The sequence below is a fragment of the Rhinopithecus roxellana genome, chromosome 17 (genome assembly GCF_007565055.1).
Source record: "Rhinopithecus roxellana isolate Shanxi Qingling chromosome 17, ASM756505v1, whole genome shotgun sequence".
Taxonomy (NCBI): Eukaryota; Metazoa; Chordata; class Mammalia; order Primates; family Cercopithecidae; genus Rhinopithecus; species Rhinopithecus roxellana.
The window spans coordinates 17,311,070-17,383,158 of NC_044565.1; positions in this window are offsets into that span (position 1 = coordinate 17,311,070).

Sequence of the window (72,089 nt, forward strand, 5' to 3'; positions counted from 1 at the left end):
TTCACTTATTCAATTAGAAAATGTACAGGAAAACCTCGGCATCTAGGCTCAGCCCTGGACTGCCCTCCTCTTTAATTTGTTTTCCTCTAGCAGCAGTCATCCCCATCTGGTTGCGTAGTACTGAAGTTCAGTGTTAGGAAGTCCATTGATCTCTTACCTAAACCTGCACTCTCTAACATCTGTTTAATCCATGTGAAAGTTGATATTTTCACCTTTATATTATTTCCTAAATTCTTCAGAACTTAGGCAAGAAGTGTGCTCTTTAGCAGCTCCATTGGAGACCTCAAAAAAGCTAGTGAGGTGCAGTGAGAGAGATGAGGCACTGGGGCACAGAGGGACTGGTGAGTGAAGCTTATGATGGAGCCCAAGAAATGACGCCAAAGAACAAAAGAGAAGCAAATCTGATGGAATTATAATGTACAGTTGGAACCTAGTCAAAAGAAACTTAGGACACTTATCACTGCATCACGAAATTAGTGTATTAAGTTGGAGTGGGTCATCAAAAAGATTAACAACACAATGAGCAAAATGGCCATTTTAATGATAACCATCAACACACCCACTAACACTAGCACTTATTGAGCAATTAGTGTGTGTGGAGCACTAGGTTAAGAGATTTAATGCATTAATACATTTAATCCTTAAGCCATCCTGATAGTTATGTACTTAGCTCTTAGCCATTACTGATCAAGGATTTATTAAATTAGCCCCAGGTCAGAGCAGAGCTAGCTGAGAATCTAGAAAAATGTTAAACATACAGGTAGGAGGTAAGTGGCCATAATTTTAAAGGTTACAGGCGTGACTCATTATAGTTAATAGTTCTTTGTGGACTACAAAGGTAGAAGCCCCGTGTGAATTATAGAACCACACATCCTAAATTGTGAAGAGACCTCGTGTGACCTTCTGACTTACTCTTTGATCTTTAGACATTATCTCCACTTTGCAGAGGAAAAAATCTGAGGCACAGAGAGGTTAAGTGACTTGTTGAAGATCATACAGTAACACTGGTGAAAACTATAAAATCATACCTTATTAAGTCTTGGAAACCTATTGATAACCTTTTGAGTAACAACTGTTTGAAGAGCCAAATTAATCTTTTCTAGAATGTGCACTATTCATGGGTTTTTCCTTCCCCCCACTAGAGTTCAGACACTTGGAGCTTGCTGCTTAAAATAACTACCTCCCACACCCACCCTGTTTCAGCATGATGACTGCTGGATCCATTTACAGTCCGTATTTCCCGAGGAGGTGCAAACTCCTGCAGCTTTCCTCTCTGTGAACTGAAGTCTCCATCTATACAATTTCACTGCTCATAAAGACGAGCAAAAAGGAGAACACAAACGAATCCAATTTATCCATTTTTTGGTATCTAGAGTACATGTGGAGTCAAAATTGGTGGTTTGCCTCAGCTCTACCTGCTAGGATAATTTGGGGTGATACTGCAACTAAACATTATGTTTAAACCATGCCAGTCGCACTGTGCATTTTAAAGACCACATTACAAATCGTATTACCTTTCTAAGATACCTGAGAGTATAAGTAAATTTCAAAGAAAAATGGCTTCCATGAATATAAACTTATGTCACCCTTAATTACACATTGTTATTCAAGGTACAGAGAAGCCCCGTTTGTTTCACCTTGCTTCTACTTTGAGATAATTTTCATCGAGGATGAAGTTTTTCAAATGCATTTGTTTCAAAAGTTGTTTGTCTTGCTCTTTGTGCTTATGTATAAACATACTAACATACTTTTCCAATCCCTCAAATGTATACTGTTGATCTGTGTTTCTAATTTTCTCTTCTTTAAAATTAAATATATTATCAAGTCTTGGACATCTTTAGTCACAAACTAATATACTTTTCTCGTGTGTGTGTGTGTGTGTGTGTGTGGTTTTAAAAAATTTTCTCAGCAATATTATTTGCCTCAATGTGGATGGCTGCTGACTGATCAGGGAGGTGGTTGTTGAAGGTTGGGGTGTCTGTGACAATTTCTGAAAATAGGACAACAATGAAGTTTGCCCTATCGACTGACTCTCCCTTTCATTACAGATTTCACTATAGCATGCAATGCTCTTTGATAGCATTTTACCCACAGGAAAACTTCTTTTAAAATTGGAGTCCATTTTCTGAATCCGTGCTGGTATTTTATCAACTAAGTTTAAATAATATTTTAAATTATTTGTTGTCGGCCGGGCACGGTGGCTCAAGCCTGTAATCCCAGCACTTTGGGAGGCCGAGGCGGGCGGATCACGAGGTCAGGAGATCGAGACCATCCTGGCTAACACGGTGAAACCCCGTCTCTACTAAAAAATACAAAAAACTAGCCGGGCCAGGTGGCGGGCGCCTGTAGTCCCAGCTACTCGGGAGGCTGAGGCAGGAGAATGGCGCAAACCCGGGAGGCGGAGCTTGCAGTGAGCTGAGATCCGGCCACTGCACTCCAGCCTCGGCGACAGAGCGAGACTCCGTCTCAAAAAAAAAAAAAAAAAAAAAAAAATTATTTGTTGTCCTTTCAACAATTTTCACAGACTCTTCACTAAGAACATATTTTGTCTCAAGAAACCACTTTCATTGTTCAGCCATAAGAAGCAACTACTCATCTGTTCAAGTTTTATCATGAGATTGCAACAATTCAGTCACATCTTCAGCCTTCACTTCTAATTATAATTCTCTTGCTGTTTTCACCACATCTGCAGTTACTTCCTCTATTGAGGTTTTGAACCCCTCAAAGTCATGCAAGAGGGTTGCAATCAACTTCTTCCAAACTCCTGGTAATGTTGCTATTTTGACCTCCTTGCATGAATCATGAATGCTCTTAATGACATCTAGAATGGTGGATTTGGTGGATTCTTTCCAGAAAGATTTTAAGTGACTTTACTTAGATCCACTAGAGAAATCACTATCTCTGGCAGCTATAGCCTTACAAAATATCTTTCTTAAATAATAAGACTTGAAAGTCAAAATTACTCCTTTATCCATGGGCTAAAGAATGGATATAGTGTTAGCAGGCTTGGAATAACATTTAATTTGTACATCTCCATCAGAGCTCTGGGGTTACCAGGTGCAATTTCAATATGCAGTAATATTTTGAAAGGAAACTCTTTTGCTGAGCAGTAGATCTCGAGTGGATTAAAATTTTTCACTAAACCATAATATAAACATATATGCTGTCAACCAGACTTCATTGTTCTGTTTATAGAGTGCAGAAAGAGTGGATGTAGCATAATTATTATGGACCTTAAGATTTTTGGATTAGTAAATGCAAATGGGTTTATTTAAAATCACTTAAATAACTCAATAAATTTAACATCACCAGCTATATTAGCCCCTAACTAAGGGAGGAGACCACCCCTCATATTGTCTTAAGCCCAATTTCTGCCTCCAAAGAAAGAAGAAGTAAAAACTAAAAGGCAGAAATGAAATCCACAGGCAGACAGCCTGGCACAGGGGTTAAAGATCGACCCCTGATCTAATCAGTTATGTTATCTATAGATTACAGACATTGTATAGAAATGCACTGTGAAAATCGTCATCTTGTTTTGTTCCAATCTAATTACTGGTGCATGCAGCCCCCACTCACATACCCCCTGCTTGCTCAATCGATCACGACCCTCTCACATGCACACCTTAGAGTTGTGAGCCGTTAAAAGGGACAGGAATTGCCCACTCAGGGAGCTCAGCTCTTGAGACAGGAGTCTTGCCGATGCCCCTGGCCGAGTAAACCCTTCCTTCTTGAACTTGGTGTCTGAAGAGTTTTGTCTGCCGCCCATCCTGCTGCATAACCAGTGAGTCAGCTTGTTCTTTGAAGCTTTGAAACCATGCACCTCTTGTCTCCAGCTGTGAATTCTGGGTGGCATCTTCTTTCCATACAGAGCTGTTTCATCTACACTGAAAATTTGTTTAATGTAGCCTTCTTCATCAATGATCTTAGTTGATCTTCTGGATAACTTTCTTTGACTTCTACAGGAGCACTTGCTGCTTCACTTTGCACTTTTATATTATGAAAACAGTTTCTTAATCCAGTCTGTCACTGATGGACATTTGGGTTGATTCCAAGTATTTGCTATTGTGAATGGTGCTGCAATAAACATATGTGTTCATGTGTCTTTATAGCAGCATGATTTATAATCCTTTGAGTACATACTCAGTAATGGGATGGCTGGGTCATATGGTATTTCTAGTTCTAGATCCTTGAGGAATCGCCATACTGTTTTCCACAATGGTTGAACTAGTTTACAATCCCACCAACAGTGTAAAAGTGTCCCTATTTCTCCACATCCTCTCCAGCACCTGTTGTTTCCTGACTTTTTAATCATCGCCATTCTAACTAGTGTGAGATGGTATCTCATTGTGGTTTTGATTTTCATTTCTCTGATGGCCAGTGGTGATGAGCATTTTTTCATGTATCTGTTGGCTGTATGCATGTCTTCTTTTGAGAAGTGTCTGTTCATATCCTTTGCCCACTTTTTGATGGGGTTTTTTGTTTTTTTTCTTGTAAATTTGTTTGAGTTCTTTGTAGGTTCTGGATATTAGCCCTTTGTCAGATGAGCAGATTGCAAAAATGTTCTCCCATTCTGTAGGTTGCCTGTTCACTCTGATGGTAGTTTCTTTTGCTGTGCAGAAGCTCTTTAGTTTCATTAGATCCCATTTGTCAATGTTGGCTTTTGTTGCCATTGCTTTTGGTGTTTTAGACATGAAGTCCTTGTCCATGCCTATGGCCTGAATGGTATTACCTAGGTTTTCTTCTAGCGTTTTTATGGTTTTAAAACGTTTTCTTTCCTTAAACTTCATGAACAAACCTATGTTAGATTCAAACTTTTCTTCTGCAGTTTCCTCACCACTCTCAGCCTTTATATAATTGAAGTGTTAGGATCTTGGTCTGGATTGTCCTTTGGCTTAGGGGAATGTTGTGGCTGGCTAGATCTTCTATCCAGATCACTAAAACTTGCTACATGTCAGCAATAAAGCTGTTTCGTTTTCTTATCATTCACGTGTTCACTGGAGTAACACTTTTAATTTCCTTCAAGAACTTTGTCTTTGCATTCATAACATGGTTAACTGTTCAGTATAGGAGACCTAGCTTTGGGCCTGTCTGGGCTTTCAAGACGCCTTTCTCACTAAGCTCAATCACTTGTAGCTTTTGATTTAAAGTGGGATGTATGCAACTCTTCCTTTTACTTGAAAACTTGGAGGCCATTGTAGAGTTAACTAACCTAATTTCAATATTGTTGTATCTCAGGAAATAGGAAAACCCAAGGAGAGGGAAGGAGGTGGGGAAATGGCTGGTCAGAGCAGTAGTGACAACACATATCATGTTTATCAATTAAGCGTACTGTCCAATATAGGTACAGTTTGTGGCACCCCAAAGCAATTACAGTAGTACTATCAAAATCTCTGGTCACAAATAACCAGAAAAGATGTAATAATAATGAAAAGTAATGAAATATTGCAAGCATTACTCAAATGTGACACAGAAACATGAAGTTAGCACATGGTGTTGGAAACATTTGCTGATAGATATGCTTGATGCAGGGTTGCTACAAACCTTTAATTTGTAAAAAAAAAAACCCACCATATCTGAAAAGCACAGTAAAGCAAAATGCAATAAAACAGTTGTGTGTACATAGTTAGCATTTGTCAATATTTTTTATTTGACTTTTTTAAAGAATTTGTTCTCTGTTATTTATGGTGCCACATACAAATCTATTAACCTACTAATTAACAATGGAGGCTTCTCAGAATATCGTAGTCCATGTGGTCTTTCTTAACTAAATGCCAGAGGATTTTTATGTTTTGTTTTGTTTTCTCTGCTCCTAAAAAATACTATCTCTTGGCTGTTTGTTGTGCCTTATCTCTCCTAATATAGAAATAGTGCATTTGCAACAAATACACATGGGGAAGATGACATAAGCGAGGAATAAATCTTAGATATATTGAAATGCTAATATTTGATCTTTATTTTTTATTGTAGCATATTTATCATTTTCTGAATTATACACATACCTCCCAGTCACTGAAAATGTTTCACAAAATTCAAAACCATGAAGTGTTTCCTTATTACCATACTAGCCCCTTCTTTTTCCTGCCAGTACATTATATCTTGTTCTTCAGAATTTTGCATCATTCATTTACCCAGTTAAACTGCCACTGAAACTTTATTGTATGCATACTCAACCTGGTATTATGTTATTTACCACCAAAGTCATATTAACATAAAATATTTTATTGATATTTAAACTATGATTTTGGCTGTGGGAAATAATTTACTGAAATCCAAATAAATTGAAGAATTTACATTTTTTCTCTAAATTTGTACCTATATTTACTTATTTTACATTACTTTTCAGAGCTCTCTTGGATCATATTTGCATTCTGCTTCATTTCTCTGATCCTTTCTAGTTCCAGGAAGACCAATAATAAACAGGAAGTTTAATGTTTTTTCTTTCCAAATACTGGATGCATGTAGACTCCACAAATTTTTATAGGAAATAAAATGTATTTTAAACTACCCAAAAGTTTTTATTATATAGCTTTGTAAAAATCCAAATCTTGAAGGTCTGTTGTGCTTTAATAATAGTTTAATAACAAGTCAATACAATGGAAGTGACAAATAATGAAAAATTATCGATTGTTTTCCAAATTGACCCATGTTGCCATTATGCTAATCTCTGGACTAAAAGAATATTACTATGAAAGGTGAGAAATGTTTGGCTAAATCTAAAAACTCTTCTGTAAATAATACATATTTTTAAGATTCTTAATATCAATAGAAATGAGAATACTACTGAATAAATGTTTTAAAATTATGCCTATTCCTGAGTTTTGTCCTATTACAATACATTTTCATGATGGAAGATGTAAAGCTAGGATATTTAATCCCAAAAGATTTCATGGAAAACTTAGAAAGTTGAATGACTTTCTAAATATAAATAGATTTCTAAATATGTTGTAAATAATAGTATAATATACCTGTACAGAAAATAAAATATTACTAGAATACATTCAACTCAATACTTTTGGTAAATATTATTTATTGCTAATAAAAAGGTTAGATATAAGACACACTTAGTGTGCTTCAGTCTCGATTCAATCTATTGATGAGCTTCTACAATAACACATTTTTTTATTGTGTCCACTGTATTTTATATAGAATGTGTCATTCTGCCTATGATAACAAACTACATTCGTAGGTATAAAGATAAATGATTTGATATTAAGACAGAGGCTATGCAAAAAAATATTAAAAAGCTAACTTAAAAAAATATTTTCTGACAAGTTAAATGTAAATTTTTTACTTAATTGGTGCTTTGAATAAAGAGCTAGTTTGTGGTGACACGAGCACTGTGAAACTGTCAGCATTTTTCTTATTAACCCTATTTTTAAAATGACATTATATTTTTACTTCAAAAATAATATTTAAATTGCTTTGGATAAATTTGAGCTGACTTAAAAACATCCTTGGTTATTTCATTTTACCAAAGAAGGCAGAAAAACAATATTCTTTCTCAGAAAGAAAAAATGTGAAAGATAACTTTCAATAACTCAAGTATGAGAGTATCACCTAATTGTGTCAATAACAGTAATATAAATATACACAATCCAGGAAGGCATACAAACAAGCACAGCCCACTACACCAACTAAAGCTACAGACACATAAGCCTGTACGGTACAGTGAAGGTCACATAAAGGACACAGGGAAGCTAAGGGAAGCCTTCTAGATTCAGAAGGTTAGGACTCTAGTACTGCCAATCAGAATCTTAAGGTCAGTTGTAACGAACTTCTTAAACCTCCCTCTAAGTCAAGATTTATTAAACTGCAAAATAACGGTTTAAACTGGAAGACTTTATCGGTTCCTTTTAAACCAGGAATTCTCTGGTGCCCTATAATATCTTCATTTTTATCTGCTTCTTTTTTTCTAGATACCTCTTATAAAAAGCAAAATAGCATATATCAATAATCCAGCTCTTTCAAGTGATGATTATCTACCACTTAAAATAGAATGGAGTACTTTGTGATATACGACTGCTTTTGTCAAGAAAAAAGTAGATTAAGTAAAAAATGATAATTAAAACAGAGAAAGAAAACCCTGTTTAATGAAATCAGAGCATTTTTGAAGCAAAAAGCCTTTGATAGATGAAGATTATGGAGTGAGGGAACAAGAGAGTGGTGAATTTACAATCTGAAGACAAAGTTTATCCTATAAATATTCTATGAGTCTCTGGACTTTTCCTGTGCAGAAGGCCTCGCTGAGTGATACAGAAACTAGCAGAACTTTTGGTAGTCCTACATAATAGAGCAGGAAATGGTGTATTTACAAAAACAAAAAAAGACCTTAAAAGAAGTCCCTTACCTCTGTTAAGGGACGCAGGTACACATTTTCAGCTTTGCAGCTATATAGTCTCTGTGTCAACTACTCAATTCTACCATTGTAGTGAAATTTGTCCAGATAGTATGTAAGCGAATGAGTGCGTTTATGTTCCAACAAAAGTAGTGAAATTTAAGTGTCATAAAATTTCACATTTTATGAAATATTCTATCCCTGAACTATTTAAAATGTAAAAATAATTCTTAGTTCATATGCTGTCAAAAAGGTCAGTAGGACAAAGAAACAGACACCTGTACAAAAGAGACAACTTTGGAGATTTGTATGATTTCAGTCAATTTTTCTTTTAAGACATTAGCCAAATTCTGAAGCTGTATGAGTTGGGAGTAAAAAGTTTAGCTGAACATTCTGAAAAGCAGAAAAGTGTTTTCCAGAGTACCCTGGTGGTGGTGGTAAGACAGGGGAGCAGTCCTGGTGAATTCACTGAATTCTAAATTTAAAATTTTAAAATCTATGTGTAAGGATTAGAATAAGAAGTAGACTAAATCTTCATAAAACTGCAACACTGCCTCCACTAAACTCCATCCAATAATGGAATTAGTTGATTTTTTTGCCAGTCTATCCATGTGGAAAAGGAAAAGGTAAACTTCCCCTGGTTGAAAAACACCATCTGCTGGAGCCTCTACATTTTGTATACAACATGGCTAGAAAAAAAAAAATGTAGGCATGTTAAGAGTAGTGAGATCAAGAAAAAAAATCAAGAGAGTAGTCAGATGATAGCTACATACCCAACTTGACATGATCTAGATAATTGATTTCACTGACTATGACTTTGATATAATTATTATTAAAATATTCATGTAAAAAGACAAAAGATAGGAGAACTACATGAGAAAAAAATTAATGATTCTGTTTAGATTTTAATTTCAACCTTACACAGATCTCTTAAAATTACTACACACAGGCACATACACATAAAATCAGGGTGATTATTGTAAGTTTGGCTTGATTTCTTAAATGTTTGAAAGACTTTTCTAGTGAAGCAATCTTTTTTTCTGGGGAGGGTTTTAATACTAGATTGTATGTTTAAAAATATTTGTAGGGCTATTCAGATTTTGTTTTCATGTGTTAGTCTTGAAATATACTATTCAACGAGTTATTTTCTTAAAATTGTCAAATATATTAGTAAAAGGGTCAATAATCTTTGTTTTCATTTTCATGTCTTCAGTGATAAAAATATGAAATATGGAGTGATATTTCTTCATATTTCTGATGTTGGTAACTTGTAAATGTTCCATGTTTTCCTTGATCAGTCTTGCTAGCATTTGACTAAGATTATTCATATTTTCTTTTCTTTTCTTTTTTTTTTTTTTTTTAATTATACTTTAAGTTCTAGGGTACATGTGCATAACGTGCAGGTTTGTTACATATGTATACTTATGCCATGTTGGTGTGCTGCACCCATCAACTCGTCAGCATCCATCAATTCATCATTTATATCATGTATAATTCCCCAATGCAATCCCTCCCTCCTCCCCCCTCCCCATAATAGGCCCCAGTGCGTGATGTTCCCCTTCCCGAGTCCAAGTGATCTCATTGTTCAGTTCCCACCTATGAGTGAGAACATGCGGTGTTTGGTTTTCTGTTCTTGTGATAGTTTGCTAAGAATGATGGTTTCCAGCTGCATCCATGTCCCTACAAAGGACGCAAACTCATCCTTTTTTATGGCTGCATAGTATTCCATGGTGTATATGTGCCACATTTTCTTAATCCACTCTGTCACAGATGGACATTTGGGTTGATTCTAAGTCTTTGCTATTGTGAATAGTGCCGCAATAAACATACGTGTGCATGTGTCTTTGTAGTAGAATAATTTATAATCCTTTGGGTATATACCCAGTAGTGGGATGGCTGGGTCATATGGTACATCTAGTTCTAGATCCTTGAGGAATTGCCATACTGTTTTCCATAGTGGTTGAACTAGTTTACAATCCCACCAACAGTGTAAAAGTGTTCCTATTTCTCCACATCCTCTCCAACACCTGTTGTTTCCTGACTTCTTAATGATTGCCATTCTAACTGGTGTGAGATGGTATCTCATTGTGGTTTTGATTTGCATTTCTCTGATGGCCAGTGATGATGAGCATTTTTTCATGTGTCTGTTGGCTGTATGAATATCTTCTTTTGAGAAATGTCTGTTCATATCCTTTCCCCACTTTTTGATGGGGTTGTTTGTTTTTTTCTCGTATATTTGTTTGAGTTCTTTGTAGATTCTGGATATTAGCCCTTTGTCAGATGAGAAGGTTGCAAAAATTTTCTCCCATTCTGTAGGTTGCCTGTTCACTCTGATGGTAGTTTCTTTTGCTGTGCAAAAGCTCTTTAGTTTAATTAGATCCCATTTGTCAATTTTTGCTTTTGCTGCCGTTGCTTTTGGTGTTTTAGACTTGAAGTACTTGCCCATGCCTATGTCCTGAATGGTACTACCTAGATTTTCTTCTAGGGTTTTTATGGTATTAGGTCTAACATTTAAGTCTCTAATCCATCTTGAATTAATCTTCCTATAAGGGGTAAGGAAAGGATCCAGTTTCAGCTTTCTACTTATGGCTAGCCAATTTTCCCAGCACCATTTATTAAATAGGGAATCCTTTCCCCATTTCTTGTTTCTCTCAGGTTTGTCAAAGATCAGATGGCTGTAGATGGGCGGTATTATTTCTGAGGACTCTGTTCTGTTCCATTGGTCTATATCTCTGTTTTGGTACCAGTACCATGCTGTTTTGGTTACTGTAGCCTTGTAGTATAGTTTGAAGTCAGGTAGCGTGACGCCTCCAGCTTTGTCCTTTTGACTTAGGATTGTCTTGGCAATGCGGGCTCTTTTTTGGTTCCATATGAACTTTAAAGCAGTTTTTTCCAATTCTGTGAAGAAACTCATTGGTAGCTTGATGGGGATGGCATTGAATCTATAAATAACCTTGGGCAGTATGGCCATTTTCACGATATTGATTCTTCCTATCCATGAGCATGGTATGTTCTTCCATTTGTTTGTGTCCTCTTTTATTTCACTGAACAGTGGTTTGTAGTTCTCCTTGAAGAGGTCCTTTACATCCCTTGTAAGCTGGATTCCTAGGTATTTTATTCTCTTTGAAGCAATTGTAAATGGAAGTTCATTCCTGATTTGGCTCTCTGCTTGTCTGTTACTGGTGTATAAGAATGCTTGTGATTTTTGCACATTAGTTTTGTATCCTGAGACTTTGCTGAAGTTGCTTATCAGCTTAAGGAGATTTTGGGCTGAGACAATGGGGTTTTCTAAATATACAATCATGTCATCTGCAAACAGGGACAATTTGACTTCTTCTTTTCCTAACTGGATGCCCTTGATTTCTTTCTCTTGCCTGATTGCCCTAGCCAGAACTTCCAACACTATGTTGAATAGGAGTGGTGAGAGAGGGCATCCCTGTCTTGTGCCAGTTTTCAAAGAGAATTTTTCCAGTTTTTGCCCATTCAGCATGATATTAGCTGTGGGTTTGTCATAAATAGCTCTTATTATTTTGAGGTACGTTCCATCAATACCGAATTTATTGAGCGCTTTTAGCATGAAGGGCTGTTGAATTTTGTCAAAAGCCTTTTCTGCATCTATTGAGACAATCATGTGGTTCTTGTCTTTGGTTCTGTTTATATGCTGGATTACGTTTATTGATTTGCGAATGTTGAACCAGCCTTGCATCCCAGGGATGAAGCCCACTTGATCATGGTGGATAAGCTTTTTGATGTGCTGCTGAATCCGGTTTGCCAGTATTTTATTGAGAACTTTTGCATCGATGTTCATCAGGGATATTGGTCTAAAATTCTCTTTTTTTGTTGTGTCTCTGCCAGGCTTTGGTATCAGGATGATGTTGGCCTCATAAAATGAGTTAGGGAGGATTCCCTCTTTTTCTATTGATTGGAATAGTTTCAGAAGGAATGGTACCAGCTCCTCCGTGTACCTCTGGTAGAATTCAGCTGTGAATCCATCTGGTCCTGGACTTTTTTTGGTGGGTAGGCTATTAATTGTTGCCTCAATTTCAGAGCCTGCTATTGGTCTATTCAGGGATTCAACTTCTTCCTGGTTTAGCCTTGGGAGAGTGTAAGTGTCCAGGAAATTATCCATTTCTTCTAGATTTTCTAGTTGATTTGCGTAGAGGCGTTTATAGTATTCTCTGATGGTAGTTTGTAATTCTGTGGGGTCAGTGGTGATATCCCCTTTATCATTTTTTATTGCATCTATTTGATTCCTCTCTCTTTTCTTCTTTATTAGCCTTGCTAGCGGTCTGTCAATTTTGTTGATCTTTTCAAAGAACCAACTCCTGGATTCATTGATTTTATGGAGGGTTTTTTGTGTCTCTATCTCCTTCAGTTTGGCTCTGATCTTAGTTATTTCTTGCCTTCTGCTAGCTTTTGAATGTGTTTGCTCTTGCCTCTCTAGTTCTTTTAATTGTGATGTTAGAGTGTAAATTTTAGATCTTTCCTGCTTTCTCTTGTGGGCATTTAGTGCTATAAATTTCCCTCTACACACTGCTTTAAATGTGTCCCAGAGATTCTGGTATGTTGTATCTTTGTTCTCATTGGTTTCAAAGAACATCTTTATTTCTGCTTTCATTTCGTTATGTACCCAGTAGTCATTCAGGAGCAGGTTGTTCAGTTTCCATGTAGTTGAGCGGTTTTGATTGAGTTTCTTAGTCCTGAGTTCTAGTTTGATTGCACTGTGGTCTGAGAGACAGTTTCTTATAATTTCTGTTCTTGTACATTTGGTGAGGAGTGCTTTACTTCCAATTATGTGGTCAATTTTGGAATAAGTGCGATGTGGTGCTGAGAAGAATGTATATTCTGTTGATTTGGGGTGGAGAGTTCTATAGATGTCTATTAGGTCCGCTTGGTGCAGAGATGAGTTCAATTCCTGGATATCCTTGTTAACTTTCTGTCTCGTTGATCTGTCTAATGTTGACAGCGGAGTGTTGAAGTCTCCCATTATTATTGTATGGGAGTCTAAGTCTCTTTGTAAGTCTCTAAGGACTTGCTTTATGAATCTGGGTGCTCCTGTATTGGGTGCATATATATTTAGGAGAGTTAGCTCTTCCTGTTGAATTGATCCCTTTACCATTATGTAATGGCCTTCTTTGTCTCTTTTGATCTTTGATGGTTTAAAGTCTGTTTTATCAGAGACAAGGATTGCAACCCCTGCTTTTTTGTTGTTCTCCATTTGCTTGGTAGATCTTCCTCCATCCCTTTATTTTGAGCCTATGTATGTCTCTGCATGTGAGATGGGTCTCCTGAATACAGCAGACTGATGGGTCTTGACTCTTTATCCAGTTTGCCAGTCTGTGTCTTTTAATTGGAGCATTTAGTCCATTAACATTTAAGGTTAATATTGTTATGTGTGAACTTGATCCTGTCATTATGATATTAACTGGTTATTTTGCTCGTTAGTTGATGCAGTTTCTTCCTAGCCTCGATGGTCTTTACATTTTGGCATGTTTTTGCAATGGCTGGTACCGGTTGTTCCTTTCCATGTTTAGTGCTTCCTTCAGGGTCTCTTGTAAGGCAGGCCTGGTGGTGACAAAATCTCTAAGCATTTGCTTATCTGTAAAGGATTTTATTTCTCCTTCACTGATGAAACTTAGTTTGGCTGGATATGATATTCTGGGTTTAAAATTCTTTTCTTTAAGAACATTGAATATTGGCCCCCACTCTCTTCTGGCTTGTAGAGTTTCTGCCGAGAGATCTGCTGTTAGTCTGATGGGCTTCCCTTTGTGGGTAACCCGACCTTTCTCTCTGGCTGCCCTTAAGATTTTTTCCTTCATTTCAACTTTGGTGAATCTGGCAATTATGTGTCTTGGAGTTGCTCTCCTGGAGGAGTATCTTTGTGGCATTCTCTGTATTTCCTGAATTTGAATGTTGGCCTGCCCTACTAGGTTGGGGAAGTTCTCCTGGATGATATCCTGAAGAGTGTTTTCCAACTTGGTTCCATTTTCCCCCTCACTTTCAGGCACCCCAATCAGACGTAGATTTGGTCTTTTTACATAATCCCATACTTCTTGCAGGCTTTGTTCATTTCTTTTTCTTCTTTTTTCTTTTGGTTTCTCTTCTCGCTTCATTTCATTCATTTGATCTTCAATCACTGATACTCTTTCTTCCAGTTGACCGAGTCGGTTACTGAAACTTGTGCATTTGTCACGTATTTCTCGTGTCATGGTTTTCATCTCTGTCATTTCGTTTATGATCTTCTCTGCATTAATTAGTCTAGCTATCAATTCTTCCACTCTTTTTTCAAGATTTTTAGTTTCTTTGTGCTGGGTACGTAATTCCTCCTTTAGCTCTGATAAGTTTGATGGACTGAAGCCTTCTTCTCTCCTCTCGTCAAAGTCATTCTCTGACCAGCTTTGATCCATTGCTGGCGATGGGCTGCGCTCCTTTGCAGGGGCAGATGCGCTCTTATTTTTTGAATTTCCAGCTTTTCTGCCCTGCTTCTTCCCCATCTTTGTGGTTTTATCTGTCTCTGGTCTTTGATGATGGTGACGTACTGATGGGGTTTTGGTATAGGTGTCCTTCCTGTTTGATAGTTTTCCTTCTGACAGTCAGAAGGACTGTCTGTTGGTCTGTTGGAGATTGCTTGAGGTCCACTCCAGACCCTGTTTGCCTGGGTATCAGCAGCAGAGGTTGCCGAAGATAGAATATTGCTGAACAGCGAGTGTACCTGTCTGATTCTTCCTTTGGAAGTTTCCTCTCAGGGGTGTACTCCACCCTGTGAGGTGTGGGGTGTCAGACTGCCCCTAGTGGGGGATGTCTCCCAGCTAGGCTACTCAGGGGTCAGGGACACACCTGAGCAGGCAGTCTGTCCGTTCTCAGATCTCAGCCTCCGAGTTGGGAGATCCACAGCTCTCCCCAAAGCTGTCAGACAGAGTCGTTCGCGTCTGCACCGGCCCCCGCTGCTTCCCCTGTTGGTCTTCAGCTATGCGCTGTCCCCAGAGGTGGAGTCTACAGAGACAGGCAGGTTTCCTTGAGCTGCTGTGAGCTCCACCCAGTTCGAGCTTCCCAGCGGCTTTGTTTACCTACTTAAGCCTCAGCAATGGCAGGCGCCCCTCCCCCAGCCTCGCTGCTGCCTTGCCGATATATCGCCGCAGACTGCTGTGTTAGCAGTGAGGGAGGCTCCGTGGGCGTGGGACCCTCCCAGCCAGGTGTGGGATATATTCTCCTGGTGTGCCTGTTTGCTTAAAGCACCGTAATGGGGTGGGAGTTACCCGATTTTCCAGGTGTTGTGTGTCTCAGTTCCCCTGGCTAGGAAAACGGATTCCCTTCCCCCTTGCACTTCCAGATGAGGCGATGCCTCGCCCTGCTTCAGCTCTCGCTGGTCAGGCTGCAGCAGCTGACCAGCACCGATTGTCTGGCACTCCCTAGTGAGTTGACCCCAGTACCTCAGTTGAAAATGCAGAAATCACCGGCCTTCTGTGTCGCTCGCGCTGGGAGTTGGAGACTGGAGTTGTTCCTATTCGGCCATCTTGCTCTGCCCCCGATTATTCATATTTTCAAAGAGTCACCTCCTCCTTGTTTTAATGTACTCTTTTGTGCATTTTCTCTTTCATTAAGTTATCTTATCTCTATTATATTCTTCTATTTACTTTTGTTTATTTGATTTGCTATACATCTCCTAGCATCTTGAGATAGAAGCTTAAATCATTAATTTTCAATTTTTGTTCTTTCCTAATATATGCATGTAAGAATATAAATTTCTCCCTAGACATTGAGGTTGCTATTTCCCACGAATATTCATATGCTGTGTCCTCATTATCTTTTTGCTTAAAATATTTTCCAATTTCTATTGTGATTTCTTCTTTGACCCATGGGTTGTTTGGGATTATGTTGCTTAATTTCTAACAGTTGGAGACTTTCTAATTATCTTTTCCTCATTTATTTCTAGTTTAATTTTCTACAGTCAGAAAACATCTAAACATGATTTCACTCTTTGAATTTGTGTTTAGATTTGCTGCATGATCTAAGACACATAAAAATATATCTTCTATACTCATTAAATAAATACTTTTTTCTTTTTGGGCTAGATGTTTAATGTGATTGTATGTATACATTTTTAATTGTGTTTTTAAAAAATGTTCTGTCTTTACTGCATTTTTGTTTGCTCATGACGGAGTCTTGCTCTGTCGCCCAGGCTGGAGTGCAGTGGCACGGTCTCGGCTCACTGCAAGCTTCACCTCCAGGGTTCACGCCATTCTCCTGCCTCACCCTTCTGAGTCGCTGGGACTACAGGTGCCTGCCACCACGCCCGGCTAATTTTTTGTATTTTTAGTAGAGACGGGGTTTCACGGTGTCAGCCAGGATGGTATCAACCTCCTGACTGCTTGATCCGCCCACCTCAGCCTCCCAGAGTGCTGGGATTACAGGTGTGAGCCACCATGCCCGGCCTGCTCATATGTTTATGAAATATTTGATTAAATATTTCCCACAGTGATTATAGACTTTTAAAAATTTATTTACATCAAATATTATTTATCTACATTACACTACCAGTGGCACACTTATAATCAACATATCTACCTGGGGAATTGAGTCCTTTATTATAAAATGTCCATCTTTATCTCTAGCAGTTCTTTCATTAATATCAACATTGTTTGATATTAGTATAGCTATACCAATTTTTTGATTTCTGTTTTCATAGTATATTTTTAAGGTCCACTTTTCAAATATTCTGCATTCTCATATTCACGGTGTGCTCTGAGAAGCAATACATACTTTAAAATAATTCAGACTCTTTTAATGACTATTTGGTATTTTTAGAATATATGTAGCAACATATAATTAGATTTATATCTACTATTTTCATTTTGTGTTTCTATTTTGTAATTCTTCTTTTGTCTCCTATCTTGCTGTCTTTTGACTTAATCAAATATAGCTTATTATTCCATTTTCTTTTATACTTACTATGTTCCATTAATTAATTTTTTGTGGGTACATAGTAGGTGTATGTAATTATGGGGTACGTGAGATGTTTTGATACAGGCATGCAACATGAAATAGGCATGTCATGGAGAATGAGGCATTCATCCCCTCAAGCATTTACCCTTTGAGTCACAAATAATCCTGTTACATTATATAAGTTATTTTAAAATGTAAAGTTAAATTATTATTATTATTATTATTATTATTTTAAGTTAAATTATTATTTACTATATTCACCCTACTGTGCTATCAAATAGTGGGCTTTATTCATGGTTTCTTTTTTTTTTTTTTTTTTTGTACCCATCAACCATCCCCACCTTCACCTCTGCACCCGACTACCATTTTCTTCCTCTGGTAACCATCCTTCTACTTTCTATGTTTATGAGATCAATTGTTTTGATTTTTAGTTCCCACAAATATATGAGAAAATGTAATGTTTGTCTTTCTGTGCCTGGCTTATTTCACTTAACATAATAATCTCCAGTTCCAACCTTGTTGTTGCAAATGACTGAATCTTCATTATGTATAATTACCAAATTTTCTTTATCCATTAATCTATTGCTGGACTGTTGGTTGCTGCCAAATCTTAGCTATTGTAAACAGTGCTACAACAAACATAGTACTGCAGATATCTCCTTGATATATTGATTTCTTTTCTTTGATGTATGTACCCAGAAGTGGGATTACTCGATCATTTGACAGCTAGATTTTTAGTATTTGGAGAAACCTCCAAATGGTTCACCATAGTGGTTGTACTAATCTACATTCCCACCAACAGTGTACAAGGGTTTTCTTTGCTCCACATCTTCGCCAGCATTTGTTACTGATTGTCTTTTGGATATAAGCTGTTTTAACTGCTGTGAGATCATGTCTCATTGTAGTTTTGATTTGCATTTCTCTGATGATCAATGATGTTGAGCATCTTTTCATGTACCTGTTTGCTATTTGTATGTGTTATTTTGAAAAATGTTTATTCAGATCTTTTGCCAATTTTTTTTTTTTTTTTTTTTTTTTTTTTTTTTTTTTTTGAGACGGAGTCTTGCTCTGTCACCCAGGCTGGAGCGCAGTGGCCGGATCTCAGCTCACTGCAAGCTCCGCCTCCCAGGTTTACTGCCATTCTCCTGCCTCAGCCTCCCGAATAGCTGGGACTACAGGCGCCCGCCACCTCAGCCGGCTAGTTTTTTGTATTTTTTTTAGTAGAGACGGGGTTTCACCATGTTAGCCAGGATGGTCTCAATCTCCTGACCTCGTGATCCGCCCGCCTCGGCCTCCCAAAGTGCTGTGATTACAGGCCGGAGCCACCGCGCCCGGCCTCTTTTGCCAATTTTTAAATCAGATTATTAGAGTGTTCCTCTATAGAGTTGTTTGAGCTCTTGATATATTCTGATTATCAATCCCTTGACAGATGGGTAGTTTTTCAGATATTTTCTCTCATTCAGTGGGCTGTCTCTTCACTTTGTTGATTGTATCTTTTGTTGTGTAGAAACTTTTTACTTAATGTGATTCCATTTGTCCATTTTTGCTTTAAGCAATAACCCTTAAGCAATATCTCTGTACTTGTGGGGTATTGCTTAAGAAATGTTTGCACAGAACCATGTCCTGCACACTTTCTCCCAACATTTTTTTTTTTGTAGTAGTTTCATAGATGAGGTATTAGATTTAAGTCTTTAATCTTAAAGACTTGATTTGATTGTTGTATACAGCACCAGATAGGGGTCTAGTTTTACTCTTCTGCAGATGAATATCCAGGTTTCCCAGCAGCAGTTATTGAAGAGACTGTCTTTTCCCAAGTGCATGTTCTTGGTACCTTTGTAGAAAATTAGTTTACTGCTGGTGTGTGAATTCATTTCTTGGTTCTCTATTTTGTTCAATTAGTCTGTGTGTCTATTTTTATGCCAATACCATGTTGTTTTGGTTATTATACTTCTGTAGTGTAATTTGAAGTCAGGTAATGAAGTTCCTTAAGGTTTTTTTTTTTTTTTTTTTTTTTTTTTTCATTCAGAAAGCTTTGGATATTCTGGGTTTTTTGTGGATTCTTATACATTTCAGAATTTTTTTCCTATATCTGTGAAGAATTTAATTGGTATTTTGATACAGATTATATTGAATCTATAGATTGCTTTGGGTAGTATGGACATTTTAACAATATTTATTTTTCAATTTATGAATATAGAATTTTTTCCTCATTTTTTGGTTGCCTTTTTAATTTCTTTCATCATTATTTTATAGTTTTCATTATACAGACCTTTCACTTTTTTGGTTAATTCCTAGGTATTTAAATTTGTGTATGGCTATTGTAATGGGATTACTTTTTTAAACTTCTTTTTTAATTTGTTCATTGTTGGCATATAGAAATGCTACTGGTATTTTTATGTGATTTTGTATCCTGCAACTTTGCTAAATTTGTTTTTCAGTTCTAATAGGTTTTGATATGGTTTGGCTGTGTTACCACTCAAATCTCATCTTGAATTGTGGCTCCCATAATTCTCTCATGTCATGGGAAGGACCTGGTTAGAGGTAATTGAATCATGGAGGCAGTTTCCCCCATACTGTTCTCATGATAGTGAGTGAGTCTCGTGAGATCTGATGGTTTTATAAAGGGAGTTCCCCTGCACATGCTCTCTCTTGCCCAACACCATGTAAGAAATCCCTTTGCTCTTCCTTTGTCTTCCACCATGATCATGAGGCCTCCCCAGCCATGTAGAACTGTGAGTCCATTAAACCTCTTTTCTTTATAAATTATCTAATGTTGAGTATGTCTTTATTGGCAGTGGGAGAATAGACTAATATAGCAAATTGGTACCAGGTAGTGGGGCACTGCTGTTAAGATACCCAACAATGTGGAAATGACTTTGGAACTGGGTGGCAGGCACAGATTGAAACATTTTGGAGGGCTCAGAAAAAGACATGAAGATGTAGTAAAGTTTGGAACTTCCTAGAGACTTGTTGAATGGCTTTGACCAAAATGCTGATTGCGGTATGGACAATGAAGTCCAGGTTGAAATGGTCTCAGATGGAGTTGAGGAACTTCTTGGGAACTAAAGTAAATATCACTTTTCCTATGCAAAAAATCTGGTAGAATTTTGCCCCTGCCCTAGAGATTTTTGAAACTTTGAACTTGGTAAAGATGATTTAAGGTATCTGGTGGAAGAAATTTCCAAGTGGCAAAGCATTCAAGAGGAAGCAGAGCATAAGTGTTTGGAAAATATGCAGCCTGATGACATGATAGAAAAGAAAAACCCATTTTCTGGGGATAAATTTAAGTTTAATCGGTTTTTCTGCTGTGGAAATTTGCATAAGTAACAAGGAGCCAAATGTAAATCGCTAATACAATGAGAAAAATGTCTCCAGAGCATGTCAGAGACCTTTTCAGCAGCCCCTCCCATCACAGACCAAGGGGCCTAGGAAAAAAAATGGTTTCGTGGGGCGGGCCCAGGGCCCCCCTGCTGTGTGCAGCCTAGGGACTTGCTGCCCTGCGTCCCAGTCACTCCAGCCATGGCTAAAAGGGGCTAATCCACAGCTTGAGCCATGGCTTCAGAGGCTGCAAGCCTCAAGCCTTGGCAGCTTCCATGTAGTGTTGAGCCTGTGGGTGCACAGAAGTCAGGATTTGAGGTTTGGGAACCTTCACCTACAATTCAGAGGATGTATGGAAATGCCTGGATGTCCAGGCAAAAGTTTGCTGGAGGGGTAAAACCCTCATGGAGAACCTCCACTAGGGCAGTGCAGAAGGGAAATGTGGAGTTGGAGCCCCCACAGAGAGTCTCCACTGGGGCACTGCCTAGTGGAGCTGTGAGAAGAGGGCACTGTCCTTCAGATCTACCAGTATGGTAGATCTACCAATGGGTTGTACTGTGTGCCTGGAAAAGCCACAGCCACTCAATGCCAGCTCATAAAAGCAGCCAGAAGGGGATCCATACCCTGCAGACCCACAGAGGTAGAGCTGCTCAAAGCCATGAAAGCCCACCTCTTGCATCAGCAGACCCTGAATGTGAGACATGGAGTCAAAGGAGATCATTTTGAAGTTTTAAGTTTTGAATGGCCTGCTAAATTTAGGACTTGCATGGGGCCTGCAGCCTTTTTGTTTGGACCAATTTCTCCCATTTGGAATGACTGTATTTACCTAATACCTGTACCCTCGTTGTATCTAGGAAGTAACTAACTTGCTTTTGATTTTATAGGCTCATAGGCAGAAGGGACTTGCCTTGTCTCAGATGAGACTTGGCCTGTGGACTTTTAAGTTAATGCTGAAATGAGTTAAGACTTTTGGGGACTGTTAGGAAGGCATGATTGGTTTTGATATGTGAGGACATGAGATTTAGGAGGGGCCAGGGGCAGAATAATATGGTTTGGCTGTGTCCCCTTCCAAATCTCATCTTGAATTGTGGTTCCCATAATTCCCTCATGTCGTAGGAGGAACCAGCTGAGAGGTAATTGAATCATCTCACATTGTTCTTGTGATAGTGAATAGGCCTCATGAAATCTGATAGTTTTATAAAGGGTAGTTCCCCTGCACATGCTTTCTCTTGCCCACCACCATGTAAGAAGTCCCTTTGCTCTTCCTTTGTCTTGCACCATGATTGTGAGGCCTCCCCAGCCATGTGAAACTGTGAGTCCATTAAACCTCTTTCCTTTATAAATTACCCAGTCTTGGGTATGTCTTTATCAGCAGCATGAGAACAGATTAACACAGTTTTCTTGTGGAGTCTTTAGGTTTTTCCAAATATAATATTATATCATCTGCAAATGAGAGTAACTTGACTTCTTTCATTCCAATATGGATGCCTTTTATATCTCTCTTTTGTCTGATTGCTCTAGGTAGGACTTCCAGTACTATGTTAAATAACATGGGTCCCATTGGACATTCTTGTCATGTTCCAGATATTAGAGGAAAGGCTTTCACTTTTCCCCATTCAGTATGATTCTAGTTGTTGGTCTGTCAAATACGGGTTTTATTATGTTGAGATATGTTCTTTCTATACTAGTTTTTGGAGATTTTTATCATGAAGGGATGTTGAATTCCATCAAATGCTTTTCCAGCATCAGTTTAAAGGATTATGTGGTTTTTTCCTTCATTCTGTTGATACGATGTATAACATTGACTTGAATAGGTTAAACCATCCTTTCAACTGAGGGATAAATCCCACTTGGTCATGATGAATGAACTTTCTAATATATTGTTGAATTTGGTTTGCTAGTATTTTCTTGAGAATTTTTATATCGGTATTCATCAGAGATACTCGCCTATAGTTTTCTTTCTTTTCTTTTTTTTTTTTTTTTTTTTGATGTGTCTTCATCTGGTTATAGTATCAGGGTAATACTGGTCTCATAGAATGAGTTTCAATGTATTCCCACCTCTGTTTTTTAGAAGTGTTTGAGTAGAAATGGTATGAGTTCTTTCTTAAATGTCTGGTAGAATTCAGCAGTGAAGCTGCTTTTCTTTATTGGGAGATTTTTCATTATGGCCTCAGTGTTATTACCTGTTATTGTTCTGTTTAGGTTTTGAATTTCTTTCTGTTTCAATCCTCATAGGTTATATGTGTCTAGGAATTTGTCCATTTCTTTTAGATTTTCTAATTTATTGGCATATGTAGTTGCTCATTGTGGCCACTAATAATCCTTTGAATTTCTGTGGTAAATGTTGCAATGTCTCCTTTTTCATTTCAGATTTGAAGTATCTGGATCTTCTGTCACTTTTTCTTAGTCTGGCTAAAGGTTTGTCAATTTTGTTTATCTTTTCAAAAACTCAAATTTTTCATTTTAATTTTATTTTTTCATCTCAATTTCACTTATTTCTGTTTGATTTTTGTTATTTTCTTTCTACTAATTTGGGTTTAGTTTGCTCTTGCTTTGCTAGTTTTTTAAGATGCATTATTACATGGTTTATTTGAAATTTTTTCTCATTTTTGATATAGCCATAAACTTCCCTCTTGGTCCTGCTTTTGCTCTATCCCAAAGGTTTTTGTATATTGTAGTTGTATTATCATTTGTTTCAAGAAATTTTTCAATATCCTTCTTAATTTCTTTATTGACTCATTGGTCATTCATGAGCATATTGTCTAATTTCCATGTATTTGTATAGTTTCCAAAATTCCTCTTGTTGTTAATTTCTAGTTTTTTCCATGTGGACAGAGAAGATGTTTGATATTATTTCAATTTTTTCAAATATTTTAAAACTTGGTTTGTGACCTAACACATGATCTATCCTTGAGAATGATCCATATGCTGAGGAAGAAAATGTGTATCCTGTAGCCATTGGATGAAATGTTTTGTAAATATCTATAGATTCATTTGGTCTATAGTGCAGAATAAATGCAATGCTTATTTTCTGATTTTCTGTCTGAAGATCTGTCCAATGCTGAAAGTGGGGTGTTAAAGTCTGTAGGTGTTATTGTATTGGGACCTATCTCTCTTTTTAGTTCTAAGAATATTCCTTTATATATCTGGGTGCTCCAGTGTTGGGTGCATATATATTTAAAATTGTTATTGCCTCTTGCTGAATTGACCCTTTTATTGTTATACAGGACCTTTTTTGTCTCTTCATATAGTTTTTGTTTTGAAATCTGTTTTGTCTGATATAACAACTCTTCCTCTCTTTTGCTTTCAATTGGCATGGAATCTCTTTTTCCATCCCTTTGTTTTCGGTCTATATGTGTCTTTATAGGTAAAGTGTGTTTTTGGTAGGCAACAGATCAGTGGGTCTTGTATTTGTATACATTCAGCCAGTGTATGGCTTTTGATTGGAGAATTTACTCCATTTACATTTAATGTTATTATTGTTAAGAACTAATTGCTGTCATTTTGTTATTTGTTTTCTGTTTGTTGTCTTATCTTCCTTTCTTCTTTGTTACTAGTTTTCCTTTATTGAAGGGAATTTTCTCTGGTCATTATATGATTTAGTTTCTTGCTTTTTATATTTTGTGTAACATTTTTATGTTTTTTGGTTAGAGGTTATCATGAGACTTGCAAATACTATCTTATTACCTATTATTTTAACCTGATAACAACTTAACACTATTTGCATAGACAAACAAGCAAAAGAAAATTAATAAAAATTCTACACCTTACCTCCATCCCCCCACTTTTTAACTTCTTGTTGTTTCTATAGTCATATATACCTAATTTAACCAATTATGTCTTGAAAAGTTGTAGTTGTTATTTTTGATTGGTTCATCATTTAGTCTTTCTACTTAGGATCAGAGTAGTTTATACACCACAGTTACTTTGTGTTTCTCTGTGTACTTACTATTATCTTTGTGTTTCTCTGTGTACTTACTATTATCAGTGAGGTTTATACCTTTAAGTGATTGGTTATTGCTCATTAATGTCCTTTTCTTTCTGATTGAATGACTCCCTTTATTGTTTACTTAGAACAGGTCTAGCATAGATGAAACCTCTTAGCTTTTGTTTTTCTGGGAAGGTCTTTATTTCTCTTTCATGTTCAAAGAGTATTTTCACCTGATATACTATTCTAGGGCATTTTTTTTTTCCTTCAGCACTTTAGATATGTCCTGCTACTCTCTCCTGGCCTGTAAGTTTCCCACTGAAAAGTCTGTGCCAGACATATTGGAGTTCCACTGCATGTTATTTGTTTCTCTTCTCTTGCTGCTTTTAGAATCCTTTCTTTATGTTTGATCTTTGAGAGTTCGATTGTTAAATGCATTGTGGTAGTCTTCTTTCAGTTGGATCTGCTTGATGTTCCATAACCTTTTTGTACTTGGATACTGGTATCTTTCTCTAGTTTTGGGAAGTTCTCTGTTATTTTCCCTTTATATAAGCTTTCTACTTCGATTTATTTCTCGATCTTCTCTTTAAGGCTAATGACTCTTTGATTTGCTTCTTGAGGCTAATTTCTAGATCCTGTTGGCAGAATTCATTGTCTTTTATTCTTTCTTCTTTTGTCTTATCAGACTGTATGTTTTCACATACCCTGTTTTCACACATACTAGTTCTTCCTTTTGCTTGATAATTCTGCTATTAGAGGACTCTGATGCATTCTTCATAAGCCAGTTGCATTTTCAGCTCCAGAATTTTTGTGTGAATCTTTTAAATTATTTCAGTCTCTTTGTGAAAACAGATAGAGTCTGAATGCCTTCTCTGTGTTATCTTGAAATTCTTTTAATTTACTCAATGCAGCTATTTTCATTTATCTGTCTAAAAGGTTACATGTCTCTGTTTCTCCAGAATTGGTCCCTGGTGCCTTATTTAGTTCATTTGGTCAGGTTATGTTTTCCTGAATTGTGTTGATCCTAGTAGCTGTTATTCTGTGTCTGGGCATTGAGGAGTTATTTATTTTAGTCTATACAGTCTGGGTTTATTTGTACCCATCCTTCTCAGGAAGGTTTTCTGGATATTCAGAAGGATTTTGGTGGTGTAATCTAAGCTGTATCTGTTTTTAGGGGGTACCCCAAGTCCAGAATGCTCTCATTCTTGCACTCATAGAGGTACTACCTTGATGGTCTTGGACAAGATCCAGGATAATTCTTTGGATTATCAGGCAGAGATTATTATTATTTTCCCTTAGTTTCTCTAAAATAAACAGTCTCTTTCTCTGTTCCAAGCCACCTTAGGCTGGGGGTGGAGTGATACAAGCACCCCTGTGGCCACCACCACTATAACTGTTCTGTGTCAGGCCTGAAGCCAGGAGAGCTGTGAGTCTCACCCAAGGCCTACTGTAACTTCTCCCTGGATACTGCCTGTGTTTGCTCAAGGCCCGGGGGCTCTACAGTCAGTCACTGGCAAAGCCAGCCAGGCTTCTGTTCTTCCCTTCAGGTGGCAAGGTCTCCTAGACCCCAGGTCGATCTAGAGGTACCATCTGGGAGTCAGTGACCAGAGTCAAAAACCTTAGAAGTTTATCTGGTGTTCTACTGTACTGTGACTGAGCTGGCACTCAAACCACAAGATACATTCCTTCCCACTCTTTCCTCCCACTTCCAAAGGCAGAGAAGAGCCTGACCCCATAGGCACCACCACCCCAGGCCATTAGGAGTACTGCCAGATTACTGCTGACATTACCTTAAGGTCCAAAGCCTCTTAAGTCACCTTTTGGCGAATGCTGCCTGGCCTGGTACTTGCCCTTCGGGCAGTAGGCTGCCCTCTAGCCCAGGACATGTCCAGAAATACTGTCTAAGAGTCAAGTCCTGGAATCAGGAAGCCTAAGAGCCTGCTTGATGTTCTATCCCACTATGGCTATTGTGCTACCTAAGGTGCAAGGCAAAGTCACCATTACATTGCTCTCTGTTTCTCTCAAGAAGAAATGGTTTTTCCTCTAGCCACAACGGGTAATGTACTGAGTCTCATCTGAAGCCAGCAAGTCTCAGCGGCCCAACAAAGGCCCCCAAGATAATACCTGGGTATTGTTACTGATTATTCAGGGCCCAAGGGCTCTTCAGTTAGAAGATGGTGAACGCTGCTAGGACTGGATCCTTTCCTTCAAGGCAATGGGTTCTCTTCTGGCCCACAGTGTTGTCTAGATATATTACCTGGGACTAGGGTTTGGAATGGGGGCTGTGTGGTTCTGACTGGTGTCCTATCCTGCTGTGACTGAGCCAGTATCCAGGGTATAAGACAAAATCCTCCCCATTCTTCCCTCCTCACTCCTGAAATGGAAGGAAGGGGTCTCTCTTGGAGATCTAAACTGTGCAGCCTGGGGTTAGGGGAAGGGTGATGCCAGCACTCCCTTGGCTGCCCCAGCTGGTGTCTCAGTATTTCACATGCCTCCTCAGTCCACTGTCTCTAGGCCTAGTTCAGCACTAGGACACGCATAAGAGTTCTGACCACTGGGATCTGCAATTCCCCTCTGCCTATGGCTGGTTTAAATGTTCACTTCATGGGCAGCCATCATCTGAGTTTGGTCTGGTTTTCCTTTCTACTCTAAAAGGACAACGCTGAGTTTAATGCCTCACAATTGCTGTGTTCTTCCTCCCTCGGTTCCCAGAAATGCTCTCGGCACCGTGACAGTGCTGCAGGGAGAATGTGGGCATGGGTGGGAGTACATCGGCTATTTAAGACTGTTTTCTCTGTCTCTTTAGTGCCTCTTTCAGGGCTATGGAGTTAAAACCAGTTACTATGAGTGCTCACCTGATTTTTTGCTATTATGAAGGTGTTTTCTTTCCTATGCAGATAGTTGTTAAATTGGTGTCCTTGTTGGGGATGATTGGCGGAGCCTTCTATTCCATCATTTTGCTCTGCTCCTTCAAAACACAGGTGTTTTACATTAATTTAATATTCACAGTATTAAGTATTTTAATATTTTAAAGGTTAAAAATACATATTTGACATTATAATTATGTAAAATTGTATTAATTCATAATGACTATGAAAATACTAAAGCTTTGAACATTTTGCTCCAATTACTTCTCAGATTTTATGTTAACAATTTTATTTTATACATTTTTATCCATAAGCTACTATAGTTGTTGATTGGTAAGACAATCTGGATCACATTCACTAATATCTTTCCTGTGTTTATGTGATTATTTTTCTTTTGTCTATAGTAATTCCTTTTATATATCTAATAGTGAATGCATCTATTGATGGTACATTCATTCTCTCCTTTTTGTTTTTCAGCATGAATAGTTTATTTCTCTTTATTTTATAAGGATATTTGTTTCTCAGCATAAACTTCTAAATTAGCAATTTATTTTTTACTTTTATAGTGGTCTTATTCCATTTTATTCTCACTTTCATAATTCCAGGCATCAGCATTTTTATTAAGAGAGTAATGTGTGTCTTTTCAGGAGTCTCGTTTTGTTTTGTCCTGCTTTTAGTAGTTTTATTATGTTTGCTTATATGTAGTCATTGTTATGTGCTTATTGTTGGGATTCTTATAACTTTTTGAATCTGTGGGCTGGTGTATTTATTGAATTTTGAACATTAGTTCTTCAAATACTATTGATGACTATCTTTTTCTTCTATTCTTTCTCAAACACGTACACATATATTAGGCTGTTTTACTGTAACCCATATATTCCTAGTGATGTTTTATATATTTTCCATTTATTTTCCTTGTTTTGCTCAATTTAAAAATTTTTTTTTAATATTTCTCCCAGTTTATTTGTTCTTTCTTTTGCTGTGTTTAACGTGCTATGAAAACTGTATAAAAAGTTCTTAACTCATAAATTGTATTTTCCGGCTTCAGAGTCTTTATTTTATTATATTATATAGATTTGGATTCTTTGGTGCAATTGTCTTTTAGTTTATTTTCTATGCCTTTTCCTTCATATCTGTGACATAATTCTTGGCCAGCAAACTCCACTATAGTTGTAAGTTGTTTCTATTGTCTATTTTCATGTTGGTTTCTAGTCACCTGATATTATTTTTGGGTTTAAATAATTTTTATTGTATAGTAGAGTATAAAAATATTAAGATTTATATGATGGTATTTTAAATGCACAGTATTCAGAAAATGTCAATAATCCTTAAATATGTAACTTTCTAAAAGTAGGCATCCATGAGAAATAAGGGTAGTTATTGTACAATTTCAATTTCATTAAATATACTTAGCCTATTTTACTTGACATCACCACTAATAAGTTAGTAAGTTAAAAATCCCAATGTTCCTAACCAGCATACATTTTACTGGAACCTCATGAGTGTATGTGGTAGGGACCTATAATAAAAAGGGACCAATGACCAGAATCTAGAAATTGATTCTTTTATTGGCTAGTGACTTACCTTATAATATCCTAAGGCTTGATTCAGGCTTGAATGTTTATAAAGGAGGGTGTGTTAACCACCTTGTTCTCATAGAGTATTATTGCATTTGTCTTTTAGTATGTCTTAGATGAGCTAGGTATCAGTGTTTTAGTGCTAAATTTTTATTCTATTTGAAGCAATAATCAAATGGTATTTTGATTTATAAGAGACAGAACTTAAACACTAGATAAATGTAATTAGATAAATTACATATGTACTAATGATGAATTAAATTCTCAATTGCAATATTAAAAATAATTCACTTGTGAATGAGAAATCTGGAAATAAATTGAGGATTACATTACTAATAATCTTCAATATTGTGTTCTCCTCTTCCTTGTGATTGAGTGAAGCCTCATGTCTAGTATTGTCCAATGTGCAATGAGCAGAATATATACCACTTCTGGACTGAGGGAATAGAAAATCCATGCATAGTTGTCTACCATAGCAAAAGTACATGGATGGGTATGTAATAATTGAGCAATATGGTGATGGCACTCCTAGAAGTTTGGATATCTGACTCTTAAGTATAGAACATAGTTATTTTAGAAAATCATTCAGATATGCAGCAGGCTCTGTACAAGTGAGAAATAAATGTTTATTTTATTAGTTCCGTGACATTTTAGGATTGATTGATTACCACAGAAAAAATTAACCTATCCTAATTTATATAGAAACTTGGAGAATGTCATTGAGACTAAGGGACCTATATGAGAGTAGAAGTAATAGTGTTTAGGCACTCTCTGGGGAACCAGATATCAGGCTAACATTACCAAGACTAATTGCACATCTCTCCTACTCTTATTGACTTTCCTGTCTGTCTCTTGGTCTAAATTAATGCAGATGAAGTTAACACTCTTATAATTAAGTAGATTTTTAGGAGACAGGTTAATCAAACATTATCATAGGCTGAAGAGAGCTTACAGAAGATTCGTATAAAAACCTTATTAGTGACTAAAAAATATCACTATATGGTTAGTTTTTTCTTGGTTAAATTTATAGTTTTACTCATCCATATTTTGATGGAATTATATCTATAATAATTAAATACAGATGATATTTATTTCTAGCATACAAACTAATTAGCAACGTACTTATCCTTTCTAACTACAGATTAGAATGCCATAGGGAGGTTTAATAATTTAATTGCCCAAACACAGAGATTCTGATTTAGTTTTTCTGGGGTGGAGCCAAGCCAATATTTTGATACCTTTCTAAGTGGTTCTAATATTTAGTCAAAACAGCTACCATATATGGTAAAAGCAGCCTACAATGTGACTAAATAAAATCATTTTTTGCCGGAACCTCTCATCATTATTGGCCCTTTCCACAATACCTCTTATAATAGAGAGAGTCCTTCAAATAATTTAATTATTTTGCATACATGTCTGATTAAGGAAGATATCACCCATGCCAAAATAGGAGAATAAAATCTAATGCTATTGGATAAACACAGAATGCTGAGGCTAATGCCACGAGTTACTTAAGACTCTGCCCCAAATGACACAACTGCAGGCCTTTCTGACTTTGACTTCAGTTTGACTAATCAAATTTTTGGTTAGGGCTATGCACACCTCATCCTGTGCTTATTGCTGAAGATATAAAAATACCTAAGATTAAGTTTTGACTCTTAAGGTAAGCAAAGCGTGTTACAAAAACAAAGGAAAATTGAAATAATATCACTATCATATAATACTTCAGGTTTCTGCTTGGAGACACAGTAAGCCGAAAAGAGTTATATCTAGATCCATACAACAACAAAAAAGATGGACAAATAGCAAAGATTAATGTGTCTGACAGATGATTCTGAGAGCAATCAAATAGACTAAGATCTAAGGAGACACAAGTGTTTGCAAGGAGCAACAGGATATGAGCATGTGCTTACCTGAGGAAGACGCAATGGGACGTGGGACACCAGCACGAAAACTCAGGTAAAAATTGGTGAAAACTGAATGTGGGATGGTGAGAGAGTGTTGCCTCCAGGGACCACATGGGGGTGGCTTCATACTCTTTTGAAGGCTTATTCACAAATGTGTGTTTATTTATGCACACTAAATTCTATTACATCAATCTATATTTCCATACTTACACCAATACCACATTGTTTTGATTAATGAATTTTGAAATGGGGAAGTTCTCCAACTTGTTTTTTTAATTTCAAGATTGTTTTGCTATTCTGGCTTGCTTGCAAATCCATAGAAATTTTAAGATGGACTTGCCAATTTCTGCAAAAAATAAATCTAGGGTTTTGCATGAATTGAATTGAAATTGTAATTTATTATTATTAAGCATTTCCATTAATATCTTCCCTTCTTTTTTTTTTTTTTTTTTTTTTTTTTTTTTTTGATGGAGTCTTGCTCTGTTACCCAAGCTGGAGAGCAGTAGCGCCATCTTGGCTCACTGCAACCTCTGCCTCCAGGGTTCAAGTGATTCTCCTGCTTCAGCCTCCCGAGTAGCTTTTTTTGGTAGATGTCCTTTATCACACTGATGAAGTTCTGCTTCTCTTCCATTCTTAATTTGTTGAGCGCTTTTATCAAGAAAGAGTGCTGTATCTTGTCAATTGCTTTTTCTGTTAATATGATCACATGAGTTATAACCATTATTTTATTGACGTGGTATATTACATTAATTGATTTTCACATGTTAAACTGACCTTGCATTTGTAACACAAATCCCATTTGATTACTATATATAATTCTTTTTATATATTGCTAGACTTTACTTGCTATAATTTAGTGGAGAATTTTTGGATTTGTATTCAAAAAGATATTCAGTAGCTTTTGTTTCTTCTGAATAATTTGTCTGGTTCTTGACTCAGGCTAATACTGGCTTTATAAAGTAAGCCGGAAGTGTTATGTCTTGTATATTTTGAAAGACCTTTTGAAGTATTAATTCTTCTTTAAATATTTGGTAGGCTCCTCAGAGAAGCCTTCTGGTCATAGAATTGTGTTGTTATTGGAAATATTATGGATGTAAATTATAACATTTTTCTTGTGATATATCTATTCAGATGTTCTATGTCTTGCTGGACCAGTAGTTTATTGTTTTAGAAACAAGATCTCACTCACCAAGGCTGAAGTACAGTGGCATAATCACAGATTACTGAAACTTCAAGCTCCTGAGTGCAAACAATGGTTCCCCCCTCAGCCTCTTTCGTAGCTAGGACTATCGGCATGCACCACATCTGGGTCATTTTTTGTTTTTGTACAGATAAGGTAACACTACGTTGCCGAGGCTGGTCTTGAACCCTTGGCCTCAAGTGATCCTCCCACCCTGGCCTCCCAAAGTTTTGGGATTACAGGCATGAACCATGGTATCCATCCAAGGTCAGCTTTGATAGTTGTGTCTTTCTAGAAAATCTAAGTTATCTAATTTGTTGTCATATACTTATTCATATATTTTCTCAAATTTTTTTTTTCAATTTTCTAAGATCCTTAATATGTCTTCTCATTCATTTCTGATTTTAGTAATTTGAGTCTCCTATTTTTTTCTTTGTCAGTCTGACTAAAAGTTTCTCAATTGTATTGATCTTTGAAACTGTTAGTTTCCTAGATTGTTTCCATTGTTATCTAATCAAATCTCTATGAATTTCCACTGAAGATTTTATTACCTACTTCCTTCTTTTCTTTTTGAGTTTCATTGACTTTTCTTTTTCTAGTTGACACAAAAATTGGACAGAAAATAAGAACTTACAGAGATTTTCCATATACTCCATGCCCAAACACATACATTGCCTCTCCCATTACGAACATCCCCCACCAGAGTGGTACATTTGTTACAACTGACAAATCTGAATTGACATCATATTAATCATTCAAAGTCCATAGTTAACATTAGTCCATAGTTTACATTACAATTTATAATTGGCACATACTTAACATAACAGTATTATACACAGTATTATGACTGCCCTAAAAATCCTCTGTGCTCTAGTCATCCCTTTCTCTTCCCAGTCCATGGCAACCATTGATCTTTTTACTGTTTCCATAGCTCTGCCTTTTTCAGGATGCCAGATAGTTGGAATTACATAATACACAGCCTTTTTAAACTAGCTTATTTTACTTGAGAATATATGTTTATGGTTGCTCCATGTGTCTTCGTGGCTTTATATCTCAGTTTTTTGTAGTCCTAGGTAATATTTCATTGTGTTAATGTACCACAGTTTATGTATCCATTCACCTTCTGAAGGACATCTTGTTGGTACCTAATTTTGGCATTTATTACAAACGCTGCTATACACTTCTGTGTGAGCGTTTCTATGTGAATATATTTTTAACATCTTTGGGTTAATACCAAGGAACACAGTTACTGGATCATATGTTAGGAGTATATTTAGTTTTGAGAGAAACCACCAAACTCTTACAAAGTGACTATGCAATTTTGCATTCCCACTAGCAATAAATGAAAGTCCTTGCTGTTCCATATCCTGACCAGAATTTGGTGTCAGTTTTCCAGATTTTGATCTTTCAAGCATGCATTTTCCTGATGACATATAATGTGGAAGAACATTGTTTTATATGATTAATTGTCATGTGTACATTTTCTCTGGTGAGATATTTGTTAAACTCTTTGGTCCATTTTTAAATAGGAATGTTTCTTTTCTTACTGTTGAGTTTTAAGTTTCCCTTGAATACTTTGGAGTATAATGTTTTGCAAATATTTTCTCCCAGTCTCTTGCTTTTTAAATTCTCTTCATAATGTCTTTCACAGAGTAGAATTTTTTAATATCCATGAATTCCAGCTTCTTGGCTTCTTCTTTCTTTTATGGTTCATTCTTATGTGTTATATATATGTGTAAAGAATCTTTACCAAACTCTGGGTTGTATAGATTTTCACCTATATTATCTTCTAAGAGTTTTACAATTTGGTATTTGACAAGTAAGTTTTAATCTATTTTGAGTTAAGTTTTGTAAAGAATGTATGATCTTTGTCTAGATTCATTTTTTTGCATGTGGATGTTCATTTGTTCCAGCACCACTTAATCAAAATATTATATTTCCTCCATTGCAATGCCTTTGTTCCACTGTCAAACATCACAGGTCTATATTTATGTGGGTGTATTTCTGGACTTTGTTCTGTTTTATTTATCTATTTGTCTATTCTTTTGCCAATATCACATTGTCTTGATTATTACAGAATTATAGTAAGTTTTGAGATTGGGCAGCGTGAGTCATCCATCGTGGTTCTTCTCCTTCAAATTGTGTTGGCTATTGTATTAGTCCATTTTCATGCTGCTAATAAAGACATACCTGATCCTGGGCAATTTACAAAAGAAAGAGGTTTATTGGACTACAGTTCCATAGTTCCACATGGCTAAGGGGGTCTCACAATTATGGTGGAAGGTGAAAGGCATGTCTCATATGGTGGCGGCAAGAGAAAGAATGAGAGCCAAGTGAAACAGGTTTCCCCATATCAAACCATCAGGTCTCATGAGACTTTTCACTACCACAAGAACAGTATGGGGGAAACCACCCCCATGATTCAATTATCTCCAACCACATCTCTCCTATAATATATGGGAGAGATTTGAGTGGGACACAGAGCCAAACAATATCAGCTATTCTGAGTCTTTTGCCTCTCTAAATAATCTTCAGAACCAGTTTGTCAATATTTATAAAATAACTTACTGAGATTTTGATTGGAATTACATCAAATCTATAAATTAAGTTCAGAAGAATTTACTTTCTAATAATATAGAGTTCTTCTGTCCATAAACATGCAATGTCTATTTTACAAGTTCTTTGATTTTTTTTATTAGAATATTGTAGTTTTTCTCATATGGACCTTATACATATTTTCATAGATATACACTTAAATTTTTAATTTTGGGCTGCTAATGTAAATGGTGTTGTGTTTTATAATTAAATTTTCACTGTCTTTTGTTGGTAAATAGAAAAGTAACTGACTTTTGTATGTTCACCTTTTATCCTGCAAACTTGCTGTAATTATTATTAGGGCCAAGAGCTTCTTTGTTGATTCCTTCAGATTTTCTACGTTGATTATTTGTCATTTGTAAGAAAAATCAGTTTAATTTCTTTCTTTCCAATCTGTATACCATTTATTTACTTTTTTCACATCATTGCATTAACTTGGATTTTTGATGGTTGTAAAAATCAGTAGCGAGGGGGGAATCCTTTGCTTCATTCCTGATCTTATTGGAACAACTTGTAGTTTTTCACCATTATGACATTAGTTTTAGTGTTTTTTTTTTTTTTTTCTTATTCTTTAACTAGCTGAGGAACTTTTTCTCTATTCCTAGTTTACTATGAGATTTTATTCTGAATGAGCATTGGATTTTTTTCCAATTTGTTTTCTGTATCTATCGATATGATCATGTGAATTTTCTTCTTTAATTTAGCCTGTTGATGTGATTGATTACATTAATTGATTTCTGCCTTGCATACCTGTAATAAATTCCACTTGGTCATGATTTATAATTCCTTTTAAACCTTTTTCATTCACTTTGCTAGTATTTCATTGAGGATATTACATTTATCTTCATGGGAGAGTTGCTCTGCAGTTTTCTTTTCTTGTATCATCTTTGTATGTTTTGGTATTAGGGTGATACTGGTCTCATAGAACAAATTTGAAAATATTTTCTTTGCTTCTAACTTTTGAAAAGTATAGTAGAGAACTGATACAATTTCTTCCTTAAATGTGTGGTAAAATTTACTAGTGAACTCACCTGGGCCTTGGACTTCCTGGTTTTGAAGATTATTGATTGATTTTTTTTTTTTTTTTAAACTAGACCTAGGCCTATTCAGACTATTTCTTCTTGTGTGAATTTTGTCAGATTGTGTCTTTCAAGGAATTTGCCCACTTCATCTAGATTATCAAATTTGTGAGTATAGAGTTATTCATAGTATTCCATTATTATCCTTTTAATGTCTACAGTATCTATAGTAATGCTCCTTCTTTTGTTGCTGACATTAGGAATCTGTACCCTCTTTTTTCTTCTTTGCTAGCCTTGCTAGAGTTTTATCGGTTTTAGTCGTCTTTTCAAAGAACCAGATTTGTGTTTTATTGATTTTCTCTATTGATTTCATATTTTCAATGTTTTTGAATTTTGCTCTGATTTTTATCATTTATTTTCCTCTACCTACTTTGGATTTAATTGGCTATTTTTTCCTAGTATTGTAAGGTGGAAGCTTATCTTGATTTTAAATCTTTCTTATTTTCTATTATATGCATTCAAGGTTATATAAATTTCCCAGTAAACACTGCCTTAACTCTATTTCACACATTTTGATAAGTTGTGTTTTTGTTTTCATTTAGTTCAAAATATATTTTTTTAAATTTTTGGATTTATTTTTTCACCCATTTGTTAGTTTTACTGCTGCTGTCATTGATACTACTTACACATATACATACATAAGCATATACATACATATATATACATACACATACCTTGTGAAATACAGTATAATTATTATTCAGAATGAACCATTATGTGTTACATCAACTAACAATAACAAAGATTATAGTTATTCTACCTTCAGTTATTCTTTTTCTAATGTTTTTCTTTTCTTTATGTAGATCAAAGTTTCTGACATACATTATTTTTCTTGTCTCTAAAGAAGAACTTTCAGGTAGAAAACTGAAAAAGAAATTCTGGATTTAAACTTGACACTTGCCCAGTTGGTCTTAATAGACATCTAAAGAATACTCCACCCAACAACTACAGAATATAGATTCTTCTCATCTGCAGACACAACATACTTTAAGATTGACTGCATGCTTGGTCAGAGAGTCTCAACAAATTCAGAAAAATTAAAATTATACCCAACATATTCTCAGGTCACAGTGCAATACAAATATAAATTAATACCAAGAGGAATTCTCAAAACCACACAAATACATGGAAATTAAACACGTTGATCCTGAATGACCTTTATATAAGCAAGAAAATTAAGGCAAAAATCAAAAAGTTATTTGAAACAAAAATTTTGACACAATGTAACAAAACCTCTGTGATGTTGCAAAAGAAGTAATAAAATTTGTGGCACTAAATGCCTGCATCAAGAAGAGAGAAACATCTTGTTAACAACCTAACATTACACCTAAAGAAACAGAGAAAGAAGAACTAAATTCTAAATGAAGAACCCAGTTCTAGCAGAAGAAAAGAAAGAATTAAAATCAGAACAGAACTAAGTGAAATTGAGATAAACTATTCAAAGGAAACTTTCAAAAAAGTTTGTTTTTTGAAAGGCTAAACAAAATTAATAGACTGCTAGATAGAGTAACAAAGGAAAAAAAGACAGAAGATCCAAATAAACACAATCAGATGACAAAGGTAACATTACAGCTGATCCCACAGAAATATAAAAGTCCTCAGAGATTACTATGAACATCTCTATGTACACAACTAGAAAAACTAGAGGAAATAGATAAATTCCTGGAAATACACAACCTCCCAATATTGAATCTGGAAGAAAAAGACACCCTGAAGAAACCAATAATGAGTTTCAAAATTGAATAAGTATTAATAAAAAAAATACTATCCAGAAAAGCACTGGACCACATGGATTTATAGCCAAATTATACCAGATGTACAAGAAAGGTATAGTATCAATCCTACTGAAACTATGAAACAAACAACAAACAAAAAACAGAAAAAAAGAAACGGAGGAGGAGGAATTCCTCCCTATTCAGTTACTCATTATTCAATTCAATTATTCAATTACTCATTCTATGGAACCAGTATCATCCTCACATCAAAACCTTCCGAAGACACAATAGGCTGGGCATAGTGGCTCACACCTGTAATCCTAGCAACACAAAATTTAAAAACGTCTTTTAACATTTTGCAAATCGTATTTACATGCAAACCAATTCCTTAAATATTTCTTTGTCTGAGAGTTTTTATTTCCTCTTCACTTTTGAAGGGTATAGAATTTATTGGTGAGACTTTTATTTCAACACTTTAAACATTTTGCTCCACTCTCTTCTGCTTTTATTGCTTCTGAAGAGAAGATGGGTGTAATTATTACCTTTGCTCCTCTATAGATATTACATTTTTCCCCATCTCTGGCTTCTTCCAGGAATTTATTTTTTATTCTTGATTTTTATAGTTTGACAATAATATGCATAGATACAGTTTTTTTGACAGTTATCCAGATTGCTGCTCTCTATGTTTCTTGGGTCTGTGGTTTGGTGACATTAATTTGGGGAAATTTTCAGTTGTTAATGTTTCAAATACTTTTTCTGTTTCTTTGTCTCTACTTCTAATATTCTCGCTATGTGTATGATACATCTTTAGTTATGCCACAGCTTCTGTAGTTATGACACAGTTTGTGGATATCTGTGGCTTTTTTTTGCTTCTTTTTTTTTTTGGTTTGCTTTTTAATTTTGGAATTTTATATTGAGATATCATCAAACTCAGAGATCATTTCCTCAGCCATGTCCAGTCTTCTAATGATCTCATCTTAGGCATTCTTTATTTCCGTTATAGTTTCTGATCTCTAGCATTTATTTTTGGTTCTTTTAACACTGTCTTTATCTATCTCTTTATCCATCTGTTCTTATATGCTTGGATTTTTTTATCCATCTGTTCTCGTACGTTGTCTTCTTTAGTTCATAGTTGTTTTAATTCCTAGTCTGATAATTTCTGCATTCCTGCGATACCTAAGTTGGTTTTTGAAACTTGCTGTATCTTTTTCAATTAGGGTTTTTTTTTTTTCTTTTTTCCTTTTAAAAGGTGTGTGGTGGGGGTAAAGGACATTTTCTATAGACATATTATTAGACCTATGACTTTTAGTGAGCCTGTACCTCTGGAGTGTGAGTTTCATATGTGCTTCTGAGTTTCTCATCACCCCCACACGGTGCCCCTTAGTTGGGACAGGATGGCTACAGTGGTCTGGAGATGAGTGTTCTTATTCCTTATGGAAGGCTAGATGGATCTGGAATTACTTCCCTTTCTCCAGGTCAGTTAGGTTCTGATGAAACCTCAGCACCTCAGGCTCTTGTTAAGTAACTTCGCCTGAGGGCAGATCTTGTTAAAAAGAACATAGTACCCTGGCATATCTGAAAACTATTCCTTTTCTTTTCCCCCTGCTGGAAGCATAAATATATTATTTTTGCAATATTCATTGTAAGAACCTAGTAGAGCTCTTGGAGATGAAACTGACACATGTGCCCACGCTCCCCATAACTCGTTCTCACTGAAGTTTCTAATTCCCAGAGTTCTCCACACAACTTTCAGCATTTGTCAATTTTCTAGTAAATTTTGTTTGTTTTAATGTATTTTGTCTGATAATAGTTTAAACTTTAATACTTAGCTTTCTTAAAGTTAATACTTTAGCTTTCTTATGGTTGCTCTTTGAATCATGTATTGCTTTCTATATTTTATTTTTAATCTGTTTGCATCTTTAAATCTAAAGTTTGCTAAATCATGTGTATTAATCTGTTCTCACACTGGTATGAAGAAATACCCGAGATGAGGTAATTTACAAAGGAAAGAGGTTTAACTGACTCACAGTTTCACATAGGTGGGGAGGCCTCAGGAAACTTACAGTTACGGTGGAAGGCAAAGGTGAAGCAGTTGCTTTCTTCACAGGATGGCAAGACAGAGTGAGTGCAAGCAGGGGAAATGCCAGATGCTTATAAAACTATCAGATCTCGTGAGAGTCACTGTTATGAGAACAGCATAGGGGAAACTGCCTTCATGATCCAATTACCTCTACCTTTTCCTGCACTTGACACATGGGCATTATGGGGTTTATGGGGATTACAATTCAAGATGAGATTTTAGGTGGCAGCATAGCCAAACCATATCATCATGTTTTTTCTTATTTTTTTAAAATTATTTGTAATGATTCTTTTATTTTTTTCTCTGTTAATTTTACTTGACCCCTCTACTTGCATTTTTTGTAGCTTGATTTTTTTCTGTGTATGAGTCACACAATTCTATTTCCTCATGGATTATCAACTTTTTTGTTAAAAATGAAAAATTTAAATAATATATTGTAACAACTCTGGATACCAATTTATCTCTTATTCTCTTGGCTCATTTTTATTGTTTTTGCTCCTTGATTTTTGATTTGCCTAAACTATTTTATTAAATTCTGTTTCCCCCACAGTGTGACGTCTTTGGTGTTACCTCTCAGAGGGTGCAGCCTTTGGCATACACAGTCACCCTAGAAGGACAGTGGTTTTAGCAGGATTTTTTTGAGTGTCTATTTTTATGATCTCCCAATAAAGCTATGTATCATAATTGATAGTACACCATGCACACTAAGCTCTGCTAATTACCAACTGATTGCTTTATTTTCTCCAATATACCAGGTTATAAATTTTTCAGCAGTAAGACAAAATTATGTTTGAACAGGGAGAGTTTTTAAAACCAGTCTTTGAATTTGTTCTGACCTCAAGAGGGATCTTTTTCACTGGCTCTTCCCCTAGTTTTCTCTGGTTAACTAGTTGGCATACGGTTTACCTGATTACTTTTACAAAACAAGGGGTATGTTTTTGAGAGCATGCCTAGACTTGAACTTCCCACAGCATGTTTCAACACTAATCAAGTTATTTAGGGAGAGCCTTGACATTCCCTATGCTTATGAACTGCTTTTCTCTCTGGCAACCTCTCTAAGACTCTACTCTGATCCCTAAGCAGTAAGGTATCCTCTGATCTTCTCATTTTGCCTTTTCTGGTGTTGGACCTCTGCTCTAAGAGCAACCTGGAGTGATGGACACCAAGACTCCAAGATTTTCAGTTCACTCCAATTGGGATAGATCCTGTACTCTATGGTTAGAAGCTGAGTAAAAGAAGGCAGCCTTCAACCTCTTGACCACATTCACTAGAAATGTGGCCTCTTCAATATGGAACTGAAGGGATGAGGAATATTGATAACCCATCCCACCCAGTGAGACACAGTAAGCTTTCATAAGAGCTGAGAGGGAAGAGAGCCCCCATCTTCTTGATTATTTTCACTCACTTGGAGCCTTTATCAAGCCAGCCTGCGAAAGGGAGAATAGGTCATAGCTTGTGCATTCTCATTGTTCTTACTGATATTTAGCAGAGTTTCTGGAAATAATGTGTCTGTATTTGGATCATGCTTTTAAAACATTTCTAGAGACTTTAAATTGTTAGTTTTTTAAAAAGTAGAATTCACCAGTTTTGCTTGTTTTACTGAAAAGTGGGTCGGGGGAGTTCTTCATGCCTGTTATCTTGAATGTTAATCTTTTTTAAAAAATACAAGTATATAAAGCCAATTTTTTTTTCTCTAAGCAGTGCTTTAATTCTATTACAAAAAAGGTGTTGCATTTTCATTTTATTCTATTTTCTAATTTTCCTTCTTCTCTTTTATTTAAGATTCTGTTATTTAATTTTCAAATACTTATAGGTTTCTATATATTTTACTGTTAATGTTTTCTATTTAATTCCAGTGTTATCAGAGATTATATTTTGTATTATTTTAATTATTTTAAATTGATCTATATTCATTTTGTGACCTAGAAAACATTTTTTCTTACAGAAAAATCAATGTGAATGTAAACAATTTGCTTTTTTCCATAGTTGATTGAAGTGCTCAATAAATGTGAATTGGCTATGGCAGATGATATATTGTAAAACATTTCTATTTATTATTAATTTATCTGCTCATTCTATCAATTATTGATAGATAAATATCATTGTGTTCAACTATATTTGTAGATTTATCTATTTTGTTATTAGATTTTATTCATTTTGTTTCATATATTTTAAAATTTTTGCATTGGCTGCAAAAATATATAGAATTGGTATTCTATTTAAACCAACTTTCTTGAAGATGGCATATAGTTATTATTCCTTTTTGTCCAGTGTCAGGTCTATCTATGCCTTTAATTGTAGTCCTAAATATCACTAGTAAGTAACAATGATGTAGTGTAATATGATTTTCCTTAATAATTATTAAGATTGGCCGGGCGCGGTGGCTCAAGCCTGTAATCCCAGCACTTTGGGAGGCCGAGACGGGCGGATCACGAGGTCAGGAGATCGAGACCATCCTGGCTAATACGGTGAAACCCCGTCTCTACTAAAAAAAAAAGATACAAAAAACTAGCCGGGCGAGGTGGCGGGCGCCTGTAGTCCCAGCTACTCCGGAGGCTGAGGCAGGAGAATGGCGTGAACCCGGGAGGCGGAGCTTGCAGTGAGCTGAGATCCCGCCACTGCACTCCAGCCTGGGCGGCAGAGCGAGACTCCGTCTCAAAAAAAAAAAAAAATAATAATAATAATAATAATAATTATTATTATTATTATTATTAAGATTACCCTTAAACTTACAGTCTTATTATACAGTGTTATAAACTAAATTCGTATTCCTGAAAATTTACATGTTGAAGCCACAGCCTCCAATGTGACTGAATTTGGAAATTGAAAGTTAAGAGCTAATTAAGATTAAGTGATGTCATAGGTTGAGGTCCCAATCCAATAGGTTTGATGTTCTCATAAGAAGAGGAAGAGACACTCAGTCCATGCACGTACAAAGAAAAGGCCATGTGAGGACACAGCAAGAGGGTGGCCATATGTAAGCCACACAGAGAGGCCACAGAAGCAATCAGTTCTGCTGGCCCCTTCTTTTTGAAGTTTCAGCCTCTAAAATTGCAAGAATATAAATTTCTGTTGTTTAAGTCACCTAGTCTGTGGTATTTATTATGGCAGTCCTAATAAATTAATATATATGGTATCTATTTTCCCCATCTGTGCTTTTCTGGTTTTCCTTTCTCTGTGATTTTCAAAAAGGTATTCATCATATTTACAAATTTCATTTTATGTCAACTATTGGCTTATAAATTATATTTCTCTATTTTTAAATGGAAATTGTCATTGCATATACTACTTTTATCTTTTTTATTCTTTATTCATTTGTGAAGATCCACATTTATATTTAGTATCATTTTCCGTTGATCAAACAACTTCATTTAACATATTTTTAGCATAGGTCTAATAGTTATAAATTTTCATCTTCTCTTGTAAAATATTTGTTTTACATTCATTTTTAAATAATTTGGCTGTGTATAGAATTACATGTTTATAATTATACTCTGTCAACTTACTATAATTTTTTTTTGTTTTTGTTTACCTTAAACATCTTTAAAGATGTTTTTCAATAATCTTCTGGCCTACAAAAATTTCTTTTTTGTTCTGCTATATAAAATGTTTCTTCTCTTAGTGCTTTATGATTTTTTAAAAATTTACAGATATTTATCTATTTTATTATTGTGTGTTTTTTGTTATTTTCTTTGCATTATTCAGTAGAGCTCACAGAGGTCTTGAATCTCTGGGTTAACAGTTCATATACAAATTTGGAAAGGGCCAGGTGCGGTGGCTCACGCCTGTAATCCCAGCACTTTGGGAGGCCGAGGCAGGTGGGTCATGAGGTCAGGAGATCGAAACTATCTTGGCTAACACGGTGAAACCCCATCTCTACTAAAAATACAAAAAATTAGCCAGGCGTGGTGGCGGGTGCCTGTAGTCCCAGCTACTTGGGAGGCTGAGGCAGGAGAATGGCATGAACCTGGGAGGTGGAGCTTGCAGTGAGCTGAGATGACGCCACTGCACTCCTGCCTGGGTGACACAGCGAGATTCCGTCTCAAAAAAAAAAAAAAAAAGGAAAATATTTGGCAACTACTTTTTCAAATATTTTTCTTTTCCCTGTGTCATTCAGAGATTTTATTTGCACATATATTAGAGTGCCGGACATTGTTTTATTTATCTAGAGTGCCTAATGTGCTTTTAATTCAAACCAGGTATTTAAGATTTTAGTTTTTGTATTGAGAGGTCCCTTTAGCTTTTTTAATATCTTCCATATTTCTCTTCACTATTTGCCTTTAAACACTTGAAGTTATAATTACTATCATAACATCTTTGTCTGCTAATCCTGTCATCATGAGATCTGGTTTCATTGAATAGCTTTTCTCTTGGCAATAAGTCATGTTTTCTTGCTTTTTGGAATACCTGGTAATTTTTTGTGTGTATTTCATATTTAGAACTTTATCTTGTTGAATATCTGGGTTTTATTGACTTCATTCTAAGAGTTTCAATTTTATCCTGGTAGGTTGTCAAGCTATATGGGACTCAATCTGCTTTTGAAGTCTGTTTTTAAACTTTGTTAGGCACCAGGTGTGGTGGCTCATGCCTGTAATCCCAGCACTTTCGGAGACCAAAGCAGCCAAATCACTTGAGCCCAGGAGTTCGAGACCAGCCTAGGCAACATGGTGAAACTCCATCTCCACAAAAAAATAGAAAAAAATAGCCAGGTGTGGTGGTACATGACTGTAGTTCCAGCTACTTGGGAGGCTGAGATGAGAAGATCACTTGAACCTGGGAAGTTGAGGCTGCAGTGAGCTGAGAACATGCCGCTACACTCCAACCTGGGCAATAAAGCAAGGCCCTACCTAAAAACAAAAACAAAAAAAAGCAAACAGCAACGACCAAAAAACCCAACAACCCAAAGCTCTGTAAAGGCAGTTATTTAGTGGTAGTTAAACTCCACCACTGTGGTGGTTTCCTTCTGTAGTCTGGGTTGCATATGCCTGATGATCAACAAAAACTCTCCAGTCTGGGTGATTGGTAATTTAATGTTTTCCAACTTTGGGTAAAATTTAGAAACCATTCAGCATAATACTTGCTGGTCATTGTTTGTCCAACCCAATTGAGTTTCACTTGGCACATCATAGTATTCAGCAGTTACTCAAAAGGATCCTTATGCACATTTCTAGGGCTTTATGTCTGCATAGCTTCCTCTTCTCCTAACACTGTTCTACAAATCACAGACTCCTCACACACCCTAATCTCTAATCACTATCTCCACAACCCTGTGGGTTCATTCTGTGCTTGGAGAATTTCACCCTCATCAGAGATCCAGAATGTGCAATGGCAGGGCAGTACAATTCCACCCTCATCAGAGATCCAGAATGTGCAATGGCAGGGCAGTACAGGGACTCAACTTGTTTGTTTCCTTTCTTTCAACATGAGAAAGCAGTGCTGTCCAATATCTTAAATTGTTTTTCAGTTTTCTGGATGTTTTGTATCTGAAAATATCTGTCCAGTTTTCTAGATGTTTTTGCAAGATGTTCCTTACACAACATGTTTACCCTTCAGTTTTAGCAGATGAAGCTGCTTAAAAATTTTGAAAAATAAAAACTTTCATATTATTCTCTCATACATTTCTTCAAATTCAATCTGAAAAAAAGTGTCTCTGATGACACCTGTTCTCATTTTCCAAGGGAATTATATTTTATTCTTTCTAGTCACAGTCCCTCCACATATGCCATTCATCCAATGCTTTCGCATGCTTTTAGAATGCCTCATTAATCGTGTCTTTCCTGTCTTCATTTTTTGTCTGCCTTCTGAATCTTTTTCCTAGGTCAACAAACACAATTAAAAAAAAAAAATCTTCAGCAATTATTCTTTTCCTTGAAGCATTTTATTTTCTTTAGCCAAAATATCATGACATAGTACTCTACCATAATTTTCATTTAGTATTTAGTATCCAACAAATGGCTATTTTATTTTCTACCTCAGTATGCCAAAAACTGTCTATAAATAAGGCCACTAAACTGCAATTAAAATAATATGTGCTTAAATCTCATCCTAGTAAATGTATTTGAATTTTCTTACAATATTTGTTCAAAATTCTCTTCTCTCTTAACCCCCTTAAAACCACATTTTTTTTTCTTTTTAGTTCTATGATTCTAATAGTTCATTTTTTGTTTCTTTTATTGGTCTTATTCACCAGTCTCAGAACAGAGATGTGCTATTTACCATATTTTCCATAAATCTGTGTGTTTATGTGTGTGTGGTGGATAGTGAGAGACGAAAATAATGTCAGGATAGAAAATGATTCATCTGACCAAAGTATACTACTACCAAATTCTGGGCCACTGACCAACAATATCTTGTCAATCAGCCAAGCTGTTGTACAATGTTAACAGGATTATGAAATGTATGATAGAAATTCAATGCCCAAGAGCCAGAAAATAATCTTTTAGTTGCACTTCACATACTGCTATACTTATTGGAGTAAGAAGTCTCTTATTATTTCTACATACCAAAAAATACTTGAAAAAATTAGAAACTAGCGAAAGAGTAGTAGCACTGCTGATATTTGAATAGTGTGAAGAAGACTGAATAGCTTGACTTTATTTTATTTTAGAAGACAATAAGTGATATAGTCTTTAGGTATGTTGAATTATAAATTAGAATATGTGCATTAGCTATAAATATTTATTAAGTATCCCAAATCTGTAAGGCATGATCTTGGGGACTATAGGAAGATGTAGCATTCTCATCACTTTTGTCATTAAGTTTATCATCTAGTTAGACAATCTTTGTAAACATAAAATATTAAGCACATTTATAAGAACATTTAATTATGGTTTCCTATAACAATGCAAGCAGTATCATAAAGGAGAACAAAATAAATTTCCAAATAAGTGGAGATAAAGCTGTTCAGAGAATAATGATGCTCTTTTATTCTCCAGCATCATCAGAGTAAGAATAAGGCAAAATGGTTCAAGCCTTCTCCTCTCTTCCAAGGAACTGGAATAATTGACTTTCACAATCTCCCTGATTTGAAAACCCATATTATAATATGGATAGGTGATTTAAAAGGACAATCATATGAACTGGGATGTGAGATTCTGAGTTATTCTTTAAGTATGCTAGGTAACCTCTTATCAACATTAGAGTAATGCATTTGCTAACATAATTAAACAAAAAAAAGACCTAGGTAAACATGTCATGAGGTCAGCAAGTTATCTGTGTATATTTGCTTATAGTTTCAGATTTAATGAGTCACAGAAAAGAAATGAAAACAAGTAAGTCTAGGCATGAGACAGTTAGAAAGGCAAATTTGAGACTCCAGTTGAATACAAGATCCTGGAACAGCAATCACTTTCAGTGCCATATAAAGTAGTATATACCGCTGAGAAAGAGTGTTAGAAAACTTCTCGTTTCAATTTTGGCTCTGTATAGAAGCAGAGCAAGAGGTGTCATAGGAAGACATACAATCAACAAGAGCAAGAAAATAAAGTGCACAAAAATCAACCCAAATAGACTGAAAATATTTAAATGATCAGATTCAAACCTTAGGTAGGCTTATTCGTTTTTGAAAAGTAAAAAGAGTAGAGGATGAGGACATTTTTTGTGCAGAGCAAAATTTTAAAAAGACTATCACAAAAAAGCAAGCATATTTATAAAAGAAACCATTAGAAATGCAATGTTTTACTTTGAAGTTATAAACCTAATAGAATTACACATTTTATATGAAAGTTAACATTTTAATTTATGCATTTTTTAAAAATTGCAACCCAAAATAAGTAATAAAGGAATATATAAATAAATGATAGAATTGAATTTTTAAAAATTAGAATGTCAGTAGTTTTTCTCAATTGGACTGAACTATCCTGTCAGAAGATATAGACTGACAAGGCTGTAAATGGCAATATTATAATATAATTATTAACATATGTTTTTGCCAGACACAGAATGAAATATAGTGATCTAGAAAAGCTACAAGCAGGGAAAAATTAACAACAACAAAAACAATGGTGGAACAATACAAATAGGTAAGTTGACATTGAAGAAAAAAAGTACTACTAGAGAAGAAGAGAGTAACTTCATAATAACAAAAAGTTTAAACACCAGTTTATAGTAAGTTATAACAATTCTATAGTTATATGCAGCCAAATTACAAAATATATAAAATTATATGCCATATTTACATTAAATCAGTTGTCTCAGTAATTGATAGATTCTTCAGGGAGAAATGATCGGTAAGAATACAGAAGTGACTTTCTGATGTTTAACTTGGTAGTTTTGTTCAGGTGTAAAATTAGGGATTTATACTAAATGTTTTCAAGGGCTAATCAACCACGTTGTAAATCTAATCATTTAGAAAATGAAACACATATATTGTGCACACAGTTTGAAAAATCTGCTGTATGTGTCTATATTACCAAGTAAAATCAAGTTTACTTTAAAGCTAAGAGGAGAGTCATCCACTTAGTGTAACCCTCTAGTGAGTGGTCTGATAAAGTAAGAAATCTTTTTTATGAGCTCATTCATCATCTCCTAATTTATGCTTTAGGAGTTTGGATTTATTTAGAATGAGTTTCATTAAAATTACCTGAAACCACAGTTCAATCTATTAGAAAGTATTCCCACCATAGTAATTGACATCAAGTGTACTTTAATGAAACAGGATCCCTGTCACAGATTAAATAGACAGTGCTTAATTTTTTCCAGGTTCTATCACAAAAATGACCATATAGCATTGAGATACACAGTAATTCAGGGAAAATTACTTTATCAATATTATTTCTTGCATTGCTCTGAAAAGTGTGTCTGGTTGTCAAGTTGAATTTTTTTTAGCACACTTGGAGGCCATCAATCGAAATTTTTGCTCTTGTGTGACAAAAGGATGGAGGTTAAGGTAATGCTTTCTATAATCAGACTGCCATTCCACTCCTTTCTGGTTGTTTGACATTGAATATACATCCTAACCCCTCTGTTTTGTTCTTAACCCCTTATATCACATAGCTTTTTTCTCCAAAGTGAAGCTGATGATAATCTTGCTGTTATAAAATAAAAGATGAAGAAATAAATAATATAATAGATAAATGAAATGAAAGAGATGTAATAAAAAAGAGATGAAACATTAAAAAAAAAAAACTAACAATGTGCCTTGTAAAAATGTATGCTAAAGTTGTACCCATTTTTACCTTCATTATTGTCATCAGAATGATAATACAGTTCAACGTGCCACAGTAGATACTAAAAGCACATCACATATATCATCAAACTTTGATCTTCATTGTCCTCTGAAGGGACAATTTCTCTATTTTTAAAGATTCTTAAGATGTCAAAGAAAATTACAGACAAACGAGTCATCCACCAAGGGAACAAAAGATCAATGCCATACTTTGGCACTTAGTGGCCTCAAAGCATAGTGGTTTCCATCTGAATGTGGAGAGTTGATGAATTATTTAATATCTTAATGTGAATACATTATTTTATTTGAATCTATAGATTCTTTTAATAAGTCAAATGATGCAAATTCTAGAATATATTCTGGATTTTTCTGTTTCAGACCAGTGACTTAATTCAATTAAGTTCAAATGAGCAAGTTCAGATTTACAATAATCAATTTTGTTGTTAGATCTGGGTATCTGCAAAAGCCCATTTCTGCTTTCTTGTGTCAACAGAAGAACCCACTGTTTGCAAAAAAACAGTAATAAACAATTTTGGTTTAAGACACTTGACAGAATCAACAAAGTATTTCCAAATAGTAACCCCAATGGAGAGTAGACAATTTTCTCTTAAACTTTTTGTGAACTTTGATTTGCAAACTAGGCAGAATGTTTGACATTTAAAGGTCCAGGAAGCAAGTTCTCATACATACAGAATCACAACATGCCCAGGCTATGCTTGGGGATATTGACTAGCATGCTTAAAGAACTCTTGGGAAACAGTTTTTCATGAATCTCTTATGTCTTCCTTGGAAGAGAGGCACTGGCTGCCTATAGTTGAGTGATACTTTAAAATACTTTAATATATTTGTATGGTAAACAGTCTTAGAATATAGAAATTATGTGTTTGTCCAAAGCTAAAGACAGATTTGATTACAGTCTTGGAAGATGGAGATGGTGTCTTCCTGTGGGGCAAAGGGCAGGTATGCTCACTGCCCGTTATAAAAGTTTTGAGTCCTTAATCTTGGGATTTGTCTTCTATAATGTAACTCATTGCATGTGTAGGTGTAGTTTGTCCCTCTTTGGGTTGCCTTGTGAGAATTAGGGCAGAGGAAACTGGTACCAAAAACACTGATACTCAGGCTGATGCAATTTCTATGAGTGATATTCTCTCCTTCATCTCTGACTCATGGTTCTTTCGAAAGCCTGTTGCAGGCTAACTTGTTAGCTTCTAAGTAGGGTAAAGTCTCAGCCTTTTCACAGTTCTTAACAGGAACAAGCTGGGTATGTTATTGAAAAAATATAAAAAGGAAAATATTCCTTAGCTTAAAGTTTGAAAATAGATAAATTCCAACCTGTTGTCACATAATAATGTGCAACATGTTTTAAGCTATATGCTAGTAAAATTCAAGATAAACTATTTCTAAAGTTGAATAATATAGACAGCATTACAATAACAAAATAGAGTTATTAAAAACATAAAGAACAAGAAATAGAATTAGTTCTTGGTAAACTTTAATCAGAGAAAGTTATACTATAATATTTAATTATGCCAAATTCTGTTGGAGGGAGAAAGAAACTAACTATAGAATTTTTACCAGATAAAAATTTTTGCTCTTTCATTCAACAAGCATCTATTAATTGATTAATTCACTCAACCCTTTCCTTTCTCAATGCACAGAAAATGTCAGACACATATTGAAGCCTGGCAGTAGAATAGATACTTTAGCTGACATGTGGTTTTGTATTAGTTTTTCCCATGAAGAATAACTACTACTAATACTACATGCAATGATACAAAAATTTACCACCTGCTATCAACAACTCTGGAGGTACTGATATTTCCAAATACATACATTTATGAGAAGTTAGTGTACAAATAAAATTTCATAAATTCAAAAATTCCAAGCATGTATAAATAAATAGATAAGATCAATAACATCATAATAGTTATTCAAGTGACTCATGAAGCCTCTGCCAAAGTGGATCTGAAAAAATGATCATTTTACAATAAGTGAGAACAACAGTGAAGAAAGTATAATACCAACAGTCCATCTAACTGATGCTTTTTAAGCTCCTACTAAGCACATTTTATACAATCTCTCTTTTAATAAAATGTAATAAATCACTATAATAGCATATAGCTGTATAGTGTAGACATAAAAATAAAATCAGACCCAAATAACTTTTGTTTGCAAAGTAATTATGCATTGTCATAGAGAAATGTTGAGGATTTATGAGAAAATGTATTCATTCAACAAGAATGTTTGAGACCTACTATTTGAAAGTACAGCTTTCAGCTTTGGGAGATACATTAATAAAAGAAAGAAATACATTCCCATCCCTCATTTATCTACATTCTAGTGTAGAAGACTGGTAATAAACAAATTACTTAAGAAAAGTGATGTCATATACAGTCATACATCACTGTCATACCAGACAGTGATAAAGAAAGAAGGAAAAAAGTAACGTTAAGAAATGGGATCAAGAATGAAGTTTTGAGGAAAGGTGCTATTTCATACCAGTCAGTTACAGACTTCTGACAAAAGGACATTAGAAGGTAGGACTAACTAGCAAGGGTGACAAAACCATGTAAATAATAGGGAAGGGGGTGCTAGTGAAGTAAACCAAGCCAAATGATGTATATATAAGGCCATGTAATGGTTTTGATTTTATTTGGCATGGCCTGAAAGGATGAATAATGAACAAAGACTGTCAGTTGGCCAACATGGAAAAATTGTTGTCCCTGACAAGAGATTCATTGGATTTATGAGAAGGAAATTCCAAGTAACCAATAAAAATGCCTACAGGGGTTCCATATAATGCTAATCATTTCAATGTCACATTCTTTAAGATTATTTGATATCTCTCCCTTTCTGAAAACCTCCAGTATTTCTTCTACTCTTTTAATCGCTGGTGTTTATCTGCATAAGACCTCTACATAACTAACATTGTACATCTATCAGCCAACCCAAATCTGAACGCACATATTTTAACCTTCTCTCTGCTTAAATGAAGAAGCTGTGTCATGCAACCATCTAGAACCAAATCCTCCATTTTTGCAGCAGTATCTGTAGATAGGATCTATCCATTCTCGCCTTCTCCAGGACCTTGTTCCTCCCTCATCTCACCTTTAATGTAATTCTTTTACTTACTACTTTATTATTCTCATTAATATTAAACACAGTATAGACTCCCAACATTTACAATAAAGATCTCATAATCCCATTATAGTCTCATTAATTTGCTCACCTTTACAGAAAAGCTCTTCATAAGAGTTGCCAATACTTACTCTTCCCTTTTCTCTCTACCCATTCTCTCTTGTATCTGTTCTCATCAGCATATTATCAATTTTATATTTTTGTAAATATATATACAGAAGAGTAGAAAAATATTATTGTAAAATATGTTTATGAGTTTTCATACCAAATCTAAAAAACCTATTTAGATAAAAGTTGAGAAAAAAAAAAAACCTATTTAGAAAAAATGGAGAAACACTTTCATTATTGAAGCAAACAAACTGAAGACAAGCAAACAAAAAAATTGTTCATAAGGTATTAACTTTACACCGAGATAATTTCCTTAATAATACTCACCACTTACCTATTTTATATAATAGTTTTTCAAAACCAAGGTTTTCAAAATGGTGATGATCTCATTTTTAATATGAACAGAGGACACAGAATGCAAACCTGAATGTTCGGCTTGTCTTTTTTCCTATTCCAATGTTTCCTTTGTTATCACCCTCAAATAGAACCCTCAAATGAACAATAGAGTAGACTAAAGCAAGAGGTAAGTTTTAATTATTTTAAATCTATGAGTTTGCATAATGACTGTAATTGCTGAATGAATATATGCACTTCATTGTTAATTATTTTTCTAAATGAAAGGAAAAAATTGACATATAAAGAATCTTTCAGAGAAGTAGGCAGAGAAAAGATTTCTTTTCTGTTTCAGACCAGCCTGTTTTCTACTAGGTCAAAACTCTCTCCAAAGGCCACATTTGACAGTGTGACTGCTAATGCCAAGTCAAGACAAGAAAATCAGGAAGGCTTTCTCTCGTAGACTGATGACCTTTTTGAAACCTAATACAAAATAGGATGCATTGAAGGAAGCATCTGGGGATTGCTCAGCATACATTTTAAAGCATTCACTTGCTTTATGCAGTAAGCAAGGGAAAATGTTACAGATGTTGCAGATGTGCTGTTTTCAACTTGGGGAAATATTATAATAAAGCCTGAAAAATTAAAAAGTAGTAACAGTATGACATTGTTGATTTATTTACTTTTTAAACAAACAGGTTCAGATGATTTTGATTTGACTTTTGATTACCAAAGGAAGGTTCTACTGGAACAAAAAGTATTGATAGTAGAAATATGGGGTTTACCAAGCACTTTTCTTGAAATGCCATTTTGCTTATATAATTTTGTTTTTCCTTAGTAAGATCAGTAAGAACATAGATGCACCTTGGAATCAGCAAAGTGTTGTATAAGGCAAAGTTTAAAAAATATTTTGCTTTTATTTTGACTAAAGCAAATCTAGTATTTTTAAAAAGTTCAGCTAAACATAAAGAAACAAAATACCTAATATTTCTCTAACATCAGTTACACATGTTACGTGTGGGTATGTATGTATATGTGTGCACATCTAATTTATTCTTTTTACTATTTCATGGTGGTCTATATGGAGAGAAATTATAAAGTGGTATATGAAGCATGGTGATCAAAGGCCACATTTGACAGTGTGACATATGGTATGAACAATTTCAGAGGGAATTTAGTATAAATACAAACATATTTTGATTTTCACAATCGTTACTTACTAAAAAATAAAATTGGATTGAATTTAAATCAAATTAAATTAAATTTGAAATTCCATTTCTTAAATTCATTAGCTATATTTCAGTGGCTCAATAATCCCCAATGGCTAGCAGCTACCATATTGAACAGTGCTTATTATACAACATTTACATCATTGCAGAAAGTTAGTTCTATTGGACAGCACTAATCTTTATTTGAAACAGACCTTTTGAAAAACTTTGCATTTATTTTTCTCCCTGCTGTTCTTTAACCTATAAGGGCACACTGCTACGAGATATACAAATGTCATAGTTTTATTTAATTGAATACATTTTCATAATATAACCTTTCAAAACACTAGATATAAAAGCAAAATTTCTAAATCACATAAAAGACATCTGTGGAAAAGTCAGAGCTATAACATATTTAATACTGAACTGTTCAGTGCCATCCAAACTAAGATTTTGAATTTTGTTGAAAATATTTTTGAATCTTCTGAGATGATCACTTGGTATTTCAACTTCATTTTGTTATTATGGTGAATTACTCAAATTATTTTGAATGTTAAATTAAGCTTATATTGCTGAAGTTAACCTCATTTTGTCATGATGTCTTGTTCTTGTTTCTTTTACATATAACTCTACTTGATATGATAATATTGTTTAAGGATTAAGGAATCTATTTATATTAAGGATATTCATCTATAATATTATTTTCTTTAATTTTACAGTCAAGTTTGATACCAGGGTTGTTAGCCTCATAAAATAAACTGTTAAGTGTTACCTCCTGTATTTTCTAACAGATGCTGCACAATATCATTATTATTATATTCTAGTTAAAAGTTTGATAAAATTCTCCAGTGAATCCATCTGAAGTTTTCTTTATAATAAAGTTTTTAATTATGAATTTAATTTACTTAGTAAATTAGGACTATTCATATTTTATATTTCTTCTGTCAAATTTAGTAAAGTGTATCTTTCAAGGAATTATGTTTTCAATCTATTGGTATGACTTTAGTGTTTTACATTTATTATTATAAACTTGTTTATGTTTTTTTATCTTTTTTTATTTTTTTTATTATTTATTTTTTATTTTTTTTTGAGATGGAGTTTCGCTCTGTCGCCCAGGCTGGAGTGCAGTGGCCGGATCTCAGCTCACTGCAAGCTCCGCCTCCCGGGTTGACGCCATTCTCCTGCCTCAGCCTCCCGAGTAGCTGGGACTACAGGCGCCCGCCACCTCGCCCGGCTAGTTTTTTGTATTTTTTAGTAGAGACGGGGTTTCACCGTGTTAGCCAGGATGGTCTCGATCTGCTGACCTCGTGATCTGCCCGTCTCGGCCTCCCAAAGTGCTGGGATTACAGGCTTGAGCCACCGCGCCCAGCCGATTTTTTTATCTTTTTAATATCCCTAGGCTATGTAGTGATAGCCCCTATTCAACTCCTCGTAACAGTTTTTGTATTCATGCTGTCTCTTTCTCTCTCTCTCTCTCTGTCCTCTCTCTGTTGATTCCCATCTCATTTTACTGTAATATGTCCATTGAATATTTTGTCAGTTTTATTAATCTTTTAAAATGTCAGCCTTTGGATTGTTTTTGCTTGATTTTCTTTTGTTTTTCTATTCATTGTTTTTCTCTTGTATTTATTATGATTTCCGTCTACTTATTTTGAATTAATTTTTCTTCTCTCTTTTTAGCTTCTTAACATTAAAATATAGGTCGTTTTTTATTAATTTCATTCATGTTTTATTAAAATACAATAAGTCACATTTTGATGTAAATTCTTATGATTTTGAAAAAGGCATATAGTCACATAACTACCACAATAATCAAAATATAAAGCAGTTCCATCATCCCTGAAAATTCTCTCATATCACTGTAGTGACTCATCCCCATCCCCCATCTCTTGTAATAACTGACCTTTAAATGTTCTATAATTATAATTATTTTTAGAGTCTCTTATAAAAGGAATCAGACAGAATGTAATCTTTGATTTTTGCTTCTGTTTCTTAGCATAATGCATTTCATAATTATCCGTCAGGTTGCCTATTGTAGTAGTTTGTGCATTTGTATTGCTGAGTACTAATCTGTTGCATGCATCTATCAGAAATCCATTTAACTGATAAAAGATATTTGGATGGTTTCTAACTTGTGCAACTTTGAGTAAAATTACTGTGAACATATACATAAAGTTATTTTTTTTTTAAAAAAAGCATAAGTTTTCATTTATTTTGGGTAAATAACTGGGAATGGAATCACTAAGCTATTATAGCTGTACGTTTAAATCTAAAACATTGCCAAACCCTTTTTCAAAGTGGCTATAAGATGTTGTTTACCCAACAGCAATTAATAATAGTTACCTTTGCTCTACAGCCTTGTCAGCACTTGGTATTGTCAGGTTTTATTTTATGCTATTTATATTCATAATGAAAATCTTACTTGTCATCAGAATAGCTTTTTGGTGAAATACCTGCTCAAATGTTTTGTCTATTTTTTATTAGAGATATTTTATTAACATGAAGTTTTCAATATTCTTCTAATTTTCTGGATAAGAGTTGCCTACCAGGTAAATGATTTACAAATATCTTCTCCTGTTTTATGGCTTGGCACAGAGCAAAAATATATATCAACTTTTGATTTATCAGCTTTTAATAGATTGTGATTCAGTCATTGCCTAACTCTGTCTAATTCAAGTTTACAAAGATTTTATCCTGTATTTCCTTCTAGAAGTTTTATATCTTTACAACTTATATTTAGGATTTACACTTAACTCATTTTGAGTTAAGTTTGAGATGCAGTGTGAATTATGAAATGAGGTTCATTTTTATGATATGGATGCCCTATTTTTCAGCAACATTTGTTGAAAAGACTGTCCTGTCTCCATCGATTTAGCTTTGCAACTTTGTCAAAAATCATTTGACAATATAAGCATGAACCTATTTCTGGGCGGTATTCTATACCATTGACCAACATGTCTTTCCTTTCCCCAGTGTTATACTGTCTTGATTGATTGTTGTAATTTTTATTAAGTATTAAAATTGAGTAATATAAATCCTTCAGCTTTATTCTCCTTTTCAATTTATTTTAGCTATTCTACCCCCTTTGTTATATTAATCTTAGAATAAGCTTATTAATAGCTGCATAATATTCTGCTAGAATTTTGATTGGGATTGGGTTCATTCTTCTGATCCAGGATAGGATATATCTCTTTTCTTATTTGGTCATTCCTTGGTTTTTCTCATTGTGGTTTGTAGTTTTTGGCCTACAGATCCTATACATATTTGTTACATTTTCACATAAGTATTTTGTGTTTGGTGTGTTATTTAAATTATAATACTTATTACATTAGATAATTATATATATGTATATGTGTGTATGTAGATAGATAGATAGATAGATAGATGATAGTTGGGACTCAGACATAATATCTCAAAATATGGTGCTTTGATATGCTGAACTAAAGTAGAAGCCTCAAGGTCTCTCTCCGACCTTCCCCCATCTCCTTGTCTTTCTGTTCCTCTTTTCTTGCCAAAGCACTGGGAGGGGCTGCTTCTAGAAGTTTTCTTATTTGACTGAGAAAATGCCAAAAAGAAATACAATTGTCTTATAACCCCCTCCCCAGAAATCTCATTAAATAATCAGGAAAGACTTACCATAGGACAAAAGACTAAAAGTCTCTATGCCCAGGACACCATACCCAGACAGACTTCTCTCCTAGTCTTCTGAGCATGAGAGAGATTACCTGGAAGACTGTATGTACATAATAAGACAACCTCTGTTCTCAGTGTACCTGTCTGTCACCTATAATTTGTCCACAAGCTATTGTCTGTCCTTGCTAGCCATTCATTGTCCAAAAGGGATCATCTGCAAACCACTGTCTGGTATTCAGGCTCATTCATTTATAGCAACCCCTCCCCACTTTCTTATTCCCAGTGGAGAGGTAACTAAGTATCAACCATCTGGCCCTTTTTTGAGTTTTCATAGTTCTTGTATGGCTCCTGTGTTTATGTATATTAGTACATTTATTATGTTTTCCTCTTATTAACCTGTCTTTTGTTACAGGGGTGTTGGCCATAGTCTTTATAATGAGGAAATGGATCATCTCCTTTCTACCCCTATGCACATATATGCATACACCTACAAACATTTACATTTACATTTCCAGTTGTCTACTGCAAGGATATAAAAATACAAATCCTTTTGTAATATTGGCCTTGTATTCTACAAAGTTTGTATTCTACAAAATTAATCTAATCTAGTAGTTATTTTTATAAATTTCTCTATGTAGACAATAATATCTTTGTAGAGCCAATTATATCCTTTCCTTTTCAATTTTGATGCTTTTATTTCTTTTTCCTGCCTTAGTCTACTTGCTAAGACTTCCATAGGAGGTTGAACACAAATGAAGAGAGGGCATTCTTATTTCTGAACTCAGGGAGAAAGTATTTCATTCTTTTATCTTTAAGTATAAGATGAGCTACAAGTTTATTTTGTAGACACATTTTATCAATTTGAGAGCATTCAATTCATAGTTGAGGGAATTTAGTTTCTAGTTCATCGAAAAATTTTGTCTTGAATGTATCTTAAATAATATAAAATATTTTTCTTCATCTATTGATGAACGTGTTGGTCTTCTACTTTAGCCTTTTAATGAGATAACTTACAGTGATAGATTATTGAATATTAAACCAGCCTTCTATTTCTGAGATAAACCTTACTTTGTCATGGTGTATGATTCTTTCATATATTGCTGTAGTTGTTTTACTAATGAAGTGGTCTTGTTTTCTGGAGTAAATACCTGGGGTTCATGATCTCACACCAAGAAGATTAAAGGACAAGGACACACACAAGGAGTGAGTTTAGGAGCAGAGGTTTAATAGGCAAAAGAAAGAGAAAAGAGGATATCTCTTTCCCTCGCAAGAGAGAGGGGGTTCTAAAAGGAAAATCCAGCCCACAGCCAAGTGCACCAGATTTTATAGGCAGGCTTGAGGAAGCAGTGTCTGATTTACATAGGGCCCACAGATTGGTTGGACCAGGTGTGACCTTTATATAGTATTCGGGGAAGCTGGCCATCCCACCCTAATCTTATTCTGTAAATGGGCTTTTCACTTGGCTGGTGCTATGTTGTCTGCTCCTCACAGTACACGTGGCTAGCAAAGAAGAGAAGACGGAGCCACCATTTTGAGCATGCCTAGACCCAGGTAGCCTTTTCTTATTGGCATAGCTGCTGGCATTCAGCCATCCAAGCTTCCGGCTATTCTTGTCTATGTCTGCAGCTTGATTTTACAAGCTGCTCTTTCTTAGGAAAAAAAAATGATTTTGGAGCTGCTTTTTATTAAAAGGAAAACCTTACCAAGGACCTTGTACCCTCACTGTCTGCCAAACTAATTTCTTCTGAACTCTTATATCACTAATATTTTGTGAAAGTAGTTATTTGTTTGCTCATAGACATACTGATCAGTAGTTTTCTTGTGATGTGTTTGACTGGTTTACTGTAGGGATAATGCTGCTGTGAAAGGAAAATAAATCTTGGGTCCCCAAAATCACTATGCCAAAGGGAAAATCAAACTGGGAACTGCTTGGGGCAAAACTGCCTCCAATTCTATTTAAAGTCACCCTTCTGCTCACTGAGATAAATACATATCTGATTGCTTCCTTTGGAGAGGCTAATTGGAAACTCAAAAGAATGCAACCATTTTTCTCTTACCTACCTAAAACCTGGAAGCCCCCTCCCTGCTTCAAGTTGTCCCACCTCTCCTTCAAGTTTTCCTGTCTTTCTGAAGCTAACTATTGTTCATCTCACATGTGTTAATTGATGTCTCATGTCTCCCTAAAGTGTATAAAACCAAACTGTGCTCTGACCACCTTGGTCACATGTCGTCAGGACCTCCTGAGGCTGTGTCACAGGTGTGCATCCTCAACCTTGGCAAAATAAACTTTCTAAGTTACCTGAGATCTGTCTCAGATATTCAGGGTTCACATTTTGGTAACCATGGAGGGACTCTGAGTGGAGATGCCCTGACCTTTGGCAAACCTCCTGTCTGTGCTTAGTACCAGCATGAGCTAGCTTTTATGGCTCAAACCAATAGGAAAATTTTCTGGGGTCTGGGAGCATCCCCTCCAGAAAATCCTGATCTCCAAAAATTTAATCGAGATTTAAAGTTATTTTGCTGTCAACTGCCCCGCCCCCTGCCCTTTTTTTTTTTTTTTTTTTTTTTTGGAGTTTTACTTGCCTCCAACAAGGAAGGCAAGATTTCCTGCTTCCATGTCGATGCAAGGCAGGAAAATCCTTTATGAAGTTTGAGCTCATTCCCAGCAGGGAAGATGAGTTTGTTTTTTCCTGCCTCTAGGATGGTAGAGAGCAGCCTTCAGCCTGAGACCCATTCCTAAGTAAATAGTTGAATTGGGGTTTGGTCTTGGCTAAAGTTTAACAACCAGCTGATTTTTATCTCTCCTTACCATTAGAGTGCTTAGTGATCACATTGTTGGAGTTTGTTTTTGTTGTTTGTTCCAGTCTTTTTTTCTAGTTCTACTTGCTTTGGTCAAATCCAAGTGAGAATTCCAAATTATGGATAACAAGGGTTCTCTTATTAGGCTAAAGCTTCTCATAGCTGCAAAAGAGGAAAAAATGAAAAACAAACCTTGTGCTTGGTTTCTGTGTTTTCTTTCTGTCTTAAAAAATATTCTTTTGTTTACTTTTTCTCCATTCTATACCTTCTTCCCCCTTTGCCATCTGCAGTACCAAAAAAAACTAGAGAAGAGTTCTAATGACTTGAATTCACCCCTTTAAATAATTCAGAACAAAGGCACCACTCACTCCTTTTGAGGTGTTCTGTTTTCTTTGTGGAGTTTCAAGAATCATAGGCAGATTCTTCTTATATCTAAAGCTCTGTTTTCTTTATTGCATGACCTGACCCCTTTGTCTTTGAGGGTAGCAGAGATGACCTTGTACTGTGAGAGGATTTGACCTTGGTGTGTGTAATGGCAGATGAGAGCTACAAAGTTAGGGGTGGCTGAGTACGGTTTACAGGAGCACAGTTTACAGGAAGTTTACTTGACGGTATTTTTTTTTTTTTCTCCTAGGAATTTCCTATTTAAGGATCCTAATTCTAGTTCAGAGATGCATTCTGAAGGGTCTTCTCTATCGCTGTTTTTCTCAAAATTAATCCTGATTTGGCTTGTCTGTGTGCATTTGTTTGAGGAACTGAACTGTTGTTTTCATAAGTAAATGAGAGACTGAATTTTCTCAGCTCCAAAGAGAAAGGGCATTGTGCTCGCTCCACGTAGCTGAAAAGCACCCCTGAGTTACCAGGAGGCTTGTGGCAGTGTGCAGGGGGTTGATTCCCCATGACATGCAGCAACCTTACTGAGAAATCCCCAACAAAAATATTTTTTTAAAAAGGCTCATCCAGGAAATTCATATAAGTGCTAATCATCTGATGTCATGAACTCTCTGAGAGGTCAAAGACTTCTGGAGAGAGAAACTGAGACACATAAGAGGGGGAAACAACTTAGCAGTGACAAACTGTGGAGTCCTTCCCACAAGCAGCACCCATCAATCCATCACACAAAAATCCTAGGCCACAGCTCAATTCCTCCTTTTAAGAAAAAAAGTGGGAAACAAATAATCTTTTTTTTTTTTTTTTTTTTTAGGAAAAAAAAATATATATATTTATTTCATCCTTATTCCATATTAGGTTGATTAACTGTGGTCTAGTATGGAGAATCAAATTTCTTGAAGACAAAATATTGGGCCTAATTACTGAGTGTTTTTTTTTTTTTTTTTTTATACTTTAAGTTCTAGGGTACATGTGCATAACGTGCAGGTTTGTTACATATGTATACTTATGCCATGTTGGTGTGCTGCACCCATCAACTCGTCAGCACCCATCAATTAATCATTTATATCATGTATAACTCCCCAATGCAATCCCTCCCTCCTCCCCCCTCCCCCCTCCCCATGATAGGCCCCAGTGCGTGATGTTCCCCTTCCCGAGTCCAAGTGATCTCATTGTTCAGTTCCCACCTATGAGTGAGAACATGCGGTGTTTGGTTTTCTGTTCTTGTGATAGTTTGCTAAGAATGATGGTTTCCAGCTGCATCCATGTCCCTACAAAGGACGCAAACTCATCCTTTTTTATGGCTGCATAGTATTCCATGGTGTATATGTGCCACATTTTCTTAATCCAGTCTGTCACAGATGGACATTTGGGTTGATTCCAAGTCGTTGCTATTGTGAATAGTGCCGCAATAAACATACGTGTGCATGTGTCTTTGTAGTAGAATAATTTATAATCCTTTGGGTATATACTCAGTAGTGGGATGGCTGGGTCATATGGTACATCTAGTTCTAGATCCTTGAGGAATTGCCATACTGTTTTCCATAATGGTTGAACTAGTTTACAATCCCACCAACAGTGTAAAAGTGTTCCTATTTCTCCACATCCTCTCCAACACCTGTTGTTTCCTGACTTCTTAATGATTGCCATTCTAACTGGTGTGAGATGGTATCTCATTGTGGTTTTGATTTGCATTTCTCTGATGGCAAGTGACGATGAGCATTTTTTCATGTGTCTGTTGGCTGTATGAATATCTTCTTTTGAGAAATGTCTGTTCATATCCTTTCCCCACTTTTTGATGGGGTTGTTTGTTTTTTTCTCGTATATTTGTTTGAGTTCTTTGTAGATTCTGGATATTAGCCCTTTGTCAGATGAGTAGGTTGCAAAAATTTTCTCCCATTCTGTAGGTTGCCTGTTCACTCTGATGGTAGTTTCTTTTGCTGTGCAAAAGCTCTTTAGTTTAATGAGATCCCATTTGTCAATTTTTGCTTTTGCTGCCGTTGCTTTTGGTGTTTTAGACATGAAGTCCTTGCCCATGCCTATGTCCTGAATGGTACTACCTAGATTTTCTTCTAGGGTTTTTATGGTATTAGGTCTAACATTTAAGTCTCTAATCCATCTTGAATTAATCTTCCTATAAGGGGTAAGGAAAGGATCCAGTTTCAGCTTTCTACTTATGGCTAGCCAATTTTCCAGCACCATTTATTAAATAGGGAATCCTTTCCCCATTTCTTGTTTCTCTCAGGTTTGTCAAAGATCAGATGGCTGTAGATGGGCGGTATTATTTCTGAGGACTCTGTTCTGTTCCATTGGTCTATATCTCTGTTTTGGTACCAGTACCATGCTGTTTTGGTTACTGTAGCCTTGTAGTATAGTTTGAAGTCAGGTAGCGTGACGCCTCCAGCTTTGTCCTTTTGACTTAGGATTGTCTTGGCAATGCGGGCTCTTTTTTGGTTCCATATGAACTTTAAAGCAGTTTTTTCCAATTCTGTGAAGAAACTCATTGGTAGCTTGATGGGGATGGCATTGAATCTATAAATAACCTTGGGCAGTATGGCCATTTTCACGATATTGATTCTTCCTATCCATGAGCATGGTATGTTCTTCCATTTGTTTGTGTCCTCTTTGATTTCACTGAGCAGTGGTTTGTAGTTCTCCTTGAAGAGGTCCTTGACATCCCTTGTAAGCTGGATTCCTAGGTATTTTATTCTCTTTGAAGCAATTGTGAATAGAAGTTCATTCCTGATTTGGCTCTCTGCTTGTCTGTTACTGGTGTATAAGAATGCTTGTGATTTTTGCACATTAATTTTGTATCCTGAGACTTTGCTGAAGTTGCTTATCAGCTTAAGGAGATTTTGGGCTGAGACGATGGGGTTTTCTAAATATACAATCATGTCATCTGCAAACAGGGACAATTTGACTTCTTCTTTTCCTAACTGGATACCCTTGATTTCTTTCTCTTGCCTGATTGCCCTAGCCAGAACTTCCAACACTATGTTGAATAGGAGTGGTGAGAGAGGGCATCCCTGTCTTGTGCCAGTTTTCAAAGGGAATTTTTCCAGTTTTTGCCCATTCAGTATGATATTAGCTGTGGGTTTGTCATAAATGGCTCTTATTATTTTGAGATACGTTCCATCAATACCGAATTTATTGAGCGTTTTTAGCATGAAGGGCTGTTGAATTTTGTCAAAAGCCTTTTCTGCATCTATTGAGACAATCATGTGGTTCTTGTCTTTGGTTCTGTTTATATGCTGGATTACGTTTATTGATTTGCGAATGTTGAACCAGCCTTGCATCCCAGGGATGAAGCCCACTTGATCATGGTGGATAAGCTTTTTGATGTGCTGCTGAATCCAGTTTGCCAGTATTTTATTGAGAATTTTCGCATCAATGTTCATCAGGGATATTGGTCTAAAATTCTCTTTTTTTGTTGTGTCTCTGCCAGGCTTTGGTATCAGGATAATGTTGGCCTCATAAAATGAGTTAGGGAGGATTCCCTCTTTTTCTATTGATTGGAATAGTTTCAGAAGGAATGGTACCAGCTCCTCCGTGTACCTCTGGTAGAATTCAGCTGTGAATCCATCTGGTCCTGGACTTTTTTTGGTGGGTAGGCTATTAATTGTTGCCTCAATTTCAGAGCCTGCTATTGGTCTATTCAGGGATTCAACTTCTTCCTGGTTTAGCCTTGGGAGAGTGTAAGTGTCCAGGAAATTATCCATTTCTTCTAGATTTTCTAGTTGATTTGCGTAGAGGCGTTTATAGTATTCTCTGATGGTAGTTTGTATTTCTGTGGGGTCAGTGGTGATATCCCCTTTATCATTTTTTATTGCATCTATTTGATTCCTCTCTCTTTTCTTCTTTATTAGCCTTGCTAGCGGTCTGTCAATTTTGTTGATCTTTTCAAAAAACCAACTCCTGGATTCATTGATTTTTTGGAGGGTTTTTTGTGTCTCTATCTCCTTCAGTTCGGCTCTGATCTTAGTTATTTCTTGCCTTCTGCTAGCTTTTGAATGTGTTTGCTCTTGCCTCTCTAGTTCTTTTAATTGTGATGTTAGAGTGTCAATTTTAGATCTTTCCTGCTTTCTCTTGTGGGCATTTAGTGCTATAAATTTCCCTCTACACACTGCTTTAAATGTGTCCCAGAGATTCTGGTATGTTGTATCTTTGTTCTCATCGGTTTCAAAGAACATCTTTATTTCCGCTTTCATTTCGTTATGTACCCAGTAGTCATTCAGGAGCAGGTTGTTCAGTTTCCATGTAGTTGAGCGGTTTTGATTGAGTTTCTTAGTCCTGAGTTCTAGTTTGATTGCACTGTGGTCTGAGAGACAGTTTGTTATAATTTCTGTTCTTTTACATTTGCTGAGGAGTGCTTTACTTCCAATTATGTGGTCAATTTTGGAATAAGTGCGATGTGGTGCTGAGAAGAATGTATATTCTGTTGATTTGGGGTGGAGAGTTCTATAGATGTCTATTAGGTCCGCTTGGTGCAGAGATGAGTTCAATTCCTGGATATCCTTGTTAACTTTCTGTCTTGTTGATCTGTCTAATGTTGACAGCGGAGTGTTGAAGTCTCCCATTATTATTGTATGGGAGTCTAAGTCTCTTTGTAAGTCCCTAAGGACTTGCTTTATGAATCTGGGTGCTCCTGTATTGGGTGCATATATATTTAGGAGAGTTAGCTCTTCCTGTTGAATTGATCCCTTTTCCATTATGTAATGGCCTTCTTTGTCTCTTTTGATTTTTGATGGTTTAAAGTCTGTTTTATCAGAGACAAGGATTGCAACCCCTGCTTTTTTTTGTTCTCCATTTGCTTGGTAGATCTTCCTCCATCCCTTTATTTTGAGCCTATGTATGTCTCTGCATGTGAGATGGGTCTCCTGAATACAGCAGACTGATGGGTCTTGACTCTTTATCCAGTTTGCCAGTCTGTGTCTTTTAATTGGAGCATTTAGTCCATTAACATTTAAGGTTAATATTGTTATGTGTGAACTTGATCCTGTCATTATGATATTAACTGGTTATTTTGCTCGTTAGTTGATGCAGTTTCTTCCTAGCCTCGATGGTCTTTACATTTTGGCATGTTTTTGCGATGGCTGGTACCGGTTGTTCCTTTCCATGTTTAGTGCTTCCTTCAGGGTCTCTTGTAAGGCAGGCCTGGTGGTCACAAAATCTCTAAGCATTTGCTTATCTGTAAAGGATTTTATTTCTCCTTCACTTATGAAACTTAGTTTGGCTGGATATGAAATTCTGGGTTGAAAATTCTTTTCTTTAAGAACGTTGAATATTGGCCCCCACTCTCTTCTGGCTTGTAGAGTTTCTGCCGAGAGAGCTGCTGTTAGTCTGATGGGCTTCCCTTTGTGGGTAACCCGACCTTTCTCTCTGGCTGCCCTTAAGATTTTTTCCTTCATTTCAACTTTGGTGAATCTGGCAATTATGTGTCTTGGAGTTGATCTTCTGGAGGATTATCTTTGTGGCGTTCTCTGTATTTCCTGAATTTGAATGTTGTCCTGCCCTACTAGGTTGGGGAAGTTCTCCTGGATGATTTCCTGAAGAGTGTTTTCCAACTTGGTTCCATTTTCCCCCTCACTTTCAGGCACCCCAGTCAGGCGTAGATTTGGTCTTTTTACGTAATCCCATACTTCTTGTAGGCTTTGCTCATTTCTTTTTCTTCTTTTTTCTTTTGGTTTTTCTTCTCGCTTCATTTCATTCATTTGATCTTCAATCGCTGATACTCTTTCTTCCAGTTGATCGAGTCAGTTACTGAAGCTTGTGCATTTGTCACGTATTTCTCGTGTCATGGTTTTCATCTCTGTCATTTCGTTTATGATCTTCTCTGCATTAATTAGTCTAGCTGTCAATTCTTCCACTCTTTTTTCAAGATTTTTAGTTTCTTTGCGCTGGGTACGTAATTCCTCCTTTAGCTCTGAGAAGTTTGATGGACTGAAGCCTTCTTCTCTCCTCTCGTCCAAGTCATTCTCTGACCAGCTTTGATCCGTTGCTGGCGATGGGCTGCGCTCCTTTGCAGGGGGAGATGCGCTCTTATTTTTTGAATTTCCAGCTTTTCTGCCCTGCTTCTTCCCCATCTTTGTGGTTTTATCTGTCTCTGGTCTTTGATGGTGGTGACGTACTGATGGGGTTTTGGTATAGGTGTCCTTCCTGTTTGATAGTTTTCCTTCTGACAGTCAGAAGGACTGTCTGTTGGTCTGTTGGAGATTGCTTGAGGTCCACTCCAGACCCTGTTTGCCTGGGTATCAGCAGCAGAGGTTGCCGAAGATAGAATATTGCTGAACAGCGAGTGTACCTGTCTGATTCTTCCTTTGGAAGTTTCCTCTCAGGGGTGTACTCCACCCTGTGAGGTGTGGGGTGTCAGACTGCCCCTAGTGGGGGATGTCTCCCAGCTAGGCTACTCAGGGGTCAGGGACACACCTGAGCAGGCAGTCTGTCCGTTCTCAGATCTCAACCTCCTCGTTGGGAGATCCACGGCTCTCCCCAAAGCTGTCAGACAGAGTCGTTCGCGTCTGCACCGGCTCCCGCTACTTCCCCTGTTGGTCTTCAGCTGTGCGCTGTCCCCAGAGGTGGAGACTACAGAGACAGGCAGGCTTCCTTGAGCTGCTGTGAGCTCCACCCAGTTCGAGCTTCCCAGCAGCTTTGTTTACCTACTTAAGCCTCAGCAATGGCGGGCACCCCTCCCCCAGCCTCGCTGCTGCCTTGCCGATAGATCGCGGCAGACTGCTGTGTTAGCAGTGAGGGAGGCTTCGTGGGCGTGGGACCCTCCCAGCCAGGTGTGGGATATATTCTGGTGTGCCTGTATGCTTACAGCGCAGTATTGGGGTGGGAGTTACCTGATTTTCCAGGTGTTGTGTGTCTCAGTTCCCCTGGCTAGGAAAACGGATCCCCTTCCCCCTTGCGCTTCCAGGTGAGGCGATGCCTCGCCCTGCTTCAGCTCTCGCTGGTCAGGCTGCAGCAGCTGACCAGCACCGATTGTCCGGCACTCCCTAGTGAGATGACCCCAGTACCTCAGTTGAAAATGCAGAAATCACGGGTCTTCTGTGTCGCTCGCACTGGGAGTTGGAGACTGGAGCTGTTCCTATTCGGCCATCTTGCTCCGCCCTCCACAAATAATCTTAAGAATGAGGAGTAAACAAGAACGACCTCCTTTTGAGCACATCATAGGCTTTATGGCACCTCTACTTGCCAGAGTTTATGTAAAATGGAAGTAATATGGTCTTTATGCACATTTACATTAAGAGAAAAAAGGCCCTGAGGCCATCCTGCAAACTGTAGTATTCCTAAGTTCTCTTTCTCCCTGTTTTTTTCTGCCTGCTTTAAATCTGCTGTTACTATTTTTTTTATTAAGACAAAAAACACTGTTTGGATTCAAAAGGTTTTTATTTGCAAGCTGTTGAGTTTGTATTTTTCTCATGTCTAAGGTTCTGAAGTAAAAGCTATAGGATCTTTGTGTGTATATGTGTGTGTGTGTGTGTGTGTGTGTGTGTGTGTGTGTGTGTGTATTTAAAAGGCCTTTATAATCTCCATAATTTTATGTTTAATTGACAATTAAATCCATTTTAATTTCTCTCTAGCACACCAGACTTTTTCTTTCCATACCTTATGATGTAAATTTTGCTTTTTGATTTTCACCTGAGTTGTTTACTTTAATATGTAAATTTAAGGCTATTTAGCTGACAACTGACTAGGGTAGTGAAACAGGTTATCAAGAATTTGAAAGTCTAACATAGGAAAAAAAGCCTTTTATGAACCTATGCAATATACTTCTATTGGCATGCCTAATATGTCTATGTATTTATGTGCTCTGTACACAATGTTTCCCTACTGAAAATACGTAAAAGAGTTCTAATTAATTGTCTTAAGAAAACAAAAGCACTTGAATCAAATGCTTTATCAGGAAAAAAGAAATGACTTGTCAAATATTTTCTTAAGTTTATGCTACTTAAGTAAAACCTTTAATAAATAAGCTAGCTTTAAAATTATTTGTAACGTAATATTAGAAATGTTGTAAGAATTGGCAGCATATATTTTTATTTGCATTTATTAATCAAGTAATTTCATACCTTCCCTGCTAAATATTAAAAGGTATCAAAATTTGGCATAGGAGTTACAAAAATATAAACTCACCCCAAAGAAGAATGATTTTTGCTTAGGTAATCTTTAATAAATAAGACATTTATATTGGTTTAATGAAAGTAGCTACATCTTGAATCTAGTAAGATTATCATAACTTCTAATCTTGTGGCTTTGGTCATGTAGTTCACAGGCAGTTTTTTTGGGGGGAAAGGACTGTTACTGTCTTGGTTTCAAAGCTGAACTGTAAACTAAATTTCTCCCAAAGTTAGTTCAGTCTATGCCTAGAAATGAACAAGGACAACTTAGGAGGTTAGAAGCAAGATGCAGTCAGTTAGGTCAAATCATCTTCACTGTCTCAGTTATAATTTTGCAATGATGTTTCCATAACTTTAAATGATGTCTATAGCAGTATCCATAAATAATCTACATAAACAATTAAAGTAAAATAATTAGGTAATTAGGTAAACAGAAAACTTATACAGTAAATAATTGGTTAGAACAATAAAATTATTTTAAGGGATTGATTTACTCTAAATAAATTGTAAGAGATTTTAATTTTTTTAAACCCAAAGTTCAACTATTATTGCATCTCACTGTTTTTGGTTTTCTCTTCTTCTCATTTTCCACTCATTTAAGTTTTTTTCCTCAAGTTCTCTTTCTTGTGGCCCAATGCTAACAATGTTTTCATAAAGGTCTAAAGAAAATATTTTCTTCCAACATAATATCCTGTGCAGTGCAGAAGGTCTTTTCTTTAGCCTTTTGGTAACTGGCCTAACAGATCTTATGGTTTCTTTAAATAATTCCTATGCCATTATTATTAAGTATTGTTTTGCTTAAGAAAAAAGAAGCTGAGATTTAAAAAATTATTTTAAGTTAAGGTTATTCAATCTACGTATCTTTCTGTATGTGCTTTTAAAGTCCTTGTGACATTGAGTTAAAGGGCTTTGACTCCTGGGTCTAAAAGGGAAATCAAGTCCTGCTAAATGTTAAACACTGAGAGCAGTTAAAGCCTCATCTTTAGGCCCAGTAGAAGATGCTAATCAAAATAAATGTCATTACTGAGACAAAGGGTCAGAAATTAAAGATATTCAGCTCCTCAAGTCCCAGAGACTATTGTGGAAAAGATTGGCATGTGAGATTGTAAGGGCTGATTTTGAGAGATAAAATAAGTTAAATTTCTCTATAAATTAATCATTAATATCAAAGGCACATTGATGCAAGACCAGCATATGGGCTCCTGTGTCAGATTAACAAGGTTTTCTTAAAGTATTAACTGACTCCTTAATAAAGGTTATAAAGGTTATACAAGGCTTAAGAAAGTTATATCTTATGTTCAGGATTAAAATTTTATAGATCGTTTGTAACATTGTGAAAAACAAATTTAATTGGCCTCATGCTGTTTTCATTAGAGCCTATTGTTTGGAAAATTCAGTCTCCTCACACAGAATGAAAGTTTTTGTCTTTTTTTTTGAAATCCTTCACTTATTACTTTGGTCAAATGAATGATTTATTTTACATTGAACTGTAATATCAAGTGTTTTAAACCTTTGATATTTGACAAAATTTCAAAAATTATAAATTATGTATTTTTCTGATCCAATTAATCCTTTAAGATTTTAGTTTCCCTAAAGTCCAAAAAATAACATAATTTGGCTTATTTGGTATAAAAATTATACAGGACACATTGTCAAATATGAAATGGTGTTTAGTTTTCTTTGGGCTGTATTTGTATAAAAAAATTCCTTGTTAATTGTGTCTTTGACTATGGCTGCCTTAAAATTTCTTGTTATCCATGGACAATTGTCTTGTTTTGGTCCTCTTTAAAAGGTGGTTTTATAATCCACTATAAAACACTAACAGGTGCTCCTGAATGCAGGTTTCTGATAACTTTGGATATTGTGAAATCAGAATAGGGGAAAAACTCTCAGGACTCATGGAGAGCTGAAATGTTCATGCATATCAAGCAGAACAGGAATAACTGCATGGACTGAACTAATAGAAGACTGAAGTAATGTTTTTGACTTTTTGCTTAAAACATTGCTGATCCTTTTGTTTTGTTTTTTCAGAGTCAAGAAAACTTTTCTTTTGAGCTATTGACAGGTTTTAACAAGTTAGTATACTCCTATAACCAAAATTTGGAGCATATATTTTTCTCTCTACCTGATTTCTCTAGATTTTGGAAACTATTTGTGACTTATGGCAATACAGTTGTTTGCATAAGTGCAGTAAGAATCTGCTTTTATTTGTAACAGGACACAATTGGAGAAACTGGTTATTTTACCAAGACTTTGACTGGAATCGTGCGCTTTCCTTTAAGGAATCAAACTTGACTTATGGAGCCAATACACGCCCCTTGGAATAACTGGCCTCATACCTTGTCTACACACTCCCTGTACAGGATTCCTGACTTGTGTTAAGTAAAGAATGTCACTTTCTGACAGGCCCATAAGGCCCAAGTTTATCTTGGGACCTCAAGAGGAGAGGAATTTGCCCAACTCATAGTTATTCGATTGTACAAATCCATGGCTAAGTTCAGATTTTAAAAAGTCTCATCTGAGATTCCTTCTAAGGAACAAAATTACATCAAAGCCAATTTAAAAGCCTATGTAAAAAATAATTATTCTTGCTGCAACATATACAAATAATCAGGCCTAGTATAATAAAACAAATCAGTCCGACCGTGATTTGTCTTTAGTAAAAATGGGAAACTGGAGAGATAATTATTATGTTTCAAAAGCTATAATACACCTGTAGGTATTAGGTTGGTGCAAATGTAATTGCATTTTTTTGTCATTAAAAGTAAATTCTTAAAGCCCTGTGAACTGAAGCTAGAAAACTTAAACTTTAGCAGAAAACAACAACAACCTATTTACATGCATAAGCCACTTTCATACCCACCTACTGATGTATGAACTTTAGAGTAATGTGGCCTTTATTGATTTTTGAGGACTATTGTTTTGTTTGTTGTCTTTTTCTCCCTTCCTCCTTCTCTTCATAGGACATAAAACTTAACAACCTGCTAAAATGAGCTTTCCTAATAACTCAGGACCTACCTGCCTAGTAATAAAAAATACTAGCTATGAAAGATCAGATGAAACATGAGACCAGAGACTCATTTTCTTCTAAAATGCTTTCTCCAAAAGATTTTATAAAAGAAAACAGGGGAAATGTGAAAGGAAAATAAATCTTGAGTGCCACAAATCACTAAGCTAAAGAAAAAAGTCAAATTGGGAACTGCTTAGGGAAAACCTGCCTCCCATTCTGTTTAAAGTCACCCCTCCATTCACTGAGATAAATGCATATCTGATTGCCTCCTTTGGAGAGACTAATCAGAAACTCAGAAGAATGCAACCATTTGTCTCTTATCTACCTATGACCTGGAAGCTCCCTCCCTGTTTCAAGTTGTCCTGCCTTTGCTCCGAGTTGTCCTGCCTTTCTGGACTGAAACAGTGTTAATCTTACATATGTTGATTGATGTTTCATGTCTCCCTAAAATGTGTAAAACTAAATGGTGCTCTTAATATGTTGGGTACATGTTGTCAGGACCTCCTAAGGCTGTGTCATGGGCACACGTCCTCACCCTTCACAAAATAAACTATCTAAATTAACTGAGACCTGTCTTAGATATTTGGAGTTCACTTTGGTCTCATAAAACACACAGGAAATTGATCCCTCAATTCCTGTTTTATAGAGTGTTTATTACTT